Genomic DNA, 72,089 nt, shown 5'->3' on the forward strand with positions numbered 1-72,089 from the left:
GTCGTGCTCTGGCAGATTGCAACGGTTTAACGTTTTTAGCAGTCGGTATGATTTCTGTAACGCAGAGGCCCCTCCGAGTCGTTGCGACATCACTCCGCACCAGTATCGCTGCAGCGTCATCGCTATGAAAACCGTGTCCGAGTTAGACGAAGCTAATGAGGGACAGAAATCCGCATCGACTTACTTTCGTGTTCCCGTAGGCGAACGTCAGTTTCGATCGTTAGCGCAATGGCGATATTCACATTATCGTAGACACCACGTAATTCTGTACCAATAAATGCTAAACAGTCATCCATTTAACATGCTGAATTTTTAAGTAATCGGCGCGATAATTGGCAGTCTATTAATAACTCGCTCTGTTAGTTCATAGACATCGAGACCCAGGTTGATGCCGTGTTCCTTGTCTTCAGGAACGCATTTGGTACAGTCCCGCCACTGCCGTTTAGTGGAAAAATAATAGCTTACCAAGTATCTAACCAGGTTTGTGACTGGATTTATGCCGTCCAGATGGAACTCAACACGTCGTTCTTAAACGAACAAAGTCGACTGATGTAGAGGTAACTTCAGGAGTACCCAAAGAAAGTGTGGTAGGACCGTCACTCTCTGCGATGTATAGACGATGTAATGGAAAGCGTCAGAAGCTCCTTGAGGGTGTCTGCAGTTAACGAGGTTGCCTATAAGAACATAGAAACTACAGATACCGTAGCGAACTGCAGGAAGACCAGCAGAGAGTTAATGATTGGTGCACGCACTGGCAATTGACTCTGGACGAGAATAAATGTAAGACTGAGATATTTAAATAAAAATTTATCTCAGTAAGTCACGGTACAAAGATGCTATGAACACCAAGAAATTTTGCATAACTCGAATACAGCGAAGAGAGAGAGGAAGCTCCGAAGACGATGAACAAAAGTTACTTTCCTTTTAGTGAAATAGCTGTAAAATACAGAACGTTTATGAGTCAACACGCAGTTACGAAATAATTCATTGTCAAAGATACAAATGAATTGTTGGGCTGTGAACATTAAATCACTGAGGCGACTGACGACGTCATTGTTCGTGATGGATGACCGATCAGTATGACAAATTTCTTACGTGATAATGTACGCGAGAATAAGGAAACGATCGTCAAATAAATCTCAAGATGGTTCTGCTTTGTAATAAGGAATAAATAACGAAAGAACACTGCCCCCTCGTTATAACCCGAACAATCCGCCCTCAGTCTTTTCGATGTGACCACTGTACAAGTAGAAAAATACAAATAAAATTGTATTCATTACAGAGCAAACTAGGAGGGTTGAAGAGTTTTGTAATAAAATAAACCTACATTAAGATTACAATACAATCCATTACATCCTAATAACAGGAGATTGCCACTTACATGCTCACAGCTCACAATTTGTCAAGAAGAAGGCGCAAATATACTCAAGGAAAAACTAAAGACAGATAGTTTCATTTGTCAAAACAAAAGAAAACAAAAAGATAGTATAACTTCTGGTCACGAATACCTCACATACACAAACATGCAATGTTTTAAGGAAGACACGCAGAGGACTGATGATTGGTGCTTGCACTGGCACTGAATCTGAATTTGAATAAATGTAACGGATTGCGCATAAACAGGTGAAAAAAATCAACTTCTGTGCTATTATGTACATTATCGGTGACAAATCACTGAAAACAGAAACTACCATAAAATACCCAGGAGTAACCATTCGGAGCAGCCTGAAGTGGAATGACCACATAAAACAAAAGGTAAGAAAAGCAGACGTCATGCTGAGATTCATTTTGAGAATTTTAAGGCAATGTAATTCATACACGACGGAAGTTCCTTACAGAACACTTGTTCTACCGCTTCTGGAGAATCTCTCATCAGCCTGGGTCTCTTACCAGGTTGTGTTAATAGGAGAGATAGAGAAGATCCAACGAAGAGCGGTGCATTTCGTCAAGGGATCATTTAGGAGGCGCGAGAACGTTGCGGAGACGCCCAACGAACTCCAGTGGCAGACGTTACAATAGAAGCGTTGTACGTCACGGAGATGTTTACGACTGTAATTAAGAGACAGTACTTTCCGAGAAGTACTTCCGCCCACATATGTCTCGTGAATGATGTAAATGAACAATTATCAACACAGCTTCCTCAATCCATCAAAGCAAAGTGTTTGCTGTCTTCGCGCTCATCGGTCTCAACGGGACTGCAGAATTAAAGGGCTGTCAAAAAGTTGACGTTTGAGGACGTTGCAGCAGCGTGTAAGTAACGTAGGGCTACTCCGACGCGGGTATACACGCACAGACATGTAGGGAAGGAATTATTCCCAAATGTATTCTAACTGGGCCAAAGCGCTGTTATTCATGTAAGCCTGCCAAAGGACAAACACCGGCAGACATCCATCGGGAAATAAGGAATGTATCTGGAGCAACAAGTCCCTCGAAAACTGCTGTTGTAGAATGGTGCGCCAAGTTACGTGCTGTGGCCGTTCGACATAAGACACTGATCGATCTGAGAGGGCAGCCTTATCCGTTGCGGGCAATTTGGAGACCCTGGAGCACCCGCCCCAGTCCTGATCTTTCCGGATTCGATTACCACCTCTTCGGTACCTTAGGAAAGGTCTTGAAGGTTGACGATTCCTGTTGGAAGAGGATGTGCAGCAGACAGTTACGGACTTCTTCATGCAGCAGGACACAGTGTTTTACCAAACTGGCATCTTCGACCCGGTGCTTCGATGAGATAATTGCCCCAATGCTCACGGCGCTTTTGACTGACAGATGTACCGATCTTCGAAATGAAATTTTGTGATCGCCTCTTACATTGAAGTCATAATTGTCATGGATACCTCCTAGTATCATGTCGTATCTCATTTTCTCCGCCATAGTGCAGCATCTCGATGTGGCATGAAGTCAACAAGTAGCTGGAAGTCCCCCTCCCCCCCCCCCTGCCCCCTCCCCAGAAATATTGAAACACGCTGCCTCTATAGTCGCCCATAATTGCTAAAGTGTTGCCGGTGAAGGATTTTGTCCACGAAATGACCTTCCGATTACGTCCCACACATATTTGATGGGACTTATGTCGGGCGATGTAGGCGGTCAAATCATTCGTTCGAACTGTTCAGAATGTGGTTCAAACTAATCGCAAAAAGTTGTGGCCTAGTAACAAGGCGAATTGCCATCCAAAAAAAGTCCATATTTATTTGGGCACTTGAAGTCCATGAATATCTGCAAATGGTCTCCAACTAACCCCTTTCAGTCAATTATTGGTTCAGTTAGACCACAGGACCCAGTCCATTCCACGTAAACACAGTCCACATCATAATGGGGCCACCGCCAGCTTGCACAGTGCCTTGTAGGTAAGGTGGTTGTGTAGGGTCTGCGCCACACTTGAACCCTGTCATCACTTCTTACCAACTGAATTTGGGACTCATCTGACTATGCCACGCTTTCGAGTCGTCTTGAGTCCAACAGATGCGGTCACGAGCCCGGAAGGGCGCTGCAGGTGATGTGCTGTTAGCAAAGGCTTGCGCGTTGGTCGAATGTTGCCATAGCCCAGTAACGGCAAATTTCGCCGCACTGTCTTTACAGATACGTTCGTCGTGCGTCCCACATTGATTTCTGCGGTTATTTCACGCAGCGTTGCTTGTCTCTTAGCACTGACATGTTTAAGCAAAACCGATTATCTCATTTGTTAAGTGAAGACTGTCGGCCGCTGCATCATCCGTGTTGATAGGTAATGCCTGCAATTTCGTATTCTCGGCACACTCTTGACACAGTGGATCTCGGAATATTGAATTCCCTAACGATTTCCAAAATGGAACGTCCGGTGCGTCTAGCTCCAACTACTATTCCGCCTACAAAGTCTGTTAATTCCCGTCGTGCAGCCACAATCACGTCGGAAACCTTTTCACGTGAATAACCTGAGTACAAAAGACAGCTCCGCCAATGCATTGTCCTTTTATATCTTGTACGCGTTATACTACCGCCGTCTGTATATATGTATATCGTTATCCCACGACTTTTGTCGCCTCAGTGTATAATTTGCATGTTCCTTGTAGTTTCTTTACATCAGATATATACATTAAACGCTGTGCACATATAACGATAGCTGATTATTGTGTGGCACGATGACTTCTCTGGAGACCATCTTTGCCTGGTTATAGGGCAGTAAGTTGACAGATAATATAAATATCTCCATGTTATAGCTGAGATAAACATTTAAGTCAGGCTGTGCAATTTTTTTCTTTGTACGTATTTTTAATATTTTTACTGGTAAACTACATTCTTATGGAGAAGGCGTAAGAACGTGACGTAGTGAAACACTATAGAACAAACAGTTTTACATTTGAATGGAATCTTGATCCAAAAATCATAAGTTCTGACGTTTCGAGGCGAAATAATAGCAAATATGCGTTGTTTCGGTAGCATGCACTTCCATGTCCTTCTAGCGACTCCTGATGAATCTCATACAGACATCACACGTTATTAAATAATTCTCTTGGCGGAGAACCGTGAATTGGTGTATTAGTTTCGTTCTCCAGTGAAGTCAGAGACATCGTACAAATCAGAATTCTAGTGTATTTATGCAGACAAACTACAGTTCTTTGCAGATTGCGAAATTTCTTGCTTCTTCCATAATCTGCTATGCTTGGCCTTTTCTTAGGAAGTAAAACGCACAACCGTGTGTGAGAAGAGGAGAAGAGGGAGTCTTTGTAGAGCGTCTAAGTATCATTCCATTAAGTCGCTTTCCTGCATTAAATTTATTACTATTCTTTCTTATTTTGGCTCAGGACTGACTTTAGAACTTTTGTTGTAACTTCGAAGCCTCATTTGTCTAAAACTACAGATTTTGGTTCGAAAACAGTAATGTCTCAAAGAAATATGAGAACATTGTAGTCTTCTAATGTAATCGGACCGTCCCTGCTTTGCCGTCAGCACCTTTTTCTTGATCCGTTGTGAGACCATTAATAAATCATCTTATCAGTAGTAGAAATACCCTCATCTTCTCTGAAAATTTTATTTTATATTACACTGTTTACGTACTGCTTTACGTCGGAGTACTGGTCTCCAAATACAGGCATTCACTTTCGTGCCCAAACATGATATGTCTCTGTTGGAGTCTCAACATAATCTCGAAACAGTCTGCACTTTTATTCTTTTTTTTAAACTTGAAAATATTTTCTCAGACGTCATAGGGCTGACTAATGCACACTCCTTGTCATTTCCCTTTCTTGATCTGTCTCGAGAATAATTCGTAGATAATTGTGCACTGACAGTCCATTTCTGGTTCCCAGATGATATTTAAGGCTCCAGTGTTGCAATGACAAATAGTTGGTGACTTCCTGTATGTCACTGCCCTTGAGTATGTAGAGAAAAAAATGTCAACTCTCCAAGAAGCCATGCAGACGTATTGTGTTTAGCGTCAGCGAAAAATTTCCGATCTGATCGCAAAAATTGGTCAACTTTTACCTTACCACCTAATAATAGACAGATTTTTTTATACCCATTTCCAAATATTAATCGTTTTCTTGCTTAGGTGAATGTGATGCAGATTCGCTTCAGCACTAGACGCTACGCATAAGGCTAAGTGCGCCAGTTTGATTTTTTATTTCTCACCAAGAGTTGGTTAGGTTTCGGTGACGACATATAGCCATATAGCTCTTACATGTATAGGTGCAATCTTTGTCTGCACAAATCTCCAAACTTGTGGCCACTTTGTGTAAGGATATTTGATTGCCACAGGATGCTCAGAAGCGCTTTTGAATAACGATTGGCTGACTTTTGTTGAGGATTTCTTTCAGTGTGTTCTACCTAAGCAGCCTATTTCTGTGTAATAGATGTACACATACTTGCAAATTTTGAATTTTGGGTTGATATAAATAGGCGGCCTTAAATCTGACGGTCTAAATATTTGGAAAATCTTTTCTATGATGCTCCCTACCCCTAGCCTGGATATCTTGCTTGTATGTTTCATGCAGTGCTGGTCCGGATTTCTCAGCCCCACTGCACCATTCATTTATGGGGTTACTACGGTCAAATAAGGCAGAAGGGATAGATAACATTCCATCAGAATTTCTAAAATGATTGGGGGAAGTGGCCACAAAACGACTATTCACGTTGGTGTGTAGAATATACGACTTTCGGAAAAGCATCATCCACACAATTCCGAAGACGGCAAGAGCTGACAAGTGCGAGAATTATCGCACAATCAGCTTAACAGCTCATGCATCGAAGCTGCTTACAAGAATAATATACAGAAGAATGGAAAAGAAAATTGAGAATGCGCTAGGTGACGATCAGCTTGGCTTTAGGAAAAGTAAAGGGACGAGAGAGGCAATTCTGACGTTACGGCTAATAATGGAAGCAAGGCTAAAGAAAAATCAAGACACTTTCATAGGATTTGTCGACCTGGAAAAAGCGTTCGACAATATAAAATGGTGCAAGCTGTTCGAGATTCTGAAAAAAGTAGGGGTATGCTATAGGGAGAGACGGGTCATATACAATATGTACAACAACCAAGAGGGAGTAATAAGAGTGGACGATCAGGAACGAAGTGCTCGTATTAAGAAGGGTGTAAGACAAGGCTGTAGCCTTTCGCCCCTATTCTTCAATCTGTACATCGAGGAAGCAATGATGGAAATAAAAGAAAGGTTCAGGAGTGGAATTAAAATACAAGGTGAAAGGATATCAATGATACGATTCGCTGATGACATTGCTATCCTGAGTGAAAGTGAAGAAGAATTAAATGATCTGCTGAACGGAATGAACAGTCTAATGAGTACACAGTATGGTTTGACAGAAAATCGGAGAAAGACGAAGGTAATGTGAGAAGTAGTAGAAATGAGAACAGCGAGAAACTTAACATCAGGATTGATGGTCACGAAATCAATGTAGTTAAGGAATTCTGCTACCTGGGCAGTAAAATAACCAATGACGGACGGAGCAAGGAGGACATCAAAAGCAGACTCGCTATGGCAATGGTTCAAATGGCTCTGAGCACTATGGGACACAACTGCTGTGGGCATCAGTCCCCTAGAACTTAGAACTACTTAAACCTAACTAACCTAAGGACATCACACACATCCATGCCCGAGGCAGGATTCGAACCTGCGACCGTAGCAGTCGCACGGTTCCGGACTGCGCGCCTAGAACCGCGAGACCACCGCGGCCGGCCGCTATGGCAAAAAAGGCATTTCTGGCCAAGAGAAGTCTACTAATATCAAAGACCGGCCTTAATTTGAGGAAGAAATTTCTGAGGATGTACGTCTGGAGTACAGCATTGTATGGTAGTGAAGCATGGACTGTAGGAAAACCGGAAAAAAACTGTAGAGGAAGACAGAGATTGGAATACGTCAAGCAAATAATTGAGGACGTAGGTTGCAAGTGCTACTCTGAGATGAAGAGGTTAGCACAGGAAAGGAATTCGTGGCGGGCCGCATAAAACCAGTCAGTAGACTGATGACCAAAAAAAAAAAAAACGTTGAAAAAAGGCAATTTGTGCAAGCTGAACCTCCAGACATGCCACGCCGTCACAGAAAGCATCGTTTTGCAAATTTTTATGGCATGGGTAGGAATAAAGCTACACAACTGAGCTTGGATAATTCTTTAGCATTGATGAAATAAGCCCTTGAATTCTGTCTAGCTTTCAAATATTTCGGCTCCTTAACTGCACCTTCTACCAGTTGAGTTGTAACATGCGCATGGAATTCACTGTGAAGATCATGATGCAATGGTGTATTTCGGCAACTGTATGCAACCATGGGTGCCACCGGTATTGAGAATTAGATCTCAGTTCAAGACAAGCTGATTTATCTATGTTGATTCTGGTTCTGCTGTATCTTCGATATTCATCTTGCTCATGAATTTAAGCTGAGACTGAGTCATCTGCGTATGTTTTTTCTGCACTCTTCATCCCATATACACACCATCGGGCCAATGTGGTCAGTAATCTTCGAAGAAGAGGTTCCGTTGCTATTGTATAGAGAAAAGCAGATAAAAGACAACCCTGACGAGGCCTTCTGCAACATTTGGTTGCGAGACTTCCTCAGGAGTAAAATTCAGTGATTTTTCCGGAGACTACTGTGACGACTACGATTTTCTTTGTCGGAGTTTCTTCTTACTCATGTTCGATAGGAATAGACAGTATGTGTATTTTCAGTATAGCAGACATACAACGATTTTTGAGATTTCAGCGTCTCATCGATAGCTAGCTCATTTGGCTTGGAGCGTTAACTTTTCTTAGGAAAAGAGTTCAAATGGCTCTAAGCACTTTGGGGCTTAACATCTGAGGTCATCAGTACCCTAGACGTAGAACTACTTAAAACTAACTAACCTAAGGACATCACACACAGCCTTGCTCGAGGCAGGATTCGAACTTGCGATCGTAGCAGCAGCGTGGTTCCGGACTAAAGCGCTTAGAACCGCTCGGCCACAGCGGCCGGCTTCTCAGGAAAGATGAGAAAGAAAATCTTTAGTTATACTTGACTAACACTTTATGGATGAAGTTCCGTACTTCTCCGCCGTCTCTGTGTTAACTGTCGTTGTTCCCACACTAAATTCTGCATTGAGGTTTGACCCTGCTTCCAAATGTTGAAAGTTTAGCTGATCTAAGAACGACTAATCTCTTGCGGAATGCCATAAGGCTTCTGCAGTTATCATAATGGTAGCTTCGAGCCTAAGAAGCCAGAGAAAATTCCTAGTGCAGGACACAGTGTTAGTCTGACAAAATGATTCACGGCAGTTTTCAACATTATTTGACTTGATTCATAGAATTTGATTTCCGAGGCCTGCTTTGTCAAGATAAATATTATTAAATAAATATTATTATTAAAACGGGTCATGTAGCTGCAATCAAAGTAACATGAAGAAGATGACATTGAGATAAACAGTTAAATCAGTTGAGGGTAATTCACTTCTGGAAATTACAGCGTCTGTTTTTCCTTACTCTAAGCGAAAGACGTAATCATCCCTTTGGCTTGGAAAGGGTCCATTATCTCTCTGTCTTCGTAACAATAGATCTAGTGATTCTTTACTAATTCCCCTATTATTCAAACAGGAAAAGACTTGAAAACGCCTCGCGGAATGGCCGCGCGGTTTGAGACGTCATGTCACGGATTGCGCGGCTTCTCCCGCCGGAGGTTCGTATCCTCCCTCGGACATGGGTATGAGTGTTGTTCTTAGCATAAGCTAGTGTAAGTTAGTTTAAGTAGTGTGTAAGTCAAGGGGCAGTTTGGTCCCTTTAAAAATTAAAAATAAAGTGACTTGATAAGTTTGAAAATAATCAATAATTATTTTATGTACTATTAAATTAAATCTAATGATTAATGTCCGTATATTTCACCCTCTTTAATAAACGTCTTTTGATAGTCGATAACTTATACACATTCCTACCGTTCTTAGAATTTGGTGTAGGGCTATAGATTCCACTATAGCTGGCTGGTTGCGCCGGTTATCATGTTGGAAGAAGTTGAGAGCTTACCGCCTACAATACATCTACGCCGTTTGCAGCTCTGTGTCGCCTAGGCTAACTTTGTGTTTATTGCTTCACCTTTAATTTTGGTGTAAAGGGAAGGGCGCGAGATTAGCATGTCTTGTCCTATCAACTCCGAGATCGTTAGGGAATGGAACAAAAGCTTAAGGAGTGTTTTGTTTAATGAACCATTCCAGTATATAATTCAAGTGAACGAGGTAAACTAGACAAAAGCGAAATTAAGATGGCCTGTCAACGATCTGAACGCTACTTCTTCCGATAGTAAAGTTCGTCTTACATCGGTGCTGTTGCTAAGCACATACAGTGCAGTTGGATTTTTCTTGTCAATTTGTCGTTGAGGAAAAGGCGATAGTCAGTACTGATGTGTGCTTGTCTTGTGTATCACTGATCTTACGATTATAGTAGCCTGAGACTGCTTTACAGTGAAAGAGTTACGTTGTTACCGACTACCCGCGGTCTCAACATTCTGAAGAAATACAAATCTTTTCGCAGTGATAAAGCAGTAGGCCTTCCTTGTAAGTGACTCCTTAAAAGACACTGGAGGTGTTCCTAACGGATGCCCAGCGCTTGAATGAATATCAAGTTACATACCCATAGCGTAGATCATGCACGTCTCCTCAAGAGACAGTATACGTGGCAGATGCAGCTAGGCCAACGTAGATTGCACACATGGACAGCATTTGGTTCCAGGATGTGGAGGTCTTCCGGCAAAATGAGGGATACGGAGATTGAAGATGCTGTATAGTCTTCACAAAATCGTCCGTCAGAGTGAAGCAACTTTGAAGAAACGGTAATCTTAAGCAGAAAGTTGAGGAAACCTCCTGCGGAAAGATCTTTATGTTCTATCCAGTGCATGGTCAGGAATCTACTACCGGCGAATCAGAAAGCCTACCAGTTCTACATTTCACATAAGAACAAGTTGATCTGTATATACAGAACGAATAAATAGATCGAGATGTCGTTTTCAGCAATAGAGGATATAGATTCGAATTTTATGATGTGCGCAGACAATGTTTACAGTTTACAGCTGCCGAATTTGACACCGTCTTTCTATTAATGACCCTATATACTCATTATTGGCATAGGAAAGAGTCCTCGAAGACGACATGCGGTTTTCATTTATGGCAGTTACGTGGCAGTATGCTGAAAAGTATCTAATCATGCCAAGCACTCTCGTTCCGCCTTTTCAAATATTACAAGGAGTTTCAAGAACCTGGACGTGCGAAGATTAAAATACGCCAATGCAAATTAACAATAACTGATGAAAGAAGTGCAAGGAACATTGTAACTGGGGTAACACAGTACATATGTCACGTAGACGTGCGACTGGGATCAGGCAACGGAATTTTCTGTGAATACTACATCTGAAACCAATGGCAATGACTTTCATAATCGCAAACCTCTAAATAATGTCTATGAAAGATACAAAGTAATGCGACGTTCCTATGTAAGGTGTTTTTGGGGATGAAGTATTGATTGAGTGGCCAAGTAAGTGGTCCCGACAGTCGGGATACCAGTTACTCTGGAATAAGGCTGGGCATCTCGGACATATTCCGAGTCGTGGCCACCTTTGTGCTCAGACGGCAAAGACTACCAAATCCACCGGTTAGTCCCTCAACCGTTAGGGGTAAAACTCAATGGGACCCGGGCAAGTAAGGCTAGCAACCTGCTTCCCTGGTACAATAAATATGATGCTGGCATCAATCAGAGCAAAATGCCTCGGACCTTTGGAGGTGACTGAGTCCCACCTCTAATTGACAAACCGGGGTCTCCTAAGATACGACTCGACAAAGAATGGTAACGAGATGGGGAGCTATTAATATCAATGGGGGCTACTCTTGGAAGAAGGTAGAGCTAGCAGAGGCTGCAAGTAAGATGGGGTTGGACGTTTTAGCTGTTAGTGACATTCGGGTGAGGGCTGAGAAAGAAGAGGAAGTGGGAGAATATAAGGTCTACCTGTCAGGAGTCAAAGCAGGAATAGCACAATGGGGTGTAGGGCTTTTCATCAGGAAAGAAATGGAACCCAGCGTAGTTGCAGTAAGGTATGTAAACGAACGACTGATGTGGGTAAATTTGACAGTGTCTAGCAAGAAAATTAGGATTGTGTCAGTATATTCGCATTGTGAAGGGACAGATCAAGATAAGATGGATAGTTTTTATGACGCACTCAGTGATGTAGTTGTTAGAGTAAAGGACAAGGACAGTGTTCTGCTCATGGGTGGTTTTAATTCCAGGATTGGAAATCGAACAGAAGGGTATGAAAAGGTTATGGGTAAATTTGGAGAGGATGTGGAGGCCAACAGGAACGGGAAACAACTCTTGGATTTCTGTGCCAGTATGGGCTTAGTAATCACAAACTCCTTTTTTAAACATAAGAACATTCACCGGTATACTTGGGAAGGCAGGGGAACCAGATCTGTCATTGACTACATAATAACAGATCAGGAATTCAGGAAGGCTGTGAGGGACACACGTGTATTCAGGGGATTCTTTGATGACACTGATCACTATTTAATCTGCAGTGAAATTGGTATTGTGAGGCCGAAAGTGCAGGAGGTCAGGTCCATGTGTAGAAGGATAAGAGTGGAGAAACTTCAGGATAAGGAAATCAGACACAAGTACATAACAGTGATCTCAGAAAGGTACCAGTTGGTTGAATGTAGTCAATTGCAGTCACTGGAAAAGGAATGGACAAGGTACAGGGACACAATACTACAAGTGGCCAAAGAATGTCTTGGAACAGTAGTGTGTAAAGGTAGGATGAAGCAAACAGCTTGGTGGAATGACACAGTCAAGGCAGCCTGTAAAAGGTAAAAGAAGGCATATCAGAAATCGCTACATACTAGAACTCAGATAGACAGAGAAAGTTATGTTGAAGAAAGAAACAAAGCCAAACAGATAATTACAGCATCCAAGAAGAAATCTGGGGAAGACTTTGGAAACAGTTTGGAGACCTTGGGTCAAGCTGCTGGAAAACCATTCTGGAGTGTAATTAGCAGTCTTCCAAAGGGAGGTAAGAAGGAAATGACAAGTATTTTGGACAGGTCAGGAAAACTGCTGGTGAATCCTGTTGATGCCTTGGGCAGATGGAGGGAATATTTTGAAGAGTTGCTCAATGTAGGTGAAAATACGATCAGTAATGTTTCAGATTTCGATGTACAATGGGACAGGAATGACGATGGAAACAGGATCACATTTGAGGAAGTGGAGAAAATGGTCAATAGATTGCAGTGCAATAAAGCAGCTGGGGTGGATGAAATTAAGTCGGAACTCATCAAATACAGTGGAATGTTAGGTCTTAAATGGCTACACAGGATAATTGAAATGGCGTGGGAGTCGGGACAGGTTCCATCATACTGGACGAAGGCAGTAACCACACCATTCTTTAAACATGGAAACAGAAAAGATTGTAACAACTACAGAGGTATCTCTTTGATCAGCGTTGCGGGTAAAATCTTTTCAGGTATTGTTGAAAGGAAAGTGCGAGTATTAGTTGAGGACAAACTGGATGAAAATCAGTGTGGGTTTAGGCCTCTTAGAGGTTGTCAGGACCAGATCTTTAGCTTACGGCAAATAATGGAGAAGTGTTACGAGTGGAATAGGGAATTGTATCTATGTTTTATAGATCTTGAAAAGGCATATGACCGGGTTCCTAGGAGGACGTTATTGTCTGTTCTACGTGATTATGGAATAGGAGGCAAACTTTTGCAAGCAATTAAAGGTCTTTACATAGATAGTCAGGCTGCAGTTAGAGTTGACAGTAAATTGAGTCCATGGTTCAGAGTAGTTTCAGGGGTAAGACAAGGCTGCAACCTGTCTCCACTGTTGTTCATATTATTTATGGATCATATGTTGAAAACAATACACTAGCTGGGTGAGATTAAGATAGGTGAACACAAAATAAGCAGTCTCGCATATGCGGATGACTTAGTTGTGATGGCAGATTCTATTGAAAGTTTGCAAAGTAATATTTCAGAGGTAGATCAGAAATGTAAGGACTATGGTATGAGGATTAGCATCTCCAAAACAAAAGTAATGTCAGTGGGAAAGAGGTATAAACGGATTGAGCGCCAAATAGGAGGAACAAAGTTAGAACAGGTGGACGGTTTCAAGTACTTAGGATGCATATTCTCACAGGATGGCAACATAGTGAAAGAACTGGAAGCGAGGTGTAGCAAAGCTAATGCAGTGAGCGCTCAGCTACGATCTACTCTCTTCTGCAAGAAGGAAGTCAGTACCAAGACTAAGTTATCTGTGCACCGTTCAATCTTTCGACCAACTTTGTTGTATGGGAGCGAAAGGTTGAGGTTACGGATATGAAAGTAACTAGGATGTTTGCAGGTACTAGTAGATGGGAACAATGGCAGGAGGGTGTGCACAACGAGGAAATCAAAGAAAAACTGGGAATGAACTCTATAGATGTAACAGTCAGGACGAACAGGCTTAGATGGTGGGGTCATGTTACACGCATGGGAGAAGCAAGGTTACCCAAGAGACTCATGGGTTCAGCAGTAGAGGGTAGGAGGAGTCGGGGTAGACCAAGGAGTAGGTACCTGGATACGGTTAAGAATGATTTTGAAGTAATAGGTTTAACATCAGAAGAGGCACCAATGTTAGCACTGAATAGGGGATCATGGAGGAATTTTATAAGGGGGACTATGCTCCAGACTGAACGCTGAAAGGCATAATCAGTCTTAAATGATGATGATGGTGATGATGATGATGATGATGATGATTATTGATTAAAACCACGGGGAAACGAATATTCGTGATATGCACTACTGGGCACTTGAATATCCACGCTGATTAACGATAGTGGATGAATTACGAACTGTCAACGTGTGTTGTGGGCTTTCCAGTACCGCGTCATTGGCCCCTGTTTTGTAGATAGGACTCTAAATAGCTACAAATTTGTTCCTGCAATTCTAAACAGATATGCTGTCGTCATCATGGGAAGACATTCTGCAGGACACAACGAATTTTTATGCAACAATAATGGATGTCCCGACCATTCCGCACAGATAATAGTTAGAGACCTTCTTTACAGAAGATTTTGGTAATCGTTGTATCGATCGTTAGGAAAATTCAACATGGCCATACATGTTCACCATAATTATCCTCTATGGACTGTCACCGATGGCGGTAATTAAAATCAAGAGACGTACAAGGAATCACTGATGGCTCCCGAAGATATGAAATGCCACATAATATAGGCCTATGCCGCGACAGTCCAGATGAAATTCAACGTACTGCATTGCCTTCCCGATATCGCGGTGTGGTATGGTTCATATGGCTCTGAGCACTATGGGACTCAACATCTTAGGTCATAAGTCCCCTAGAACTTAGAACTACTTAAACCTAACTAACCTAAGGACATCACACACACCCATGGCCGAGGCAGGATTCGAACCTGCGACCGTAGCAGTCCCGCGGTTCCGGACTGCAGCGCCAGAACCGCTAGACCACCGCGACCGGCGCGGTGTGGTATGTATAAATGCACGAGATCAACATTCTCAGCACTTGATATGACTGAATATCTGAATATGTCTGAATATCTGAATATTGTAAATGGAGATCCAGAATGGGACCCCTTCCAAACTCTGACATGTGCTGACAATGCTGCCTCACACGTGTACAGCCAATCGCGGTAAATTTGTACCACTTTAATAAATTAAAAGTCGAAATTGACATTGTAACATTTTACATCTATAGTTAAAAAAGATTTTTCCTGCATGTAATTCTCAATTCTCTCGGTAAATTTAGTACATGCCAGAAAGAAATCATGTGTTAATAGGAAGTAAAAACGAATAGTGGTGGTGCAGTACTGCAGGTTTACTTTGAAATATCAAGATATTTGTATCGACCTGGCATCGTTCAACTTGAAGCACTGCCACCAGAAGCTTTCTTCACAGACAATGCGACTAAAGGGTAATTACAAGGCTAAGAGCTTGTGGGAAGATGGGAAGATAACTGAAATAATAGCTAAAAATCACAGAGGTAATAAAACTTTTACTTTGAGTACAAAACAGTGCAGGAATGTAGAGCAGCAGCCATTTGAAACATAAGTGGTAAGTGGTGCAAACATTTCATGACTGGTAAAAAGTTACCCTGATGTGTGACTGTACGTGGCGACTCCGTGTCTTTGACAGTGACGCTATTCACTATTCACACACTTTATGTACGTTAGCAGGCCTGGTAACAGCACTAAATACGAACAACACTAACGCATTCTGGTAACCGTTCTGTCACAATGAATTGAAGCTCTAATTATTGACCTACCCGTCGATGCTGTTTATGTGTACGAAGGTGCACTGACATCCGACAGTGTATTCTGCTTTACTTTTCTGGCAGGTAGTGCATTTTTCGTGAACTGTCTTACTCGTATTGTTACCCGCCCACCGCCACCGTGTATAGTTACTGACAATCCGTGTTCTATTCTTTCAGTTCGGTAATTCATTTACAGAGTGCAGCAGATCTCGTGTTTCATCATCTACATCAGGCCAGTCCACTTACAACTGGAACATTTCATGCACTGGGCGTATAATACTGGCGCTAATGTCAAAATGTCTAGCTCAACCAAAGATCATCATCGACAAAAAATCATTGCAGCGTATATGACACACCGTCTTCTTCCCAGTACCGCAACTATGTTTATGTCGAAGATATAATCAGTAAAATAATACTTACCAGGTGATACGGAACGTGATCGCAAGAGGAAATGAGGAAAGCGAGACACATGTAAGTCTAAAAGAGGACAACAATACCTCTGTTATTGAGTCGATCTGAATGCTAAATCGCAGGACTGGTAGAACTTAAGAAAATTAAGTTCTTCGGATTGCTAACAACTTTCATCAGAGCATCAGCAATACTTGGGATAACTAGGTACGCTGTCAGTAACAAAAAACCTACAAACTTAAACAAAAATGTTCTGAAAATTACAAAACCTGCTTTACAACGTTTCAGGAAAATCCGAGGCAAGTTCGAGGCCAAGACGCCGGTATACGTCAGTGTGTTCGGTGAAAGTCGTAATATTAAAGAGAAGAAGAACATCGGTTTTTTTATAAACGTAATAATGCTATTTGCCAGTAGCATCTGTAATAGCTGTGACGGGAACGATTTAAACTTTCACTAAAGTCGCAAGATGAGAGGAGAACTTTATCTTACAACCCGGTAAATCACAGACACGGCGCTTATAGTTTTCTTATTGTTTCCTTTTGGTCAGTTCGCGTGAACTCTTATTTGCTTAGTTATTCATTGAGGATAGATTACACTGGTTTTTTTTTCATGAAAAACGTCACTAATTCGTTGCGATACATTCTAGTTTAATTGTAATAGCCGTGACGGAAATGAATTAAACATGCTCTAGAAGTCGCAAAATGAGATAACTTTGTGCTGGACCTCGGCGAATGCCAAAAACTGTGCTAATAGTCTTTTATTGTTTCCTTGTGTTCATTAATTAACGTGAACTGTTGCCTACTTTGTTATTTAGTGACGATCTGTGTTATGTGAAAAAGTACGACCTCTGTTCGCTGCGACAGATTCTAGTTCATTATAAGACAATTACAAATGGCTAACCTGCTAACTCATGTTGCAGCTCAGCATTGATAAAGTGGGCAGACACGAACTCTGTAACGTGTTAATTTCCCTTCAGGTAATGTACGCTGGATTCAACCCTGCAACAGTTGGTGCATCTTGCTAATTGCAGCTCATCAAGCATACTACGTTGCATCACCGCCTTTGAGCTTTTGAACCTTATCTACAAACTTCCTCCTGTCCCATGTCCCGGAATGAAGCAGCGAAACCAACACTTTTCGTTAAAAATCCGCGCCCGATAGTAGAGCGATTTTCATTGTTCACATCGGCACAATTACATGGAACGGGAAAAACGTGGAGCCAATTATCCATCGGTTCGTCGAGATTTAGAGGTGTGGCAGATGCCACGACCTAGATATTAGCCTCCGTGGTTGCGTCACAGCACTTGCTTTACAAGGCAAGGATGTATTTTAAAGATCGCTCCGTGAAGAACAGACGGCGAGGCGTCGGGTGGGGGCCGGCGCATCTGGAGTATATAAGCGGGCGCCGACGGGCAGTCGGCATCAGTCGCACCGCTCCACCCATCACAGCAGATACACGCCATGGCATTCCAGGTGAGTGCCTGCCACTGCTGGCTGGCTGGCTGGCCTCATCGGCTGCCCACGTGGTTATCACTGGGGTCTGGGCCTCCTTATTTGGGCTTTGACTGGCTTAGATTGCCTATACTAGAGAACTTCTACTTCGTAGCTTTTCCTATGGGCAAAATAACGTTTCGTGAACCTTTACTGAAATTTGGCACATTGCTTCTAGGATAGAGTTCCTTTATTTATGTATAAAATTGGGAATAAGCCAAACAACTCTTGTCATTGGAAATTTAAAATACAGTATGCCTAAGGGAGCTCGATTTACGCATTTTAGACCATATTATGGGATATTTCATACAGCCATTCCAAGAAACGTACAAACAGAGCTCTTGTTTTCAGAAATACAGTGCTCCATATGCGTCCAGCAGTTAACGTAACTTTGAATTCTTAATACTGTACTTTTATCATATTATGGCACACGTTATGTAGCTGTAGCAAAAATAAATGTATGTCTATTTTTCTAGGTACAGGGTCGGAGTTGATTTGCAAATAAGCACAAATTTAAATTTTGAATAATATTACATCACTAACCTTGTTCTTATCATCACCCAGAGATGGCAAAATAATTGTGTCCATGGAAACTTCTCGAAAACGTCCGCGCATTACTACTATCGTGCGCTCCACAGAGCTCTCGCAAAATTATATGCTTTTGTGAATAAAGGGCTGAATGTTTCAATGGGCATGGATTTTCACTTCCAGAAACTCTACGTACTTCTGGGTCTAGCTGCTGTTAACATACTCCAGAGAGATGGAATCCTAAAATGCCTCACGGAAATCTACTCATTCACTATTTATCTAATTGTCGGATGTAATCCTCATTATATTTATGTATTCGAATTTGTTTGAGTGGTGTGTGTTCTCTCGGGCATGTCTGACAGAACAGACACCACTACTGATGACGCGGCTGGTGCATACATTAGTATGAAACAGGGAATGGAGAAAGAAAGGGAAAGGATGTGTGGGAATTCGTGATTTCCAGCCGCACAGAGCATTGTGGTATTGTAGTGGCGAAAGTTCAAAGGCAAAGCGGTTGAGGCAACCGCTCATAAGAAGCGGTAAATCCACGTTTGAGTCCCGGTCCGGCACAAATTTTCGGTTTTCACCATTGAATTACCACAACGCCCTGTGCGGCTGGGAGTTTCGAATTCCCACCTAACCCTTCCCTTTCTTTCCCCATTCTCTATTATATATAACTGATAATATTTGTTGAACGCTGATTGTAATTTCGCTACAAATGGATGAAAGACTACTGTCTCAAGGTTTCTTTCATCTTTTTGTTCAAATAAGTATTTTCTAAATAATATCTTTTACATTCGCACAGGGATCAGTCGGAGTATCCTAATTGCCTGGTGTAAATACGTACTTAAGGAAATTAATTAATCCTCGAGAGTCTACCTAACGAGGAACTGCAACAAAAAGAAACATGTATCGGGACTCTAACACAGTTTAATCAGTTCTTAGAGGCACACTGCTGGTCCGTCGATATCACATTTGAATCATTCTTAAGTCATCATTGAGAAAATAGGACGGACCAATATGCCTAGTAGAACATAGCGGTATGGACTTTGTAACGAAAGTCTGTTTTACAAGGACTATCGAGTAAAGAGTCCATCCGTATTTCTGTTTATTTTTTAATTTTTATTTTTTTAAATTTAACGTATGAATCCTTTCAGTAGTACCTCCTTATATCTCGCTTTTTGAGCCGGTTCTGCCGGCCTGAGTGGCCGAGCGGTTCTAGGCGCTTCAGTCTGAAACTGCACGACCGCTACGGACGCAGGTTCGAATCCTGCCTCGGCATTAATGTGTGTGATGTCCTCAGGTTAGTTAGGTTTAAGTAGTTCTAAGTTCTAGGAGACTGATGACCTCAGATATTAAGTCCCATAGTGCTCAGAGCCATTTGAGCCATTTTTTTAGCCGTTTCGCGGATGATATGAAGGCAATAGTAACACTAGACAAATTCAAACTGCGGTCTGTTGATATCCTTACTTATTATGAAATCATACTAAGAGGATATTCGCTAAGTGAACTTTGGCTTGCCTTTGCAATCTGGCAAGAATGAGACGTAATAAGTGTCTTTAGGAGACCTAAATTACGTACTGACTGCTGCAGTGAGATTGATGGATTTCGGCAATATTTTTCATATAAACAGACCACTGTAATTTAATTTTGGTGCTAGAGCTCAAATATCAGAATTTTTGCAGCTATTTACGTAGCATACAGAAACTTGAGAACGTCAAGTAACCCTTTCCTTTTCTCCTATTTTCATTTTTACATGCAACTTATTATCATTGCAGCTTTCCCTGTTCTTTCACAACGCACATGCTGGCTGTTCCGCAAAATTTGTTACACGTACTAGACGAAGGAAAAATGTCATAGTTTTTCCTTTGGATGTCTTAGGCAAGTCGAAGAAAAATCAGCTCACGCCTTCTTAATACGAAATCATCTTACTTTGATTGGTAAACAACTTTCATTGTGTTTGACGTAAAGCAATGTTAATGAGCAAACATTTTAAGCAATTGTCCTCTTTAAAACTCATGAGTATCGTTAGGAAAAGCAATAATGTTGACATACCACTCTGACTGAGAGGTAAATGACAAAGATACGCAGTCTCTTAAGTGAATTTCCACTCTGTCCTTTCTCTCAAGTTGCCTTTTCATTTGCTGTTTTTGAAGACGTACCGCAAAAAATAATAAAATTTGTTTGTTCAGAACACTCTCATTTTTTCTATTGACCTAGCATTTATCAGAAAAGGATTTTCACTGGTACCTAAACCGTATTTCTCGGCTTCTTTTTTTTCTTTTTGTCTTTGTTGAAGAAAGAAGAAAGGTCAGTAATTATTATCCCATCGACATCAGGGAATGACATGAAGCGCACGCTTAGTTGAAGAAGGGAGGGTTGTAGTAAACTTCCTGGCATTCACCTCGAAGGAAACCTCTGCAAACAGACGTCCGTTTGGTGACGAGCACATTTGAATTCCCTTGCCTCCTAGCACTAGTCTCGTACTTCTAGCACTTTCTCAACACGGTCAGTTGCTTGATGTGCTATGAAATGCCCTCTGCATTTTGCAAGGCTACCACAAAGAGAACCTCGTCGTGTTTGTACCGAGCTACAGCACAGGCTAGTTACGGTAGAGAACTCGCATTTGGGAGAGTCTTGGTTCATCTCATTACACTGGTCTACGTTTCCGGCCAATTCTTCCCAGCCTACTAAAGTAAAAACTAAACTCCGCCCGAACAGGCCTTGGAAGGCCCAACGGTACCGACTGGCCGCCGAGTCATCGTCAGCGCACAAGCGTCACTGGATAGGGATATGGAGAGGCAAGTGGTCAGCACACCCGGCCGTAAGTCAGTTTCCGAGACCGGAGCCGCTACTTCTCAATCAAGTAGCTCCTCAGTTTGCCTTCCAAGGGTTGAACGCACTCCGCTAGCCAACAGCGCTTGGCAGACCTGACGGTCACCCATCCAACTGCTAGCCCAACCCGACAGCGCTGAACTTAGGTGATCTGACGGGAACCGGTGTTACCCCTGCGACATGGCCGTTGTCTTCTTCCTAACCTATCTCGTTTTATTATGACCCAACGATTTGAGGATAATTTTTTCCTTTCCTTTTTTAAAGTGACTATGTCTGTCACTCTCCATTTGATTTTCCATGTAAGAACGTCAAGTAGGACTCAAAATATTTTCAATAAGTTCCTGGAGATTAAAATTTTGTGCCGATTCACTACGCGCTCTCCTAAGGCTCCAGGAGCGCTTTTCGGTCTTAGACAGAGTTTTAATCTACCAGGGAGTTTGGAAATAGGGCACATTCCGCTGCAGAGGTGGATATTCATTGCGCTACTTCTCTTCTTTGCTAATTCCTATTTTGAATCCTCAGACTATTTGTTCAATTGGCGACCTAGAGCACGAAGTCATTTCAGTGACTGCCAACTATTTTGTATTGCAACGGATAGCGAAAGGGGATGCGAACAATTGTCGTCCTGAACACTTGTCCTTCGTGTCAAGTACTGTGCCACCTCCCCGGTCTGGTGGTAGAATGCGATCTTGTATTCGATGGGCAATGAAATCGATCGTGGACTTGTTTAACACGTTCACGCCGGCACTGACGATTATATTTCTCGCTGCGGGGAGGTGCGCTATTCATGCTTTCCTTCATCTGGCGGTGCCGCTTTTCGTTTCTCGCCACGGGGTGTCAGTTCTATTCAAACGTCCTACGCTACTGTTATAATATACTGGCCTTTTGTTTCGAAAGCGGCACGAGTCTATTCCTTTAAAACAACTACAGATCATATAAAATAATTTTATGCTAAATTAGTCACAAATTGTGTGGTACCTCATTTGTTCAGCTGTTCGTTGCGCCTTGCTGATAGGCAATACATTATACGTTAGAGTACTGCTGGTAGCGTAAGTGGTAGAGTGGAGCGTGAGCCACTGGTGGTAAACCCTGTACGATGGAAGGTTAGGTAGACTGGGCCGCTAGTGGTACACGCCGGCGTGAACGTGTCGAGGAATCACCCGCCTGGTGACTGTGGACAGTGAACTGTGACGCTTGTGTGTGCCTGCAGGTTGTGCTCTTGTGCGCGTTGCTGGGCGCAGCCAGCGCCGGCTACCTGGGCGCGCCCGCCGTCTCCTACTCGGCGGCGCCAGCGCTGCGGGGCTACGGGGCAGCAGGTCTAGCAGGTGAGTCGTCGTACCCTGAAACGTCAGCATCTCTCTGCTCACACAGTGGCAGTGCTTAATACTGCATTGCTGGCAGAAGACGCCCGTTTTTATATTGCAAATAGATATGTGTGCTCTCATGGCTTAAGTCATTAATGTACAGGGGTTGGACAAAAACATGGAAACACAGCAAGAAATTCATGCTTGAACATAAATGCAAACGCTAGCTAAGTCTGCAGGTTGAGCTCTTGTGTTTGCCACGAACGGCACCTGTGCAATGTCCGCAATACGGCCCAAGTGTGAGTCGTGGTTGGGACCCCGTCTTGTGTAGTTACGATCGCATTATGTCGGAGCTACTTGATTTGGAACATGGGCTAATTGTTGATGCTCGCATGGTGGGTTCTTCCGTAATCAGGGTAGCCAAACCGTGATTATAGAAACTCTGTACCGAAGAACTACACCGCATACAGCCGGCCGCTGTGGCCGAGCGGTTCTAGGCACTTCAGTCCGGAACCTCGCTGCTGCTAAGATCGCAGGTTCGAATCCTGCCTCGGGCATGGATGTGTGTGATGTCCTTAGGTTAGATAGGTTTAAGTAGTTCTAAGCCTAGGGGACTGATGGCCTCAAAAGTTAAGTCCCATAGTGTTTAGAGCCATTTGAACCATTTTACACTGCACACAGGAAAAGTGTACTACGAGTCGCAAAGCGTCAAAATTGTAAGTTAGAGCTATGTAATTTCATTTGCTTTCTCTCTCTGTGTGTCTCTCTCTCTCTCTTATCTTTCTCTCTCTCTTTCTCTTTCGAACTTTGTTGATTTCTCAGTCTCTCTTTATTACTATCATTTTAGAAGTACGTCCCAAAGTTATTTATAACTTCGGTGTCATATAACTCGCCTTTTAATTCACTTATAGAGGTGTAAAGTGTCCCCACACTGAACGATCTGAGGACTGCGAGACGCCTTCTGTATTCAAAATGAGGAAACATCCCCCAGGCTGTGGCTAAGCCATGTCTCCGCAGTATCCTTTCTTTCAGGACTGCTGGTTCTGCAAGGTTCGCAGGAGATTTTCTGTAAAGTTTGGAAGGTAGGACACGAGGTACTGGCAGAAGTAAAGCTGTGAGGACGGAGCGTCAATCGTGCTTGGGTAGCTTAGATGGTAGAGCACTTGCCCGCGAAAGGCAAAGGTCCCGAGTTCGAGTCTCGGTCCGGCACACAGTTTTAATCTGCCAGGAAGTTTCATGCCTTCTGTATTACTTTATTTGCTGGGTACAAGTGTGAAAGGCACTTCGGAATGCAGGTCCACATATTGACCCCCGAGGACAGCTTTTGGTTATTTTCTATATCGCCCTACGCCGTACAGCACGCTATTTGACCGATCAAGGAAGAGTGATTTAGGGACCCAGAGATGTTTGAGATGCGCGAACGTCGCAGGCCAGTACAGATTACCGGAGACGCGAGCAGTACCTTTGTTAACTGACCTCGGCTGCACGCAGGCCTGCCGGGGTACGCGGGCGCCCTGACGCCGGCCGCTGCCGCAGCGCTGTCGCCCGCCGCCAGAGCCGCCGCCGCCGCCGCCGCCGCCGCAGCCAGGCTGGCCGCCGCCGGTCTCCCCGCCGCAGCCGCCGCCGGTCTGCCCGCCGCCGCCTACGCCCCCGGCTACGCGGGAGCCCTGGCGCCCGCCGCGGCCGCTGCGCTGTCTCCCGCCGCCAGAGCTGCCGCCGCTGCCGCCGCCGCCAGACTGGCCGCCGCCGGTCTCCCGGCTGCTGCCGCCGGCTTGCCCGCCGCCGCCGCCTACGCCCCCGGTTACGCCGGCCTGGCCGCCGCCCGCTACGCCGGCCTGGGCCGCCTGGGCCTGCCCGCTGCCGAAGCCGTCGACGCCTACTACGACCCCAACCCGCAGTACAGCTTCAGCTACAGCGTCAGCGACGCCCTGACCGGCGACGCCAAGCAGCAGCAGGAGAGCCGCAGCGGCGACGTGGTGGAGGGCAGCTACAGCCTGGTCGAGCCCGACGGCAGCGTCCGCACCGTGCAGTACACTGCCGCCCCCGGCGCCGGATTCAACGCCGTCGTCACTAAGGACGGAGTCCCCACAGGCCCTGCACCTCTCGGAGCTGCCGTCGCTCCCAATGCCGTAGCCGCCCTCGCAGGCAAGTGTTACGTTAAAACGCTCGAACTTTCCCCGGCGTAATGAGTATTCCACGAAGTTTCGGGATTTCAGCCGGATAGCGTTGCCACGATGTTTCGACTGACAACCATTCAACCATCTTCAGGGGAATGTTCTGCGCTGGAGACTGCTACTGCACGTCTCTACACCGAAAATTGGCGCGGAGACACATGCACATAAGTTTCGATATGCAACAGAGGACGCTCATGTAGTGGATGCGTAAGCGTCTCTGGGCAAATTTTTGGTATGAAGTTAGAGACATGCAGCAGCAATCTCCATTGTAAAAAACAATTCACCTGAAGATACCTGAATGGCTGCCAGCCAAAATAACGTGGCAAGGTGTCGACATCATCCGGCTGAAATCCGGAAACTTCATTACGTTTTCTCGTCATTTCAATAATGTGCCCCCTTGTTTACATAATGCCAGTTTGCTTGGCAATCCTTAGAGTTTTAGAAAAATGGAGTACACCATTGGAAAAATTTTTAAACAAGTGTCTGATCCAATTTTTACCTGTTAGCTACTGACTGCTTTCGAAAGTAACTGGTAATCCTCATATTCAATAAGTTGAATGCACCGATACTTGTATTCATGTCCTGTTATAGTTGTGTGTGCACAGTATGATATGTCATGCTACTTATTGATTCTGAAAATTACCGGTGATGGAGAAAACCTTTCAGCGGAGAACAAACACAAGTGAGTTCGTCCGGCAAGGCAATAAAAAGGCTTCTCACTGTTTTTGCTATTGGCACTAAGGCATAAGCTCTCCAAATAATAAAATAAATTATATTTACATGGTGAAACTTTTGTAAATTAATATGGCAGTTTCATATTTTTAGACAAGCACATTGTCCACACAAATTGCCGAACTGGACGTACTTCAAATGAATTGTATTAGACCACTGGCGACGTAATCCATGTTTTCAATTGTTTGAAATACTTGTTCGACTTTGCAAAATGGAGATTTAAGAAAATAGTCGACAGAGCAGTGCTTCAAAATTTTAATCTTAAGCAATGTAATTTCTATTAACATCTCTCTCTCTCTCTCTGTTTCTCTGTATCTTTTACTCTCTATCACGTAATACATTTCCCAAGCTTTTCTCTATAAAATTCTGTCAATACCGTTGATACGGGTCAGAAATTAACCATTCTCATATTCTTCTCCATGTTCCTCACTACGTCCTCCTACGATCATAAATTCCACCATTTTCATGTTATGCCAAATCCTTCCACATAATTTTCAGGAACATAACACAGCATTGTGCCTATGGTGATCTAGCTGGTATGCACTAGACTCCACATCTGGAGGCCCAAGGTTCAATACCAGATACGGGTGGAGAGGTTTCTTCCTTTCATTGCTTCCGCGGCGCTCTCCGGTCCACTCTGCTTGCTGTCAATTGAGTAATGGGGGTCTTTCCTAGGGGTAAAAGGCGACTTGGGCAAAGGGCCCGCCCACTATCCTCTCCCTCCTAACGCTCCTGCGAGAAAGGCTGTACCCTACCTGCAGCGGGGCAATAGGCCTGTCAAGGGTTTGCTCCACAGATTTTCTACTTTTGATATAGCGTCACATTGAAATGTTGTAACTTACTTCTTACCGGTTTTCCAATTATTCCGTTTCACTTGCATACAATACTGTGTTCCTGAGGTACTCTTTTACAAACGCCTTCCTCTGTTCAATGTACTGTACGCCAATACAGTTGCTTCTGCATGATTTTTCCCTAGTACATTAATATATTTCTGATGTTTCTTTTCTCTTGAGCATCTTGTGTAATAATAATTACACTTTTTCTTTTACTATACCTTCTTTAACTGTAATAATGTGCTATTTTCCTTGCAACTAATCTCCCTCAGTTTCACAACTGCTTTGTTTATCTTTAAACCTTATTATCTGCTGAAAAAGCAGCTCTTTCAGTTTATGATTGTTTTCGGATGTATGAGAACATTGTCGTCCCTGTTCGTTACACACATACCTTTATCCTGTCTGAGAGCAATAGCAATGGTATGCAACGTCCTTTCATTACCTTATCAACGAGAACTTTAATTTCTTCACTTCACAATTTTTTTATTCCAACCTGGACATCGTATTAATCATTCAGTACTGTATTACTTTCCCCAATTTCTCAGTATTTCTAGCATATTGTATGTCATCATACTTTACGTTGCCAAGGCTACCTCTGGGTCCACAAGTTCTGTTTGTGCATCTTGATTTGCCTTCACTCTTCCTTCTGTTAGTAAATATGCACTCAGAATGGCTGATCTGCACTTCTTCTGAATCCAGTCGTCCTCACGCAGTACGTCTTCAAATTTTATATCCATTTATCTGTGTATTATTTCAGGCAGGAATTTGACAATGTGAGATATAGGACTGATTTTGCAACAGTTTACGTGTTTATTCGCTAATAAACTGGTGTCAGGGACATGGATTCTCATGGGATGCTTCTGCATCTCTCATTTGAACAACTACCTTAAATAGAGAGCGGACCTAATTCTGAGGGCAATACCTTAGACCTCCTAGTAAACGATGGACCGAAATTTTCGGGAATAAATCAAGGGAGTTTTGCAATTCATACAAGTGATCTAGCGAATAGCTTCGGAAGCTCTAAGAGGCCGTTCACAGACAACAGTGTTGTCTATAGGAAGGTTGCAACGCCAGAAGTGTGTATGGAAAAGCAGCAAGACCTGCGAAAATTCGGTTGTTGGTACAGGTGCTGCCTGTTGACCCAAACGTAATTTAATGTAAGATATCGCGCTTAAATAGGAATAGAGATCCACTGCTGTTCGATTAAGCTATGCTGTAAGTCACTGGAAACAGTAGCTGCCGTAAGAATCCTCTGGTGTAAACATCCAGGGCGACCTGAAGTGCAATGGCTACGTAAAACTAATTATAGCAAAAGCAGAGGCCGAACTAAAGTAATTGGAAAAAAATCAGAGAAATGTAATTCATCCATGTGAGAAGTGGCTTACGAAACACCTTTAAGACCGAGTGTTGAATACTGCTCACCAGCCTGCGAACCTTAACAGATTTGATTAATAGAAGAGACAGGGAAGATCCGACGAGGAGCGGCACGTTTCGTTACGGGATCTTTCAGTAAGTGGAAGAATATTACGGAGATGCTCAGCAACTTCCAGCGGCAATCGGTACAAGGGAGATGATGTATAACACCGAGAGGGAGACTGTACATTGGAAGGAGATTTTTACAGCATATTGCTTCTTCCCACGCAAGTCTCGCGAAATGACCTCGACGAGAAAATCCGAAAAAATTAGAGGTCGTACACAGGCTTATCGACCGTCCCTACGCACCATTCGCGAATGGAACACGGAAGGGTGAAATGATAATGATACCATAGGTATCCTCCACCACACACCGTAAGGTGTAGATATAGCTGCACCTTGTCGCTGTTTTAGAAGTTATAAACGAGATAGTAGGCAAACGGGTGTGCGGTGTGCACTTCTGTTCGCCCCTGGCGAAAGCACAAGCGGAAAGGTGTGGCGCTGCAACCCGCCCTCCGAAGTCAGCATGTGGTCTTCCTCGTCAGCCCTACAAATGCCAAGGCCGCCTGCTGTATAGCGTGCAGCATGCTCCGAACTCTTTGGCGCTCTCGGTGGGCGCTTTAAGGCGGGAGCAAGCAGGCATCTGGCGAAACGTACCGCCCTGCCCCTGTTACTCATAACGCCACATCGCCCAGTGGCAATTATAAATCCAGATGCGTGCTTTCCGAGCGCCGCTACAATTACCACTGGCAACGAGAACCAGTCATTTGGGGTCAGCTGCTACAGAAAGGTTACTCAAACTGTTTATCTTCGTTGCGGAAATCAGTTGCGGTGAGCAGTTTATGGTTGCTGGGATAATACGTACATAGGAAAGCTCAACATTCATCATCTTAATTTAAGCATTTTTTCCTGTGGAAAATTACTGTCAGCAATTTGCGATTAAAGTGTTGGTGTGTACGAGGTACGCTCATCTTACGAATTGTAGTGTGAAACTGCATTAACTGATCGAGTAGGAAGACATTTAATCGTCAATATTTAAACGTTATTTACGTCTTAGCGTTAAATTAAAAATGATACAGTCATGCTTCCATATGAGCGTAAAATTGTATCGCTGGCATTGCCATCGAAATTAATATTACATTAGTGATGGTTCATATGATATTCTTTGAACGCTTTAACAGTTGAACTCATTAGTTACATGGATCCTGCAACCAAATAATCAGCTTTACGAAGAAGGCTTACGATAAATAAATATTATTGGATAATCTGTGTGGATGACGACTTGTGGTAGTTTTATGCGTGGTCGAAGCCATCCACTCACGGCTCCGTATCTCTACATAAAAGAGATTTCTATACATGGTTGATATAACATTTCAGAACTTTGGAGCAAAGGCAGATACAACTAATTCGAACGAACCTGGACCTCATCAAGGGACTTCCGTTTCCGCAATCTGATGCACCAACACGAAAAAACTTACTGAATTCGCAGAATAGTGAGAGTCCTGATATAAAGACAATGGTAGCTTTTTACGTGTGGTTTAAGACTTAACTTCATACCTAGACAAAGCATAAGCATACTAATCTGACGGACTACTACACATACGAACCTTTCCAGGAAGATAATTTGAAGCAGGTGCAGGCTTGACAAGGAACACAATATCATCTGGCATACACGAGAAATCGTTTTGGATACAGGGTTTCAGGATTATTTACCTGAATAAATTACTGTGCTACGTGTGCAGTGCTTTTCTGTAGCACTCTTCAGACAGATCACACGGACTTTCCATCGTCTAACTTCATCAGGAGATCATAAGCGTGTAACAAAACACATGGGACAACACGGTTCGGAATGTTATATAAAAATACCACGTCTTCCTACAACCATAGGATAAACTCACCTTATCTGCTTCTGTGTCACCGAACGAGATGACACAGTGGTGAGACATTGCACATACGAGGTGTGTGCAAAAGAAACCGAACTTTTGAAATAGCGCGACAACCAACAGAGTTAGAGCGCTACGGCTACTGAGCGCACCTAGCTCTAGGTTTAGAAAACAAACTGCCATTTCTATCTTTGGTTGGGGTTGGGTTGTTTGGGGGAAGAGACAAAACTGCAAAGTCATCGGTCTCATCGGATTAGGGAAGGACGGGGAAGGAAGTCGACCGTGCCCTTTCAAAGGAACCATCCCAGCATTTGCCTGGAGCGATTTAGGGAAATCATGGAAAACCTAAATCAGGATGGCCGGACGTGGGATTGAACCGTCGTCCTCCGAATGCGAGTCCAGTGTGCTAACCACTGCGGCACCTCGCTCGGTATTTGTCTCGTGTCGCTCGGACAATTAGCAAGAGGACCACAGCCTCGAAAGTAAGAACGTGTGTAACCTGTTCGTCGGATTAGTGCAATGAAGAACAACGTGTGTGCATTAAATTGGTATAGCTTTCACAGAGACATTTCAAATGCTTAGCCATGCATAGGGTGAGGACTGTATGAATCGCACGCAGTGTTACGAATAGTTTAAACGTTTTCAGCAAGGCAGAATGTCGGTCTGTGACGATTCCAAGTGTGGACGTCCTTCCACTTCAACAGATAATGGCCATGTGGATAGCGTTCGTTCTGTGATCTTCGGAAATAGTCGTTTAACTGTTCGGGAATTGGCTGAGGAGGTGGGCATCGGCATAGCACCATATCATCAAATTTTGAGTGAAAAACTTGAGGTGCGTCGTGCCAGTGCCAAATTCGTACCGCGTTTGTTGGCTGAAGATCAGAAACAGACCCGTGTTGAAATGTGTGAGGAACTGCTTGCAGCTGTTAATGACGATGAAAACCTTTGATACCAGGCTATGAGACGTGGGGTACGGATAACGAAGATGCAGTCGTCGCAGCGGGTGGGCAGAGGGTCGCCTCGTCCAAAAAAACCACGCATGTGTCGGTCAAAGATGAAGGTGATGTTGGTTGTATTTTTTCTGTACAAAGGAGTTATCTATCACGAATTTGTGCCACGTGGTCAGATGATAAACAAGGAAGTCTACCAGCGAATCCTATTGCAAGGGATGCTGTGCGCGGAAGAGGCCTGCATTTTGGGAAACCGGAGTTGGATGTAGCATCATGACAATGCGCCAGTTCACGCGTCACTCCTTGTCTGCAGCTATCTAGCGAAACACGACATTCCCGTTGTGCCCCATTCACCGTATCCTCCGGACCAGCCCCAGCAGACTTTTTCCTGTTTCCGAGACTGAAAAACGCTTTGAAAGGACGTCGTTTCCCAACCGTAGAGGCGATACAGCACAATGCGTATTGAGGAAGAAGGCTTTTCAAAATCCAGTTCAGCCATTAACATTTAGATTTCCCGTCATTTTCCTGAACCAGTTAACGCAAATGCTACGACTGTTCCTTTAAGAAAGATACAACAAATTTCTTTCCCAATATTTTCCAAATCGCCTCTAATGAGCTTTTTCTTAAGGGAATGTTGAACTGTCCTTACCATTTTTACCACTGTGCCACCACCTGTCATCGCTCTGATCGGACCAAGCTTGTGGATGCAGCTGCTTCCAGCACAAACTCGGCGTCCCCTCAGCACACACACAAAACACACACACACACACACACACACACACACACACACACATACACACACACACTACGGTTGTCGCTACAGCCGGCGTCTGTTCCGCTTTGCAGGACGCGTGGTGCCGGGCGCTCTGTCGCGCTACGCCCCCGGCGTCGTGGCGCCAGGAGCGCTGGCCCCCGCCGTCGCCGCAGGCCTCGCCGCCCCCGGATACGTCGCCCCCGGCTACGTCGCCCCCGGCTACGTTGCCCCCGGCGTCGCCGCCCCCGCGCCAGTGTACGGCGCGCCTCTCAAGACGGCGCACTCCTCGCTGCTGACGCCGCACTCCAAGGTCCACTACTGAACACTTTGCCGACACCATCTCGCCTCTGGACTGCACCGCACACCTTGTAAATAACTTATATTAACTGCTATGTACAAGCGTTATCTGCTAGACAAGGGCACATCGAAATAAAGACGTCTTATTTCGGTTATCCGAGATGCTTTTATTCTCGTTATGAGATTGTCTGAAACCACCTTCCTACATTTTCATTCACGTCCCATGCTTGTCAAAATGCAGTTTCTCCATTAATTAAAGGTTACTTTATAATGTACACACCGACAAGTTTCGAGAGTGACCTTATACCTGGCGTATAAGCGACGTCAGCGCAATAACAGCGGTGGAATATTGAACAATCATAAGCCGGCCGGAGTGGCCGTGCGGTTCTAGGCGCTACAGTCTGGAGCCGAGCGACCGCTACGGTCGCAGGTTCGAATTCTTCCTCGGGCATGGATGTGTGTGATGTCCTTAGGTTAGTTAGGTTTAATTAGTTCTAAGTTCTAGGCGACTGATGACCTCAGAAGTTAAGTCGCATAGTGCTCAGAGCCATTTGAACCATTTCTTTCAACAACCGTAAACAATCTACGCGCGTTCAACTAGTCAGTTGTGAACAGGCAGTGGGAGGTAGTGTATGTGCGACCGTAGTGTGTCGACGTTCTTGTGGCGCAGATTGCAATGGGACAACGAATTGAACGTCACTAAATAAAGTCCAGAATGTTTTGACGGAGAGAAAAGTATGTACAAAGAAAAATATCGACGAGTGGATGTTTGCCGTAACTTGATTAAAATGTAAAAGGCGGACAGTTCTTCTCTGGAATAAACCGTAGTACATGATGAGAATTAGTGTTACCAATATGAACGTACCTCAAAACAACAAAATATAGAAATTCACATGAAGGGTCAAAGCTTTGACGAAATAAGTCATTCCACCCACTTTGACGTACGAGTCGAACAACATCCCTCAGGAGGACTTTTCTGACATTTTCACATGGTCGTGTGAACGCCCTGTGCATCGTGGAGGAGACTATGTAAAACACATGAAACAGTGAAACCATTTCAACTTTACGTAAAGGTTTTTAACTACCGCTACCAGTCACAAAATTTGTTAACTAAGGTATTATTTATTTATTGTGCGACCTGTTTCGAGGGAATACCTCATCATCAGGCTATGGCACTACAAAACAATTTCACAGTAAGATCATACAGATGTCAAACAGTGTTTTCATAAATGCTGTGGTCACCCTGTGGAAGAAGAGAAAATCTAGTAAGAGGCCATGTCACTTTGTAAGTTTGATGTTTGCACGAAAATGTTTTGTAACAATCACTCACTTTGTTCTAAAGGAGTGGCAGTCTCGTTGTGATGAGCTGAGGTGTTATCATTTCTGAGGCACTCTTGGCTATCTTCATCACTGTTCCCAAATTTTCACAAACGCACCAGTAACTTGGAAACACGATCACAAAAACAAATCTGTAGTGCAGTGAACAAGATGGCGGCCAAGATACATCTGGTTCGATTTGACTATCGATTTGTCGATCTACTTGGTGTCAGATGTTTGCATGTCTTCTGCACGTCTTGTTATCGTATTACAGAAGTAGGTTGACGAAATAGATTACAAATTGACCACCTGTTGGAATATTACTGTACAAATGATGATGTAAGAATTATTTATTTTACATATTTCTAAGCTATTGCTGGGGCTAGAGTCAAACGACGGTGATGTTATGTATCTTTTACTCTAATAGTACTGTTGTGAAATTGGAAAAGTGTGAATTTTTGAAATCTGTCATTTCATTCAGGATCTCGTTATTCCCCATGTGGCCATGGATGAATATTTCCATTTCTTCCAAGATGTCCATTTCCCAGCTCTTTTCTAAATTATGTAGTACTTTGAGATAGTTGTCTATTGTAACACTGTGTCCTGTTTCATTTATATATTTCAATATATTTATATATTTCAATATATCATCATTTGTACAATAATAATGTACAGGTGCTAAATTTGTAATTTATTTAGTCAACCTACATATGTAAGATAACAAGACGTGCAGAAGACATGCAAACATCTGATACAACATAGATCGACAGATCGATAGTCAAATCGAAACCATTATGTATCTTGACCGCCATCTTGTCCACTGCACTACAGATTTGTTGTTTTGATCGTGATTCCAAGTTAATGATACGTTCGTGAAAATTTGTGAACAGTGATCAAGAACGCCAAGAGAGCCACATAAACGGAAACACCTCAGCTCATCACAACGAGACTACCACGCCTTAAGAACAAAGTGAGTGACTGTTACAAAACATTTTCATGCAAACATTAGTCCAGCATACAAACTGACATCTTCTCTTACTAGGTTTTCTCTTCTTCCACAGGATAACCAAAGCATTTATGAAAAGATTGTTTAACATCTGTGTGATCATATTGTGAAAATGTTTTTGTAATTCCATAGCCTGAGATGAGGTATTCCCTCGAAACATGTCGCACAATAAATAAATAATACATTAGTTCACAAATTTTGTGACTGGTTGCGGTAGTTAAAAACCTTTACATATATCTTGAGACAGTCATGTTCGAAAAATAGTCAAAATGGCTTCAAATTTATTTTAACTTTTCTCTATTTTTTATTAATCGAATCTCTAAACATTTTGAACTTGCGGAGTACATCGCAATGGAGTACTATACTCTAGTGGACAATGGAAACGGAACTCTTGGCTATGGTCCAATAAGAATGAACTTTACTTACGTCGTACATAGACTATACACTGGTGGTTGTTATACCGCCGTATACACATAAACATATTGTCATGGACAACATCTTCACTACCTTTTCCTTTAAATACAATGGAGTGTTACAACGGTTTACATAGATGGATGTCATGTTTAGAGACAGTTTCCACATTGCTTCTGCGTAGTGTCACAGTTAATCAAGGACTATTACATTTAATATACACACATCAAAAATAGTTTTGCATCACCCTGGTTCCCAAAATTACTGAAGATAGACGTTGAATGTGGATATTGTATCATAGACACAGTCCCTTTGACTGTTCAGAGAGGTCCCCAAGATGTAAACAACGACGCACGAGCAACGCCTATAAGACGGAGGGTGTTGTCTGTAGTTCATCCATGCCTAGACAGTCAATACCGCGGTTCGATCGCGTCCTTATTGTTATTTTGCGCCAGGAAGGGCTCTCAACCAGGGAAGTGTCCAGGCGTCTCGAAGTGAACCAAAGCGATGTTGTTCGGACATGGAGGAGATACAGAGAGACAGGAACTGTCGATGACATGCCACGCTCAGGCAGCCCGAGGGCTACTACTGCAGTGGATGACCACTACCTACGGATTATGGCTCGGAGGAACCCTTACAGCAACGCCATCATGCTGAATAATGCTTTTCGTGCAGCAAAAGTATGTCGTGTTACGACTCAAACTGTGCGCAATAGGCTGCATGATGAGCAACTTCATTCCCGACATCCATGGCGAGGTCATTCTTTGCAACCACTACACCATACAGTGCGGTACAGATAGGCCCAACAACATGCCGAATGGACCGCTCACGATTGGCATCACGTTCTCTTCACCGATGAGTGTCGCAACTGCCTGCAACCAAACAATCTTCGGAGACGTGTTTGGAGGAAACCCGGTCAGGCGGAACGCCTTAGTCATACTGTCCAGCGAGTGCAGGAAGGTGGAGGTTTCCTGCTGTTTTGGGGTGGAATTATGTGGGGCCGACATACGCCACTGGTGGTCATGGAAGGCGCCGTAACGACTGTACGATACGTGAATGCCATCCTCCGACAGAGAGTGCAACCACATTGGCAGCATATTGTCGAGGCATTCGTCTTCATGGACGACAATTCGCACCCCCATCGTGCACATCTTGTGAATGACTTCCTTCAGGACAACGAAATCGCTCGACAAAAGTGGCGAACATGTTCGCCAGACATGAACCCTATCGAACATGCGTGGGATAGATTGAAAAGGGCTGTTTATGCACTACATGACCCACCAACCACTCTGAGGGATCGCCGCCGTTGTGCAGTGGAACTATCTGGGCCAACAGTGCCTTAATGAACTTGTGGATAGTACGTCACGACGAATACGGGCAGGCATCAATACAAGAGGACGTGCTACCGGGTATTAGAGGACCGGTGTGTACAGCAATCTAGACCACCAGCTCTGAAGGTCTCGCTGTATGGTGGCACAACATGCAATGTGTGGGTTTCATGAGCAATAAAAAGGACAAAATGATGTTTATGTCGATCTCTATTCCAATTTCCTGCACAGGTTCCGGAACTCTCGGAACCGAGGTGATTCAAAACTTTTTTCTAATATGTGTGGATACGACCAGAAGCTCGATAGCTGAGTGATCAGCGTGTGTCGTACCTACAGGTATTTTTCGTTGGTGGGAGGACTGTAACATGGCGCATTCAGCCTCTGGAGCCCAATTGAGGAACTGCTTGAAACAGACGTAGCGGTTCCGATGTCAAGGAAACTGACGGCACCCAGGAGTGCGTTGTGCTGACCCGACAGCCACTACTCTGCATCCGAATTATGCCACGGATAGAGGATGACGGTTGCCAGTGGACAGTGAATCGTCTGTCAGGGCCGGATCCAGGAGCTGGAAAGAAAATCTCCATCATTCAAATACATTTACAATGGAAGACGGGACTTGTGACCGTCTTGGATACAACTTCGGGTACCACCATATGTATTGCCCTGTAGGTGGGTTGGTTGATTTGGGGGAAGGGACCAAACAGCTAGGTCATTGGTCCCATCTAAATACGGAAGGGTGCAGAAGGAAGTCGGGGTGCCCTTTCAAAGGAACCATCCGAGCATTTGCACGAAGTGATTCAGGGCAAATCACGGAAAACCTAAATCAGGATGGTCGGACGCGGGTTTGAACCGTCGTCCTCCCGAATGCGAGTTCCGTGAGTTAACCATTGAGCGACCTCGCTCGGTTTGCCCTGTTGGAGATACACATGTACCTTATGGCATAGAAACAAAACTAAATATGGAGTGGCTTATGATTCAAACGAATACCACATTGTTCAATACTCCTTCTACAAAGACGATTATTCTACATTGCAGCGCCAAACAAACTGGTCTAGGCAGACATATTCAAATACAGAGATATGCAAACAGGCAGAATACTGCGCTGCCTTCGTCAACGCGGATATAAGACAACATGCGCCTGGTACAGTTCCTGGATCGGTTACAGGTTGTCAATATTTTAGTGGGGATAAACATGGTGTTATAGTCTGCGCACGACCGATGGGACTCAGCATATCCGAGGTAGCGATGAAGTGGGGATTTTCCGGTATGACCATTTCACGACTGTACCGTGAATATCAGGAATCCGGTAATGCGTCAAATCTCCGACATCGCTGCGAGTAGAAAAATATCCTGCAAGAATGTGACCGACGACGACTAAAGAGAATTGTTCAACGTGACATAGTGCAATCCTTCCGTAAATTTCTGCAGATTTAAATACTGGGTCACAACAAGAGTCAGCTTGCAAACCATTCAACGAAACATCATCGATATGGGCTTCCGAAGCCTAAGGCTGACTCGTGTATCCTTGATGACTGCACGACACTAAGCTTTAATCCTCGGCTGTGCCCGTCAACATCGACACTGGACTATTGACTACTTGAAACATATTACCTGGTCGGACGAGTTTCGCTTAAAATTGGATCGAGCGGATAGATGTTTACGGGTATGGAGACAATCTCATGACTCCATGCACCCTGCATATCAGCAGGGGACTATTCAAGCTGATGGAGGCTGTGTAATAGTGTGGGGCGTGTGCAGGTTTAGTGATCTGGGACCCTGATACATCTAGATACGACTCTGACAGGTGACACGTACGTAAGCATCCTGTCTGATCATCTGCATCCATTCGTGTCCATTGTGCAATCAGACGGACTTGGGCAATTCCAGCAGGACAATGTGACACCCCACACGTCCAGAATTGATACAGAGTAGCTCCAGAAACACTCGTCTGAGTTTAAACACTTCCGCTGGCCACCAAACTCCCCAGACATGAATGTTACTGAGCATATCGTGGATGCCTTTCAACGTCCTGTTCAGAAGAGATCTCCACCCACTCGTACTGTTACGGATTTATGGACAGCCCTGCAGGATTCATGGTGTCGGTTCCCTCCAGCACTACTTCAGACATTAGCCGAGTCCATGCCACGTCGTGTTGCGCACGATATTAGGCAAGGGTACCAGTTTCTCTGGCTCTTCAGTGTATATGGTCGGTGGCTTCCTCGACCATGAATTCCAGAGATATGCTTGTATGTTGGTGCTTCAACAACCACTGTGAATTCCATAGCTGTGCTTGTATGTTGCTACTTCAACGATCACTTTGATTCTAAATGGACGTTGCATTCATAAACGATAAATTCAAAATTTGGCCTTGGTATTTCTCTAATTCAGACTTCTCGTCTCCATTATCGTCTATCGCATATTTGTGAATGAGCATCAGTGAGGCCAATACAGCTTTTCTGATATCACTAAATCCAGTTTTACGCCAACTATCCTTCCATTTGTGTGTTCCACTGTCTCAACGATAATCGCCAAACGGTAGTGAGGTATGGGAGGAAACCTAGTAACTAATACCGTTTCCGCTTCCAGCAACCGTTTCTTGAAGTACCTGGCTGCTACTGGGTGTAGACTTGGACTGGTTTGTGCGGCGGCTGCTTGCGAACAGCTTGTCTAATAGGTCAATTCTGAGGTGCTGCGCGCATACATGCCAGCAATGCGTCTGCTTGCCCAGATAAAAAATTGTTCAAATGGCTCTGAGCACTATGCGACTTAACTTCTGAGGTTATCAGTCGCCTAGAACTTAGAACTAATTAAACCTAACGAACCTAAGGACATCACACACATCCATGTCCGAGGCAGGATTCGAACCTGTTACTGTAGCGGTCGCTCGGTTCCAGACTGTAGCGCCTAGAACCGCACGGCCACTCCAGCCAGGCTGCCCAGATAAGATTACTGTAGCTGCAGCAGCTCTCTTGGTGGCTACATCAGTGTAAGAACTTCACAACCTGCTTCCATTTCTTTGGATATATGCAAACCACATCAAATATATATGTTCAAAACAATCCAGATATTAATGTGAAATCTGTGAACAGAAACAGAGCAAAAGTCTTTAGCTTGGCAAGTGTCATAGGTTTGTGATTGAAGATAGATGGTAGCAATACACCTCTCTTGTACTTTACGAAGTCAAAGCACGCTTCAAGTCAGCCATCATATATAGCAAACGATTTGTCGTTAAGTATAGCTCTTCCAGCAGTCCAGCAGCTACAACATTAGAGCAACAAAAAAGAATTTCTTGACAGAAGTAGTGCCTCAATGAATGTGAAAGATTTAAATGTCCGTTTTTCGCTATAGCCGTTCGGGAATAAGAAGGTGGAGAAACAGTCTGAAGGTGGTTGGATATACCATCTGCCATGCACTTAAGCGTTGGTGATATGTTAGCATTTTTAGATAGGGTAGCACCCTGTCTCTCTCTCCCTCTCTCTCTCTCTCTCTCTCTCTCTCTCTCTCTCTCTCTCTCCCTCTCTCTCTCTCTGTCTCTCTCTCTCTCACACACACACACACACACACACACACACACACACACACACACATATATATATATATATATATATATATATATATATATATATATATATATATATATATATATATATACTGTAATGATTGAGTGGGGTAACGCAGTGGTTAACACAGTGGACTCTCGTTATGGAGTATGACAGTTTAAACCCACATACAAACATTCTGCTTTAGGTTTTACGTGATTTTCCTGAATCGCTTAAGGCAAATGCCGAGATGGTTCCTTCGAAAGGGCGCAGCCGCTTCTCCATCCTCCCCTAATCCGAGCTTGTGCTCCACTTCTAATGATCTTATTGTCGACGGGACGTCAACACTAATCTCCTCCTCCACACTATAACGTCAAAGAACCTTACTTTAATATTTACCTCCATTTTACAGAGCATGCCATGACCTCATTAATTTATATTCTCGAAGTATCTTACCTCACAAACTATGATAATATTTGTGGGGGAAATGACTGTTCTCAATACAGTGAATGGTGAAATGCAGGTAACTTGAATAATGATAGAATTAAGTTGTTATTACTAGTTATAAGAAAATTATCCTTTCACTACAGAGCACAGAAAAATTATACGTATTGGGTGTCTTGGTGGTCTCACTGCGGTGATTAGACGCATCGGAATTGCTCTAGAGAGAGAAGGAATAGCCTTCCACTACACACATGCTGGTCCTTTCACTACAGACCATAAACCTCAAATGGTTCCTATTGGCTGAGAGCACGTTGATGTGATTGGCCGACGAACCCTCGTCTCCCCACTCGTACCTTCCCGTTCCCGTTCCCACCTCTTACATCCCTTCCCAAGGTTGACTTTGAATGTAATAAACACAGTTCCATCAACTGTAATCTAACACTGCTGAATAGGCGATTTTCTAACGGGAAACCGACCAGCTATCCTGTCTCCGATTACCCGTGATGCAGTCCCGATGTATACCATGTGCTTCTATCTTTTCCCTAAACTGAAGTGCCAAGGAGAACAACACTTCCAAACTAACGAGGAGCTCTAAGACAATATCACGACTCATTTCAATCCATTGGCGTCAACATTTTATGGAGAGGGTATTGGAAAGCTTACACGTACAACAAATGTCTCAGTTGATAAGGTGAGTATGTCGAAAAGTAAATGTAAAATGTACCTAACTTTTAGTAATAAAATATTTTTTTATTAATGCTTGTCTTTTACTTATGTACTGTTGGAGCGGAGAAAAAGGCCCACATAAATGCCAGATGGCTCCATCAGCTTGACCACTGACAATCCGGTCCATTGATAGTGACCGGGCCAAATATCTCACGAAATAAGCATCAAAAGAAAAAACTACAAAGAACGAAACTCGTCTAGCTTGAAGGGGGAAACCAGATGGCGCTATGGTTGGCCCGCTAGTTGGCGCTGCCATAGGTCAAACGGATATCAACTGCGTCTTTTTTAAATAGGAAGCCCCATTTTTTATTACATATTCGTGTAGTGCGTAAAGAAATATGAATGTTTTAGTTGGACCACTTTTTTCCCTTTGTGACAGAGGGCGCTGTAGTAGTCACAAACTTATAAGTACGTGGTATCACGTAACATTCCGCCAGTGCCGACGGTATTTTCTTTGTGATACATTACCCGTGTTAAAATGGATCGTTTGCCAATTGCGGGAAAGGTCGATATCGTGTTGATGTATGGCTATTGTGATCAAAATTCCCAACGGGAGTGTGCTATGTATGCTGCTCGGTATCCTGGACGACATCATCCAAGTGTCCGGACCGTTCGCCGGATAGTTACGTTAATTAAGGAAACAGGAAGTGTTCAGCCACATGTGAAACGTCAACCATGACCTGCAACAAATGATGATGCCCAAATAGGTGTTTTACTTGCTGTCGCGGCTAATCCGCACATCAGTAGCAGAAAAATTGCGCGAGAATCGGGAATCTCAAAAACGTCGGTGTTGAGAATGCTACATCAACATCGATTGCACCCGTACCATATTTCTATGCACCAGGAATTGCATGGCGACGACTTTGAACGTCGTGTACAGTTCTGCCACTGGGCACAAGAGAAATTACGGGGCGATAACAGATTTTTTGCACGCGACGAAGCGTCATTCACCAACAGTGGTAACGTAAACCGGCGTAATATGCACTATTGGGTAACGGAAAATCCACGATGGCTGCGACAAGTGGGACATCAGCGACCTTGACGGGTTAATGTATGTTGTGACATTATGGGAGGAAGGATAATCGGCCACCATTTTATCGATGGCAATTTAAATGGTGCAATGTATACTGATTTCCTACGTAATTTTGTACCGATGTTACTACAAGATGTTTCACTGCATGACAGAATAGCGATGTACGTCCAACACGATGGATGTCCGGCACATAGCTCACGTGCGGTTGAAGCGGTATTGAATAGCATATTTCATGACAGGTGGATTAGTCGTCGAAGCACCATACCATGACCCGCACGTTCACCGGATCTGACGTCCCCGGATTTCTTTCTGTGGGGAAAGTTGAAGGATATTTGCTATCGTGATCCACCGACAAAGCCTGGAAACATGCGTCAGCGCATTGTCAATGCATGTGCGAACATTACGGAAGGCGAACTACTAGCTGCTGAGAGGAATGTCGTTACACGTATTGCCAAATGCATTGAGGTTGACGGAAATCATTTTGAGCATATATTGCATTAATGTGGTATTTACAGGTAATTACGTTGTAACAGCATGCGTTCTCAGAAATGATAAGTTCACAAAGGTACATGTATCACATTGGAACAAACGAAATAAAATGTTCAACCTTACCTACGTTCTGTATTTTAATTTAAAAAATCTACCTGTTACCAACTGTTCGTCTAAAATTGTGAGCCACATGTTTTTGATTATTACAGCGCCATCTATCACAAAGCGAAAAAAGTGGTCCAACTAAAACATTCATATTTCTTTACGCACTACACGAATATGTAATAAAAAATGGGGCTTCCTATTTAAAAAAAAACGCAGTTGATATCTGTTTGACTTATGGCAGCGCCATCTAGCGGGTCAACCATAGCGCCATCTCGTTTCCCCCTTCAAGCTATACGAGTTTCGTTCTTTGTAGTTTTTTTGTTTGACGCTTATTTCGGGAGATATTTGGCCCGGTCGCGATCAATGGACCACCCTGTATATACGCTCCGCAAGAGACATTATGGTGCGGGTCGCCTCTGGTACCGCTATCTGTTCCTCCTGCCCTGTACCATTTACGAATGGCTCTTGTGAAGAACGATTCTCGGTAGAGCTCCGAACAGCAAATAATTTTTCTAATTTTCTCGTGATCATTTCACGGAAGTACGTGGGAGGAAGTTATATCTTGCCCGACTCTTTTTGGAACCTAAGTTCCCGAAATTTCAGTGTTAAGTCTCTCCGTGATGCACAGTTACCTCGATTTCAATAGAGAGTGAAATTATAATTTTCATGCTTTTTCGCTACGAAGGCGTTGCATGTGCTTATTGGAATTATCAGTACTACCCAACCATTTCATGATGTACGACAGCTTGATATGTGTTTAGCTTCCTTACATTTCCTACCTAGTAGTAATGCGTGTCATTCGCAGGACTGTTCGTCAGTATAGGACCTGCTTCACTAAATTACAGAAATCAAAATGAAGAAGTTCTGGGAACGTGGGAATGCCTGTTAGTGTGGTGGTACACAAGAAGTGTATTTTAAGAGCGGAGGAAGACTCTTATTTGACATACGATAGAAGGACGTTGCTTGCAGGTGTTCGATCGACAGCTGTTGCTGGCGTAAAAACACCGAGCGTAGTCGAATCGCGCAGGTTGCAGCAGCATCAGCTGTAAACAGCAACAGCGAATGACGTGGTGCCTTCCATAAAACGCTTGCCCAACACAAGAAATGTCTCGCCGCTATCGTTAGTTATACAGTACAAGCGTAAGAGCTGATGGCCTGTACAGCTACAAGCAACAACGACCCTCAGCAATCTACTGAACTATAGCTGCTCCGCAGAAGTTTCGTACAACTACGAGAGCGTATCTGCCAGACTCATTAACGTAATACAACTCTTCTCCACTTTCTCCTATTAGACTCGAATATTGCCTCGGTCTTTCAAGTACACATCTGTAAACAGGGGATAAAGTTAAACGATATCCGCGACATACATTTCTGAGCTGAACAAGATCAAAGATAATCATTTTTTACAATTCGTTACTTAGTTTTACTCGCTTACTAACCGCATTAAAATCACAAGTAGTGTGGATGGAGGGTGTTCTCGACACGTGGGTTGCGTAATCACCCACATATTTCGTTGATCATCACAGAAGTCTCTGAAGGGAAGCTTTCGGCCGAAATTTGCCTTTCCCGCAGTCCCTGTTATAGACGATACATCGGCAAACTGGATCTTGGAATGGAATGTAGACAATTGCTGGTATTTTATATGAAAGCTCTGTGCGTCGTATGGAATGAATTCTTTAATACTCTGCTTCATATTGCACAAGCTTGAGAGCATCAGTACGTTACAAATTCACTGAATCAGTTAGTCGAAGTTGACCCACTAGCTCGCTGAACGGTGCGTCCAGAATAATGCCTTAGCGCCATTTTACCTCAACTTCTAAAATGGAATAGTCTTTTACAGAGGGAAGCATATATAATTCATAATTTTACCCTACCGATGGAGGCAACTCGACAGTTTTCTAAACCACGAGAATTGCTTTAAGGAAGTAAGACGTACCAGAATATCGACTCAACAGAGAAGTGAAACGGAAGACCATGGACTTTCTAAAGACTCAGGCTAAACAGAACATCGATTTCACCATTATTTTATTGCCCTTCCAAGTTGCATAAACATGAGTTGTCATTAACAGAAGATAGAGGTTTCAACGCCCCTATTCGCTGAATACCTTAAGGATTAGCGCCCACTACGTCATATGACAGTCGCATTTTCAGCTCCGTGGACCACGGGCGTCCATCCAGCGGTTGAAAGCAAGAATCAGTGCGGCCCAAGAAGTGAACATCTGTCACATGATAGACAGAAAAGAAAAGTTTCAATTATCTAAAGTTACGATAAACTGACTATTTTCAATTTGAGTTTTTCGCCACACGATGCTGTTCTCTCATTGGTCCATCCCGTTCTTAAGATTGCCACCCATGCTATAACTGAACCCCCAGAGTCTCTGTCTTATAACCGGCGAATCCGTCAGAGCACGCTGATCTGTTATCTTACCGTTATTTCAGCTGCAACTGCGAAACTATATATTTAGAGACATTTAGTCAAATCATTTTATGGAAATACAAGGAATGCCTATTGGCTTCTGTCTCGGGTTCTTCGGCCGACGTTCATCTAATGATATTTCTGACGTTTCGCCAGCACGAGTGGCTGGCATTGTCAAAGCTTCACCCTCCATTGCCGGTGGTGAACTGGAGCCGAGCTCGCGGCCGCAGACTATATGTACCTGCCGCGCCAACGTCCGAGGGCTTCTCCGCGGTCATTTCCGGTGCGGTTCTCCTCTTGCTACCTGCGACGGTCGTTCGCTGCAGTACGGGAAGCCAGGATCCGTTTACCTTAAGGCTTTCCTCTTTCTTGTTCAAACTGTTCGCGTGTTTTTGTATTTCTACAGCTTCTCTGAACAAGCGCGTGTGATAGTGGTTCTCTACAGCCAGAACTTCCGTGTCGGCGAATTTTATTACGTGGTCGGTCTCATTCAGTGCGTGTTCTGCCACGGCCGATTTCTCCACCTGCCCCAACCTGCAATGTCGCTTATGCTCCTTGATCCTGGTGTTAATGGATCGTCCAGTCATTCCGACATAAACTTTTCCGCATGTGCATGGTATGCGGTATATTCCCGACATTGCAAGTGGGTCTCTTTTCTCCTTCGCCGATCTAAGACACTCTTTGATCTTCCTCGTCGGTTTGAAAACCGTCTTTACGCCATGTTTGCGCAATATACGGCCGATTCTGTCCGTCACTCTGGGAATGTATGGCAGAAAGGCCGTACCCGACATTTCTTTTTCTGGTTCCTTACTTCGCCGAGTGTTTGGCTCAGTTACACTTCTAATATAATTTGTGGAGTACCCATTGCTCCTCAGGACAGTTTCCAGGTGTTGCATTTCTCGTTTGAGGTGTTGCGGCTCACATATTCGTCCTGCTCTCGTTACGAGCGTACTAATCATGCCCCTTTTCTGGCTCGGGTGGTGGTTTGACAGTTTGTGCAGGTATCGGTCCGTGTGAGTCGGTTTTCGATACACGCTGTGTCCCAGGTTTTCGCCGTCCCTTGTGACCAGCACATCTAGAAATGGCAGTTTCTTGTCCTTTTCTACTTCCATGGTAAATGTTATGTTGGCATGGAGGCGTCAGAAATATCATTAGATGAACGTCGGCCGAAGAACCCGAGACAGAAGCCAATAGGCAGTTTGTCAACAAGTGGCCACGAAAGCCTCAACAATTTTGTAATACAAGGAATTATGTGTTATTTGTGCACAATAGCGATACAGAACCTTTCACTGTAGTTCTGATCGCTAGAAGTCGGAATAAGTTAGAGATACAAATAAATTAAAAGACTTTTTGGTTTTTTATTGTTAGTGTTAAGTAAAACGTATTATGTACCGCCCAAAAATACTCGTCTTCTTCCAATGTTACGCACGTAAGCTAAAAACATCGTACACCCCTGCCGTAGACTTTGCGCAGCGCCACAGAAATTTCAGCCTGAAATATTCTGAAATCCTTGTCGGTACTGATGTCGTCTCTCTCTTTACCAGAATTCCTCTACAGGAATCCTTGTTGCTCATCAGCCAAAAAATGTAGAAACTGCAAACTTATTTAAGCCTGCTCGTGGACGCTTTCTGACGTCATATTTTCTCTTTGCGAGTGTATACTAATAACAGACACAATTTCACCGGCCGTAACAATACGTAAATTGGAGAGGGAACTCACACATTGCATCTTGCTGGAAGAAATTGGGGACGTCCATTGATACACTTTTCCTGCGGAGAACACTGAACCATCTATTTTTCTTATTCTGATAGCCAATTCAAACAGCTGCGTTTAATGTTGTTTATTAGCTGCTGCAGATTTCGAAGCGCTAAAGGTTTCATCATCAGGAAACATGCTGATCATCAACACATTGTGCTACAACAATATATATTATTTCATAATCATCGATTGTTGTAAGTGCTTCGAAATCGGTAGTGGTTAATAAAGAGTATTCAGTGGATCTTTCTGAAGTGAATGTTGTCAGACAGAAAAAAAAAAAGAATCATTGTCATCCGCAACAAGTCTTGCAAACAATACGCTTGAAACCGATGTGTTCCTTTAGTTACGTTGATGTGATATGACCACATGGAAGAGTAATTTTGGAGGAATATCTTAGTTCTAAACATCTTGAGTTCAGCATGGAATTCGAAATGGATGGAGACATCTGTACGTCCTAGAAGAATAGAAAACAAATGGCAAGGTGAGTCAAGATCTACACGATAAGAAAGATGCATTCTGACTTGTATTTGCATGATGTCAAATGCGACCAGTCCCTACAGAAGAAAAGAGTGCGCTGAATGCTCGTTCTACATCTACATCTACATCTATACTCTGCAAACCACCGTGAAGTGTATGGCAGACGGTAAATCCCACTGTACCAGTTATTAGATTTTCTTCCCGTTCCATTCATGTATGGAGCGAGGGAAGAATAGTCGTTTGAAAGCCTCTGTACGTACTGTAATTATTCTAATCTCATTCTCACGATAGCTATGTCAACTATACGTGGGAGGTTGAAGTATATTTCTTGAGTCATCATTTAAAGCCGTTTCTTGAAACTTTGTTACTAGACGTTCTCAGAAATAGTTTACGTCTATCTTGAAGAGTCTGGCAGTTTAGTTTCTTCAATATCTCGGTGACACATTCTCACTTATCAAGCAAAACTGTGACCATTCGTGCTGCCCTTCTCTGTTTACATTTAATATCGCCTGTTAGTCCTATTTGGTACGGGTCCCACACACTTGAGCAATATACTAGAAACGGTCGCACGAGTGATTCGTAAGCAGTTTCCTTTGTAGACTGATTGCACTTCCCCAGTATTCTACCAATAAACCCAAGTCTACCACATGCTTGACCCGTGACTGAGGCTACGTGCTCACTCCATTCGCTACAAAGTGCTTCACTCCGATATTCGTATGAGTGGACCGATTGGAACAGTGACTCATTGATATTATAATCACAGAACACTATGTTTTTCCGTTTTTTTAAGTGCACACTTTTACAATTTTGAACATTTAAAGCAAGTTGCCAGTCTTTGCACCACTTTGCAGTGTTATCAATATTTGACTGATTATTTATGCAGGTGATTTCAGACAGTACTTCTTTATAGATAAATGGATAATTAGCAAAAATCCTGAGGTTAGTATTGATATTGTCTGCAAGGTCATTAACATACAACATGAACAGCAAGGTTCTCAATACACTTCCCTGGAGCACACCCAAAGTTACTTCTACATCTGACGATGACTCTCCATCCGAGATAACATGCTGAGTGCTCCCTACTAAAGAGTCCTCAGTCCAGTCACATATTTCACTTGATAGCTCATACGATCGTACTTTTGACAATAAGTGAAATTGTGGTACTGAACCAAATGCTTTTCGGAAATCAAGAAGTACTGCATCTCTCTGTCTGACTTGGTGCAGAACTTTCATCATGTCATGTGAGAAAACTGTGAGTTAGGTTTCACATGATGGGTGTTTACGAAATCCAAGCTGGCTGGCAAGGATGAGGCCATTCTGTTCGAGATACATCATTACGTTTGAGCTGAGAATATGTTCTTTTATTCTGTAACAAATTGATGTCAAGTATATTGGACGGTAGGTTTTTGGATCATTTCTATTACCCTTCTTGTAGACAGTATTTGGTTCGAGAGATCTATAATATATTATAGTTAGAAGAGGGGCTAGCTCAGCCGTAAATTCAATAAGGAATCCGATAGGTATTCCATAGGACACTGGAGTTTTCTTTTCAGCTGTTTATCAACACCACTGACACTAATACTTACTTCGTTCATCTTTTGAGTGGTATGAGGATTCAATTGGGGCAATTTTCCTAGGTTTTCTTTTGTAAAGGATCATTTGAAAACGAAGTGAAGTATGTCAGCAATTACTGTTCCTGTCTCATTATGAGGACCTGGACACTAACTTTGGTGCCACTAACAGCCTTCACATACAATCAGAATTTCTTTGGGTTGTCTTAAAGATAATTTCACAATATTCTGCCACGGTAGTCAGTGGAGGCTTCACGCACTACTCTCTTGACAGCCAAACGGGTTTCATTGAGCATCTCTGTATCTATAGCTCTATACTTTTACACCTATTATGCAACAATCTCCGTTTCTTTAGAAGTTTGTTTACAGTGATTGTACACCATGGAGGGTCCCTCCCATTATGTATTGTTTTACTAGGTACAGATCTATCCAGTGCATTGTCAATTATTTTTTTAGAATTGAGCTGTAGCTCCTCTACATGCTCCTGTCCTGTGCTGAGAATTTCACGTTCCTCATTGAGATATGACACTACTGATTCTTTTATCTAGTTTACTGAACATATATATCTTTCAGCTTGTTTTAGTTGTAAGTTGTACATTGGTAATCACTGTCACCACAGCCGCTACATGGTCACTAATACCACTTTCGATGTGGACATCCTAAAAGAGGTCAGGTCGCTTTTTGCCATTAGATCCAATGTATTTCTACCATGAGTGGAGTTCCGGACTATCTGTTCTAGGTAGTTTTCAGCTAAGGCATTTAATAATGTTTCACTGTATGATTTATCCTGTCCACCACTAACAAAACAGTAATTTTACCAATTGATTGTTGGATGTTTAATTATATACTCCTCTTTAAGAGTAAGATAGATGCAACACAATATGTTAGCTGTAATATCTGCTACAGTAACTAAATCACAAACGCTGATTTACTAAAAATTAGATTACGCCCAGGACAATGATAACTTCCGAAAATTCTCAGAACTACACTTGTATTTGCGTTGATGTACGATGAAATTCAGGGGTGATCTATTCGTTGGCAGTAACTGTGAACCAAAAACGCTGATTTGCTACGAAATAAGTTACATATCCAATACAGTCCTAACGGTAACTTACGAAAATATAGCTTTGTAAGTGTCTGAAAATTCTCAAAAATAGCTTATTTCTTGGGGCTCGCAACATCTCAGACAAGGAAAGTCTTAATAAACAACTGGAACACGTGAATACGTTTTTCTGTAAGAACAGATGCTTAAAACAACAGATTAGGCAAGCACTATACCAAAGCATTGACTATACAGACTTTAGATACAGAAGACAGCTGGAAAAGATCTTAGACATTAAGTTTCCTCCGCACAGCGGCACACTGTCTGGAAAATCAGACGAATCCTGAAGACACGAGTAATTAAGACAGTCCTCTACTCATATACCAAAACTCGGACGCTGCTTGTAGTGTCAAAGACAACCTCTGACTGTACAAGTCTGATCTACAGGGTGAGTCACTAACTATTGCCACCAAGAATAATTCCGAAAGAATGATAGGAGCTGAAAAGTTTGTGAGACAAAAGTTGCATGGGACAACGGGGGCCATAATACGACGTTGGTTTTATGTTGCTAGATGGGGCCGCTTCAGAGATATGAAGATCAACTTTGTTTTTTAAATGGGATGCTGTAGTTTGGTACTCATTTTCTGATAGCGGCTATCGACACGAATACAATGATGTGTAACAGTAAGGTCTATGAAGGTCAACGAAAATCCAAAAAGTGGCTTGAACGTCCATTTACAGAAGGTGTTCGAAGTGATGACCATTGGTATCAATGCAGTGCTGCGATCTTCTCATCATGGATTGAGTGGTATTCCTTATCGCATCAGCACTTAATGGAAGCACATGCTCTGACAATTCTCTCTCGCATATCTTTAGGTGTAGTTCGAACGTCTTTATAAACAATGCCTTTTACGGATCCCCACAAGCAAAAATCCAGAGGCGTCTAGTCTGGCGAACGAGCCGGCCACGACACATCTCCGAGTCAAATCCAATGATTTGGGAATTGTCTCTGCAACTCATTTCTAGCCACCAGCTAAAAATGTGCCGGACACCCATCGTGTTGATACATTCCGTTCCTTGTTCCTAAAGGTATTTCTTCCAGTAGCAGACCTAATGTTTCTTGCAGGAATGTGCTGTACTTTCTGCCATTGAGATTTCCTACGATGAAATAGGGGCCTATAATTTTATCCTCCAGAATCCCACACCATACATTCACCGACCACGGTTTTTGGTGTGTAACTTGTCGCAGCCAATATAGATTTTCAGTTGCCCAATTATTCATGGTTCGTGAATGTAGCCTCGTCAGTAAATAAAATCAAATTAATAAATGTGTCATCCCTCTGCATCTGAAGTTGAGCCCATCGGCAGAATTCAATGCGACGCATACAATCGGTACCAGTTAATTCTTGGTGGAGACTGATATGGCAAGGATGATATCTATTGAGGTGCAGAACACGAACAACACTACTCTGGCTCATGCCAGATTCCCTTGCGATTTGACGTGAACTAACACAATGATTTCGAACCACAGTGGCAAGAATACCAATTTCCGTTTCCTCGTTAGCAACTTTCCTTTGCCGGATATGTTTCCGATGCGTTAAAGATCGAGTTGTTCTCAGTTTATCATACAAATATTTCAATGTACGACTTGTAGGATGAGTACGTCCTCCAGCGTATAAGTCTCTAGCTCTCACTGAATTTCTTTGGCATTCTCCGTATTCGAGAAGCATATCGACTTGTTCTTCGAAGGGATACATCATTCACATTCGCTTGATTCGACGATATTAGTTTTTCTGTTGTAGTTTTAGTGTTGTATTGCGAAACCGTCGAATAGTGTTTACATTCTAATGGAACGTTAGATGGATACGCCGTATTCGGCGAATATTTACTATTTGCACGATGTACGAGGAAGAATTGTCAGAGCATGTGCTTCGGTAAGTGTCGAAGTGATAAGGAATACCACTCAATCCACGATAAGAAGATTGTAGCCCTGCATTGATACCAATGGTCATCACTTCGAACACCTTATGTAAATGGACGTTCATGCCACTTTTTGGATTTTCGTTGACCTTCATAGACCTTACTTTTACCCATCATTGGATTCGTCTCGATAGCCGCTATCAGAAAATAAGTACCAAACTATAGCATTCCATTTATAAAAACATAATTGACATTCATATCTCTGACGCGACCCCACCTAGCAACAAGAAACCCGTGTCATATTATGGCCTCCGTTGTCCCATGCAACATTTGTTCCACAAACTATTCAGCTACTGTCATACTTTTGGAGTTATTCTAGGTGGCAATAGTTAGTTCAAATGTGTGTGAAATCTTATGGGACTTAACTGCTAAAGTCATCAGTCCCTAAGATTACACACTGTTCAACCTAAATTATCCTAAGGACAAACACACACACCCATGCCCGAGGGAGGACTCGAACCACCGCCGGAACCAGCCACACAGTCCATGACTGCAGCGCCTTAGAATAGTTAGTGACTCACCCTGTATATCGAAGTGCGAACCAGTATGGTATGCCATATTGAGTACAGGCAGAACCAGCTACTGAACATCATTGTCTGAAAAACCATAAATATATCGTGCTGTTACAAGCAAACAATTCTGCTGTGAAAGATCTTTGTTTGTCGCAGCTCTGTTACACTCGTCGCGCTGTTGGCACTGTGTTACAAAGAAACGTTGAGGTTAGAATTAATAGCAAGTTGATCACCGCGACTAGAGCTGCAACCTCGATGGAGTCAAGCAACCAGCATATCTGTGCTACAGATTACCAACGGTCACATGTTCATAGCACACGGCCCTGGGCGCAAACCTCGGGCGGAGCACTGGAACAATCCATGACATGAACAGCTACAAGCTCTGAAAACCTGATATTAATCTTGAGATTAAATTTTATTAATTTTATACTGCCTTACGCGTTTCGGCCTTACACCATTCTCAAAGGCTCAGAATATCTATAACACATTCTTAAGCACAACGATATTGAATCTGTCAAATAGGCCGGCCGGTGTGGCCGTGCGGTTCTAAGCGCTTCAGTTTGGAACCGCGTGACCGCTACGGTCGCAGGTTCGAATCCTGCCTCGGGCATGGATGTGTGTGATGTCCTTAGGTTAGTTAGGTTTAAGTAGTTCTAAGTTCTAGGGGACTGATGACCTCAGTAGTTGAGTCCCATAGTGCTCAGAGCCATTTTCTGTCAAATAGATGTGAAATATCTGGCGTGTATTACTTGATGATATTCGAGTGAAAACTCTAGTCTCAACAGTGTCATCAAGTAATGTAGACCTGATACTTTGTATCCACGTTTGAAAAATTCAGTATCGTTGTATTGTACTTAAGAATGTGATAAAGAGCCTTTTAGAATGGCGTGTGTCCAAAACGCATAAGGCAATGTAATATTAGTAAATATAGTGGCCAAGGCTAATATCAGTTTCTGAGTGCGTCAAAAATGGCCGCAGCATCTCACAAAGCTCGTGAAACTCCAGACTCGCCAAATTAGGCAAGTGGGACGGTATGGGTAGATACTAGCCCTGTGTCCGCCCACCGGCAGTCATTCGGCAGCGTATCTGATGATGAAAACACGGTCAATTGCCGAAATATTGTGCTCGGTAGACATTGGCATATCACCGTACACCCTTGAACTAATTTCTGAACACTAACCAGCGATATAGCACGTCCAATTTTTGGGATAAACAAAATATGCCTTGGACAAGTCTAATGACCTGTGCAGTACAGACAACACCGAGTGGAAATCCTTGGAACACAGAAGAGGGCAAACGCTGGAAATATTACTTTAAGATTTTGTACTTTGAATTTAGCGAGGCCTATATTGTATTTTGGATAAAAACTAGCCGTTCCTAGTGTGACAGGTTTCGTCACGTGGTTGTTTAGAAATTTCAGAGGAACAATTCGTTTCAATCTGAGGCTGCTCTGTTGTTCTAGAAGTGGACTGGTTGTTCCACCGTCAGGTAAATTCTACCACTTTCATCGGAAGTATCAATTTTGGTCATAAGATCACTGAGCCACTACACCTTGCTCATCGGAGGATTTGAAGTTCAGTAGAACCACAGTAAATACATGTGAAGTTGGTTATGAATTACGCCGATGATCGTGTGCAGTACGTTCTTCGAAAAACATTTGAGCTGTTGAACGGTTAGTAAACTTTTTTTTTTTACATAGGTAGTGATTTTCAATACTTAAAACATGATTAAATATCATTATCAGTGCTGGTTTCTGTCTGCAGAAAAAAGAGTAACTACGCTGGTGCACATGGAAATCGTTGTATGTGGAGATGTGAAACACCCGCAAGCCGTTAACCACAGTGTCTTCCACCAGAGTTTCAGGATACACGCCGGTGCTCATATGATGTAACGTCTAGTCCCGTAGCAGAACACATCACAGCGTGGCTTACTCACTGCTACACTGGTACTTTGCGCCCTGCTGATATCTCTGTAAGTCACTTACAGCAATTTACGTTAACCTCAGTTTGAAGAGAGGCTACTTCTCACCCATTATCGTATTTGTAAAACCTTTATTTACGATGCCCAACTTCGATAAATCGTCATATGATGTGAGAACAGCTACGCGCAAAACATATTAAATTATGAAAACTATCGTACCTCTCATTAATATAATACACAGATTGAATTATTAGTACACATACTTCAGTACAGGATAACACATATGGCCAATTTAAGCTATAAATGGACTCCATATTTTAATTAGCTGGACAGTTGACGTAAGAGGCATTGACATGTCAGAGCTAAAACCAGTATGTACAATATGTTCAAGTTTAAAACCAGTAGTTACAAAATGTTTCGCCAAGTGCATTCGTCCGATATTACAGATCACATAGTACATCACTGATGCAAGAGCGTCGCTGAAGTGACACGCAACGAAAGTTACTTGAGAACATGTTATCATTTAGTGCCGTCAAGGGTCGCTTGTGTATTCTTGCCATCAACTGCAAATACACTCCTGGAAATTGAAATAAGAACACCGTGAATTCATTGTCCCAGGAAGGGGAAACTTTATTGACACATTCCTGGGGTCAGATACATCACATGATCACACTGACAGAACCACAGGCACATAGACACAGGCAACAGAGCATGCACAATGTCGGCACTAGTACAGTGTATATCCACCTTTCGCAGCAATGCAGGCTGCTATTCTCCCATGGAGACGATCGTAGAGATGCTGGATGTAGTCCTGTGGAACGGCTTGCCATGCCATTTCCACCTGGCGCCTCAGTTGGAAGAGCGTTCGTGCTGGACGTGCAGACCGCGTGAGACGACGCTTCATCCAGTCCCAAACATGCTCAATGGGGGACAGATCCGGAGATCTTGCTGGCCAGGGTAGTTGACGTACACCTTCTAGAGCACGTTGGGTGGCACGGGATACATGCGGACGTGCATTGTCCTGTTGGAACAGCAAGTTCCCTTGCCGGTCTAGGAATGGTAGAACGATGGGTTCGATGACGGTTTGGATGTACCGTGCACTATTCAGTGTCCCCTCGACGATCACCAGTGGTGTACGGCCAGTGTAGGAGATCGCTCCCCACACCATGATGCTGGGTGTTGGCCCTGTGTGCCTCGGTCGTATGCAGTCCTGATTGTGGCGCTCACCTGCACGGCGCCAAACACGCATACGACCATCATTGGCACCAAGGCAGAAGCGACTCTCATCGCTGAAGACGACACGTCTCCATTCGTCCCTCCATTCACGCCTGTCGCGACACCACTGGAGGCGGGCTGCACGATGTTGGGGCGTGAGCGGAAGACGGCCTAACGGTGTGCGGGACCGTAGCCCAGCTTCATGGAGACGGTTGCGAATGGTCCTCGCCGATACCCCAGGAGCAACAGTGTTCCTAATTTGCTGGGAAGTGGCGGTGCGGTCCCCTACGGCACTGCGTAGGATCCTACGGTCTTGGCGTGCATCCGTGCGTCGCTGCGGTCCGGTCCCAGGTCGACGGGCACGTGCACCTTCCGCCGACCACTGGCGACAACATCGATGTACTGTGGAGACCTCACGCCCCACGTGTTGAGCTATTCGGCGGTACGTCCACCCGGCCTCCCGCATGCCCACTATACGCCCTCGCTCAAAGTCTGTCAACTGCACATACGGTTCACGTCCACGCTGTCGCGGCATGCTACCAGTGTTAAAGACTGTGATGGAGCTCCGTATGCCACGGCAAACTGGCTGACACTGACGGCGGCGGTGCACAAATGCTGCGAAGCTAGCGCCATTCGACGGCCAACACCGCGGTTCCTGGTGTGTCCGCTGTGCCGTGCGTGTGATCATTGCTTGTACAGCCCTCTCGCAGTGTCCGGAGCAAGTATGGTGGGTCTGACACACCGGTGTCAATGTGTTCTTTTTTCCATTTCCAGGAGTGTATAAATAAGTTATTTCAAATAAACATGTAATAAATAGTACGTAATTATAAAATTATTTTGATGGCAGTTAGAAGCTAAAATATTTTCCAAAAACAGAAGGAAAAACATAACCATATCGGAGGAAAACACTAATTCGAAAAAAATAACATGTCACTAAGACTACAACCTAGGTCATATTTCAAAATAATATCTTTATGCAACATCAGAAATAAGACAAAATAACCACACATTAACATCTGTTGAAAATATGCTAACACAGCGAGGAACGAGTCGAGGACGAAATTGAGAGAGAGCTTGTGTGTTCATGTCATAGTCAACTGTAAATCGACATATTAATTTTAATAAAAATGTGATAACTGGTATACAATTGTAAAATTACTTTGCCAGCAGGTGGAAACTGAAATATTTTCTTAGATCAGAAGGAAATGCAAACCATATGGAGATAAAACAGCTGAAATCTAATTGATGACAAGAATGCGCAGTACAGAGCCCCATATGTAGCGTATCATGTAAGTGACGAAGAGGCAGTCATGCATTAAGCAATTTTAATATCGCTGTCCTCGGCACACACCTGCAGCGGCATATTGTCAATAAATACTGTGCGATTATTTTTCTTGTATTTGATGTAGTACGAAACAGAATTTTGGAATAATACTTAGGTTGTAGTTTTAGCAGCATATTGTATTTTCTGCTTACTATTTTACCTTCATATGTTTTCGTATGTTCTTTATTGTTTTACGAAATATTTTACTTTCTACCGGCTACCAAAATAATTTTATTATTCATACTTGCAATACACAAGCGACCTCTATCGGCACTAAATGTGAAAATGTTCTGCAGCAACTTCCGCTACTTGTCATTTCAGCGGTGCTCTTGCATCAGTGATGTACTATGTGATCTGTAATATGGGGCGGATGCACTTCGCGAAACATTTTTTAAATACTGGTTTCAACCTTGGACATATTGTATAGCCTATTCTCGTTTTAACTTCGATGTGTCAATGCACCTTACGTAAACTGTTCTCCTACGAGTAATTAAGACATGGAGTACACTTATATCTCAAATTGGCGGCATGTATTAACCTGTACTGAGGTATATGTAGTAACAACTCAATCTTCGTATTGTTGTTGTTGTTGTGGTCTTCAGTCCTGAGACTGGTTTGATGCAGCTCTCCATGCTACTCTATCCTGTGCAAGCTTCGTCATCTCCCAGTACCTACTGCAACCTACATCCTTCTGAATCTGCTTAGTGTATTCATCTCTTGGTCTCCCTCTACGATTTTTACCCTCCACGCTGCCCTCCAATACTAAATTGGTGATCCCTTGATGCCTCAGAACATGTCCTACCAACCGATCCCTTCTTCTGGTCAAGTTGTGCCACAAACTCCTCTTCTCCCCAATCCTATTCAGTACCTCCTCATTAGTTATGTGATCTACCCATCTAATCTTCAGCATTCTTCTGTAGCACCACATTTCGAAAGCTTCTATTCTCTTCTTGTCCAAACTATTTACCGTCCATGTTTCACTTCCATACATGGCTACACTCCATACAAATACTTTCAGAAATGACTTCCTGACACTTAAATCTATATTCGATGTTAACAAATTTCTCTTCTTCAGAAACGCTTTCCTTGCCATTGCCAGTCTACATTTTATATCCTCTCTACTTCTACCATCATCAGTTATTTTGCTCCCCAAATAGCAAAACTCCTTTACTACTTTAAGTGTCTCATTTCCTAATCTAATTTCCTCAGCATCACCCGACTTAATTCGACTACATTCCATTATCCTCGTTTTGCTTTTGTTGATGTTCATCTTATACCCTCCTTTCAAGACACTATCCATTCCGTTCAACTGCTCTTCCAAGTCCTTTGCTGTCTCTGACAGAATTACAATGTCATCGGCAAACCTCAAAGTTTTTATTTCTTCTCCATGGATTTTAATACCTATTCCGAATTTTTCTTTTGTTTCCTTTACTGCTTGCTCAATATACAGATTGAATAACATCGAGGAGAGGCTACAACCCTGTCTTACTCCCTTCCCAACCACTGCTTCCCTTTCATGTCCCTCGACTCTTATAACTGCCATCTGGTTTCTGTACAAATTGTAAATAGCCTTTCGCTCCCTGTATTTTACCCCTGCCACCTTTAGAATTTGAAAGAGAGTATTCCAGTCAACATTGTCAAAAGCTTTCTCTAAATCTACAAATGCTAGAAACGTAGGTTTGCCTTTCCTTAATCTTTCTTCTAAGATAAGTCGTAAGGTCAGTTTTGCCTCACGTGTTCCAGTATTTCTACGGAATCCAAACTGATCTTCCCCGAGGTCGGCTTCTACTAGTTTTTCCATTCGTCTGTAAAGAATTCGTGTTAGTATTTTGCAGCTGTGGCTTATTAAACTGATTGTTCGGTAATTCTCACATCTGTCAACAGCTGCTTTCTTTGGGATTGCAATTATTATATTCTTCTTGAAGTCTGAGGGTATTTCGCCTGTTTCATACATCTTGCTCACCATATGGTAGAGTTTTGTCAGGACTGGCTCTCCCAACGCCGTCAGTAGTTCCAATGGAATGTTGTCTACTCCGGGGGCCTTGTTTCGACTCAGGTCTTTCAGTGTTCTGTCAAACTCTTCACGCAGTATCGTATCTCCCATTTCATCTTCATCTACATCCTCTTCCATTTCCATAATATTGTCCTCAAGTACATCGCCCTTGTATAGACCCTCTGTATACTCCTTCCACCTTTCTGCTTTCCCTTCTTTGCTTAGAACTGGGTTTCCATCTGAGCTCTTGATGTTCATACAAGTGGTTCTCTTCTCTCCAAAGGTCTCTTTAATTTTCCTGTAGGCAGTATCTATCTTACTCCTAGTGAGATAAGCCTCTACATCCTTACATTTGTCCTCTAGCCATCCCTGCTTAGCCATTTTGCACTTCCTGTCGATCTCATTTTTGAGACGTTTGTATTCCTTTTTGCCTGCTACATTTACTGCATTTTTATATTTTCTCCTTTCATCAATTAAATTCAATATTTCTTCTGTTACCCAAGTATTTCTACTAGACCTCGTCTTTTTACCTACTTGATCCTCTGCTGCCTTCACTACTTCATCCCTCAAAGCTACCCATTCTTCTTCTACTGTATTTCTTTCCCCCATTCCTGTCAATTCTTCCCTTATGCTCTCCCTGAAACTCTCTACAACCTCTCGTTCTTTCAGTTTATCCAGGTCCCATCTCATTAAATTCCCACCTTTTTGCAGTTTCTTCAGTTTTAATCTACAGGTCATAACCAATAGATTGTGGTCAGAGTTCACATCTGCCCCTGGAAATGTCTTACAATTTAAAACCTGGTTCCTAAATCTCTGTCTTACCATTATATAATCTATCTGATACCTTTTAGTATCTCCAGGGTTCTTCCATGTATACAACCTTCTATCATGATTTGATCTTCGTATTACATTAATGAAAAAACGCTTGTTATGATAATGTAACATATTTTACACAGATGATGGTAACCCTGTTTACCGAAGACGTTATCGTAAATAAAAAATTTTTACAAATGCGATCTTCGCTGAGAAGTTGGCTCTCTACAATCTGAGGTAATTTACAGTGACATTAACATGGCGCGTAGTAGTGAGCAACCCACGCTGTGATGTAGTCTGCTATGGGACTAGACGTTCTATAATATGACCTCTGGTGAATGTCCTGAAACTCTGGTGGAAGGCACTGTGGTTGAAGTTGCCTTTCTTCAAGTTGAATAATTACAGATCGTCTCTTATCACTCAGCACGAGCAAGTAACACCATTGGAGCCATTTCTAGCTCTGGTGTGTGTAACGACAGACAACAATAGATAGGCATCGTTCTTTCCACAGTCCACTACGCATTAGGTAGCTAACCTCAGGCAGAATACGAGTCGTACATCACCTTCACATTATCATTCATTGTAATTCGATAATTTTCGAATACATTTTACGTTCAACTACTCTTTTCGATAATTTTCCATTCTGAAATTTAACAAGCTACAGGATGATGCGAAATTCATGTTATAAACTTCACCATTAATAGTCGATCCAGAATAGACGACTTATTGTCCTAACACTCAGGTGCAGAGGGTGGCTGTAGTGATATCTGGGAGTCGTAAGTTCGGCCCTGGCATCTATGATCAGCTCTAGGACAAAGTCCTCCCTCTCTGGAGCTCTGATGTGAACGCATGTCTCCCTCTGCAATTCCAAGAAGTAGCCCGTCTGCAGATAGGAGAAGTGTGTGTTTGTTCTCCTTCTTAAAATTTTTCTGATTCTGATAGCACCGGATTTTCATTATTCAATCGCAGTAGAATTTCAGAGCTCTTATGAATGAAATTAAAACTTATGACAGCAGCAACAATCTCCCTACTCCTAACGAATCTCTTGCGATTAACCAGTAACACAAATTTCTCTCTTAGAGTGGGACAAAAAGTAGACATTCCCTCCTACTATGAGAATGGTTTCAAGTTTCAGCCAATGACAGCAGCTGCACGTACGCACTCACTCGTCTCCGCTATGAAAATAATGTTGGTGAACCAATGTGGGACATCCTTAGACAACTTAATCATCAACTACTGCTGATTTTCTTTGTGTCCAACTGATTCTTCTCGCTCTGAGTGCGTAATGTTTCCCATCCCCTTGCAGATCTTTATCTTTTTGGAAAGCATTCTTATGTCGCTTCACACAATGGAAGTTTACAGCATACCCAATGCCACCTCCAGCCCTCTGCGAAGATCTTATCGGAATGTGGGGGACAGCCTCTGACAGCGCACATCCATCCAATGTGCCCCTGGCTCGCGAATGAAGCCTTTCAGTGAGGAACAGTTATACTCCTCGTTTACTGTTGTGCCCCTGTGGTCTTCACTGTCTCACAGTTACACAGCAGACCCAGCTTACAAAACAACATTACACATATATTTCACTCCGTGGAAATGAAACTGAAAAGTCCTATTTAGATTCGCAATCATTGGTGTTTGTTTCCCTTACATCCGAACTTTCACTGATCGCTAGTAATTTTGATTCAATTGGTAGTCTAATTTGAATAGTGGGTAATTAATTAGCTCACGGAGCAGTTTTGGGAAGAAATGTCCGATAACAAGTGGGCAAACCAAGAAACGTCTGATGGAATCGAAAACAACATTCTATCCATCTAACTGACGAAAGATCCTAAACATTTTCTGTCTGATGCAAAGTGAAGGTTCAAAGTCAGCCTTCAGTGCTCAATAACAATACTGGAACCGAAATAATGACACGAAGAATGAAGAAATGTTGAGTTTGAACTTACTAAATCGTTGGAAAACAATAAAATAGCGGATGTAGAGTTAACTGATCACGAATTGGAGACCGTTGCTGTGTTTTATTTTCCAAGATTATTACTGCTGATTTTGGTGTAAACTTAAAATGGCCTCTAAGCACGAAATTGGCCATAGTTTCGTTTAAAGTGAGGTTTTAGTTTTTAACCTTTAAACTGGCTCTGTACATTAACGTGTTGAAGTGTCACCCATGATGCAGGTAGTTTATGAAACTCTCTTTCGGTTAAACCTTGAGATGGCTTATCTCTCTAAGACGCTTAGTAAGTGCGATTAATATATGTTATGGAAGAGATCCAAAAGAGAGCACGGATACGTTTCGTAAGCAAAAATGCGCCACGGAGAGACTCAACAAACTTCAGAGGCATTATGCATCATAGCGAAGTTTACTGTTAAAATGTCAAGAATACCTCTTCAAGAAGTGTCAAGCAACATATTACCTCCTCCGACATAAATAACGTAGAATGATACTAAAATCAGAGACGTTAGAGTCCGTGTGGAGGATTTTTCAACAATAGTTCTTTGCAGAAACCGTTCATACACTGAACAACAGTAAAGACCATGATTAGTGGTACAAGAAATACCGTACCATTTACCAGACATCGTAGTGTGGCTTGCGTGGTATTAATGCAGGTGTGGATATTAGGAAATCGTAAATTGGATAAGTGGACCCAGTCCATCCGCCCTCTTCCGTACTTTCTGTAAGCTCAGTTTCAAACATCTCATGAGATATACGGTAGCGTGACGTCCTACTGTATCATTAGCAGGTACACAGCGTGCGATGCTTGTATTACTTCATCAGGGTTGACACATTTTTACGTTTTGATTTAATTTTATACTAATCATAACAAGAAAACGAAGTCTATGGACAAGAGTCCATAATCAATACGTTCCCTAAGCAATGATCAGTTGAAGCTCCATAAATCTGTAACAGGAATTACGAATCAGATAATTGCAAGTAGGTTTTTGCTGCCAGTGACAAATTCACTAAACTTCTAGTCCTTAATGGACCACGCCAAAATTTTTCATCCTATATCATGACTTGGTTACAACAACACAAGAATTTTAGTGAATGCGTCACACAATTGCCCAGAATTACTGCATGTGACCACCATCCTTGTGATATAAAAGCAGTCTTCAGAGCATACACGACTTACCTGAATGAGACCATTTAGTTGCCCAGTGACTAACATAGCTCGCATCCTGTATCTTTTGGGGCACTCACTTAATTACTGCTTCAATATTTCTATTGAATCCATTTTGAACAGTTAATATAGTCTTCAACCAAGAAACAATTCTCTTCGCGCTTCGATATACGAGGGCTTGCTAAAAAGTAATACCGCTGAACTTTTTATGTGTAAAATTGTACAACTTTTTAAATAAAACAAATGTTATTAACATCCTCGACCTTTACTTTTCATGTCTACATATTTATTTCTCAACGTAGTCACCTTAGGGAGAAATCCCAACGAGAGATCGGTCTGTTGATACCGTCGCTGTAGAATGTCTGACTTCGTCGACGGAGCCACAACCGCACCTCTGCTTGCAGCGCTTCAGCACCGTCAAAGTGAAGTCCTCGAAGGTGTTGTTTAAGATCTGGAAACGGATGGAAATCGGATGGGACCAACTCGGGACTGTATGGAAGACGATCGATGACAATGAACCCAAGGTGCCAAACTGTTACAGCCGGCCGGGGTGGCCGAGCGGCTCTAGGCGCTACAGTCTGGAACCGCCCGGCCGCTACGGTGTCAGGTTCGAATCCTGCCTCGGGCATGGATGTGTGTGATGTCCTTAGGTTAGTTAGGTTTAAGTAGTTCTAAGTTGTAGGGTACTGATGACCTCAGATGTTAAGTCCCATAGTGCTCAGAGCCATTTGAAACATTTGAACCAAACTGTTGCACTGTTGCAGCGCTTGTGTGCCATCTGGCATTGTCTTGATGAAGGAGCAAGTACCCCAAATGTGGATAACTCTTAGAATTCAAAACTCGATTACAGCAGTCTGTTTCTCACGGTGCGACACCGCCATGTTAATCAGTATAATTCAGAGGCCTCTAGCGAGAGGGGGCTGCAAGTAGCTTATGTATACATGAAGAATTAAGATGTAGGATGTTAATAACGTTTGTTTTGTTTCAAAAAGCTTCAAGATTTTCCACATTAAAAATTCGGAGGTATTACTTTTCGGCAAGCCTTCGTACTTTCACTGTAATTATTAAAACAACGATCGATAGCTGTTTTTTGGTAGTATTTCGTTCTGGCACCTGACTGAAATGAAACACAGATTAGCGTTTGTTTACCTGAGGTTTCTTCTGAGAGATCTGGGAGAGGTCTGAGCCGAAACTACAAATTACTCGAGATAGACCAATAAAAAGTAGATGCAGCGCGCAGATGCCGTTTACTTGTCAGCTGCCAATTACAGAGCCATTCAGCTCAACACACGTAATGAGTTTTCCTTTTCAAACATCAAAAGGAACGAGCAGAGGCAAGGCTTTTTACTTTCTGTATTTTTATACAGTGCCGTAAAATCATCTATACTTTTACTGCAGCAATACTCAATTTCCAAGAACACCTAGTGAAGGGTACTCGTGACGTCTGAGATCCTCCAGGCTAATACTCATTAACAGCTTATAATCTTGGGACGTTCAAGGATATTTCGAATATCACTCCCGGTAATATCAGTTAGGACGGCTGTATTAAGTTCAAATAGAGCGGACGACGTTTCACCGTTCTTTCTGTAATCAGCCTGTAAGAAGCTGATGTTTAACCACAAAACGACAAATCTTTGAAAGCAATTACATGGCACCGGTGTATAGATCGTTTTGGGAGGAAACGGGACTATCTAAAAAGAGGAATAATGTAAACAAATGGTGTACTCTTGACAGCTTCGGACAAAAATCTATCTATAGCTTAAACTTTTCGTTAATGTCGAAAACGGTAAGCGTACATCACTTACAGCTTTTCACAGCTACACCATTGTTTGTGAATTTGTTTCAGGCTACAGATAAAAAGCGTAAAAAAAACAAGATATTGGTTTCTCACGACTAATATGTTTGTGACACTTAAGCAGGGGGTAGACGTCAACTCCGATTAGGAGAATCATGTGTCTACATGAAATGCGTAATATATTTAAGTTGGCAGTGTCATTTTGGACATGAATTTTCAAAAGTCCTATCAAGGATTCATAATCTCATTAATGAAGCGTCCACAGTCATCACAGTTGACGCATCATACGAGAATCCAAGCCCAAGAGTGATTTTGCCAAAAAAAATGCCTTACTTACAACGAACATCTAAGTCGAGAATTTCTGGACTCGCGCAATTGTCCCCACTGGAAACGCAGCAGTCCTCTTCTAAAACAATGTGTCATCTTACAGTCTATCTCTGTGTTATACCAGTAACGTGTTCCACAGGAATAATTGCTTGAAATGAAAGGCAAATCACCTTGCCTCGAAACAAATTACCACATTCAACTGCCGCGTCGACTCACCATTGCACCCATGAAGTTGCCTGCATCTCGCCCGCAGCTCTGAAGACATGACCCGTTTCATCAGCACTGCCCTGCAGAGTATTCTCCCCTTTGAGCGACCCCTTATCCGTAGGAACAGATGACAATGGCTGCTCGTTCGATAACTCATCTCTTCACCTATCCAACAGGCTTATAGAACCACTCACATATTACTTGGTTCTGCCTATATACTCATGTCTGATTCTAGTCCCACTTTACCATGTGCATCATTTCCAGAACTTCTTCATTCAAACCCATTGCATGTTCAACGAGATCCTGTTTCTTTACCCTAACTCACACAGTAAAACTTGACAAACTCCATTTTCCAACCTTTCACCATTAGCTCCCCGCCAAAATTTCGCTTCACCTTGTCTCCTTGTTATTCTGTTTCGCCTCCTTGTACACCCAGTGCTGGTCATGAAGCGAACATTATTCTTCAACTAACCTGCAAAAGCACCAAGATTTTCATTCAGCATACCACCAACGCCACAATGTTCACCGTACGAACCACCATCGTTGATTGTTAGAAACGCCCTCCCCCTACTGTGGAAATGAAATGACAATAAATAAAGGATTTTCTACGTAAAGATGGCTGAGCTAAATTTTTTAGATCCATAATAATCGAATATTTGTTTCAGCACATAGGGATTAGTTACAAGTGTGTTGCTAGAGATACGAACGTTACATGAGAAGCTCTCATAAAGTCTGTTTTCACGTAGGATGCTCATCGTACACTCGTAAATGGCACATACCGTATTAAGCGCAAGAGAGCGGCTACTTGCGAAAGGTGAAAGGCAACATCTAATAACCATCATCGAAGGCGCAGGTCTTAATATGCCGGGCAGTGAGTGAGGTGAGAAAAGGCTTATCGAATGAGAATCGTCTAGATGGTTAAGATAGCGGCAAGATTTATTAAAAGCGGTGCTAGAAAGTTATTTTGGGAACATTAATACTGATAGCACTGAAACATTTTAGAAAAAAAGTGTTGTTTCCTGTTTTACAACGGATAAATACTATAATCAGTAATGCTTCTCAGTTGACTGTAATCAAAAGCTCAGAAAAACCACTGCCGTACACCACTAAATACATAAGTAATAAACGTGAAAGACAACATTTTAAAATGGTAACTGTGAAGTAATGACTGTTTTAGGAAGTAAAATATTCAAAAGGAAGAAATTTAGGAATGAAAGATCTCTTTTTATCTACAGACTGCAAAAAACGGAAGGCTAGAATGGAGTGCTTCAAGAATTGTGTTGCACAACGTCACCCTACTATGTACCATGCCTTTCAATAGCAGCATCTCATTAAGAATTTTTTTTAAAAATCGGTATTTAGTTTCCCATGGAACCCTCGATCGATGACACGTCCTGTATTTCTAGAGGTTCACTTCCTCCCAATCGCAGTCGTACTCATTATCTAACAACCATAATTATTTGTTCAGTTTGTATTCTCACGCGTCCATAGATGATCTGTGTAGCCACAGACGATAGAATTCATATTGATCAATGCTCGTACAGCATTTAGTCATTGTTACGCTGAAATTACCCACTTTCGGTAAATTTATGTTGTTAAAATATTGGAACGGAATTGCTCTACGATTTGTGAGCAGGTGAAATTGTTTTGACAATTCACTGAAAATACGCATCTGTAGGCCTGGATAGAAACTGCAGTTTTAAATTCGTTCTCTCTTGCCTCTGGAATTTACCTTTCCTTGTAGTAAAAAGTTAGTCACGTGCAAAAAAAGACAAACTTTTCCCTTTTGAAATCAAGCAACAGTGCTTCTACAGAATATAAGAATTTATTTTCCTTGTTATTTTAGTTGCATGAAATCAGGCGGAATCTCACGGAAGGCAATTATACTTGGCGGTAGGCACAATTTTCTAGACATCTTTACGCGCTCACAGTGCGCTCAGAACACAGACGACCGACGTTACGATTATCTACAGGGAAACCAGAGACATTGCCCAACACATTTATGCAAAGCTTCATCGGATTTTCACTGTGGTTTCTATTTCGCAAGCGATCGTTCCTTACTTTCCGAATAGCCCTCGTATGTCGAGCAATTTTTAACCACATTTGTGTTTCATGTATTAAAGAAATGAGCGATTTTGTCTTCGTCTTTTTTTTTCAGTGATACAAATATTTCACTATATTGTACTGTATTGATGTGTGCGTTATGTATCTCTGTCTTTTTGTAATGATTTACTGGTTCATGTTCTAAAAAGACATTTCTGTGCTTAAGAATAAATTTCAATTCTCTCTGTGGCTCCTCGAAAATGTTTAGTATTCCTTATCTTTCTGTCAGCTTTTTGAGTTTCCAGGATTTTTATTTCAAAGAGCTAAAGGATAATTTTGGACAACTGTACAAATGTATACAGAATCATTTTGGTCATTTATACAAATACAACTGCTTCCGAAATAATTCTGAAATTAAATTACCTTTGGAACTTGTTTCAATGAATTCATTGTTTCATAGGTTAAGCAATGTAGCAAGAGGAATTACGGGGTATGTACCTTTTCATGAAATTAATAGCACTCTTTGACAGAATTCTGAATTAAGAATATACAAGACACATAAATTTTTCGCATTTATGCTTCCTACAGGCCTGGAAAATAAGGGAAATTGAAGATCTTTGTTGTTTTTCCTGATTTAATGAACATTGTCTCAGAAGATGGTCCATTTCACCAAATGAAGGGGATTTCGTGTGCATTCAGTACATATTAAGGGATGAGTGGACACAGAACTTTACTAAAATAATTGTCATGCTAACCTGCATGACACTTACTAAAATAAGACAGTTGTCGGCCGCACACTGCTGAGGCAATGAAGACGTTCCTGCAGTGTTTTCGATGGGAAGTGTTTGATCACTCACCATACAGTCCGGACGTGGCTCCTCTGATTCTCCTCTCCGCTCAAATGAACAGCTGTCTATGCAGACAACATTTCGGCACTGACAACGAGCTGCAGTCCAGCGCAGAAAATTGTAGGAAATCACAGGGGGCTGTCTGCCGTGACGAGGGTATTGGAAGGTTGGTACAATGCTACGACAGATATCTAAGTCGGAGCAGCGACTATGTAGAGAAGTGGCTGGAAGGTGTTAACTGTTGCAAATAAAACAGTTGTGAACTTCGCTGTGGTTTCCATTTCACTACCTATCGTTCCTTACTTTCCAAAGAGCTTTCGTATATCCAACAACTGGGAAAAAAATTATTTTGTCACCAGTATCCAGTGAATCAGGATCAAGAAATAACTACTTAATGTCTTGTAACTCTCTCAGAACACAAATTGATACTAGGACAGGATTGCTTAACGTGGGTACACCACTTACAAATCAACTATGCAACACTCAGCTATGAGGACACATTGCAGTTGACAAAAATATTGTCTTTATTGGGGTCGAAGTTGGCTGTGACAGTGAAGTTATCTTGTAACGCATAACAGGTGTAGGCGAAACCAAGTTAATCGCTGGATGTTTTTACCGGCTACCCGCTGTGGCAGTTCTAGAGTCATTCAAAGAAAGTCTATGCTCAATAGCGCGTAAGTACCCAGATCATGCAATACTAGTTGGAAGCGACTTTAACCTAACGATTATAGACTCATGTGTATATGGAGACATTGCCGGGAGGTGGGGGTACAGACAAACAGTTACGCGAAATACTATTGAACACGTTTTTTGAAAACAGTCTTGAGCAGCTTGCTCGGCAGCCCACCCGAAGTGGAAATATCTTAGACCTTGTACCTACAAAAAGGCCTGACCTTATTGACAATGTCAGCACAGAAAACGGGATTAGCGATCATAATGTCATTATAGCAACTGTGATTATGAAAGTTAATAAATCGGTCAATAGGGATGGGAGAGTGTTTCTGCTAGATAGAACAGATAAGAAGTTATTAGCACCTCACTTAGACCGTGAACTGACATCACTTAGTTCCAGTAAGATGGATGTAAAGGACTTATGGGCAAAGTTTAAGCAGGTTGTAAATCGTGGTCTGGAGAGGTGGCTAGTAAGTGAATAAAGGATGGAAAAGATCCACCATGGTTTCATAACCAAATCTGGAGGTTGCTGAGGAAGCAAAGGCTGCTGTATCTTAGTTAAAAAGGAACACACAAATGACGACAAACGGAGGTTAGAAGAGAATCGTTCGTCTGTGAAAAGATCCATGCGCGAAGCATACAAGAACTACCACTGTCCCACCTCAGCAAAAGAGCTGGCAGAGAACCCGAGAAAATTCTGGTATTACGTAAAACTGCTAATCGAGTCTAACGCTTCCATTCAGTCTCTTGTTCACCGGTCTACTGTGGCAGTTGAAGAGAGCAAAACGAAAGCAGAAGTTTTGAACTTCACGTTTAATAAATCGTTCACACAGGAGAATCGTACAGAAGTACCGTCATTTGACCATCTGACAGACTCCAATATGGACGACATAGTAATAAGCATCCCTGGAGTAAAGAAGCAACTAGAGATTTGGAAGTAAATAAATCAGGTCTGGATAGAATCAAAGTTCGGTTTTACGAAGAGTACGGCGCTGGCCCCTTACCTAGCTTGTATTTATCGTGAATCTCTCGCCCAGCACTAAGTTCCAAGAGACTGGGGAAAAGCACAAATGACTCCAGTATATAGAAAGGGTAAAAGAACGGACACGCAAAACTACAGACCAATATCCCTAACTTAGATTTGCTGCAGAATCCTTGAACATATTCTCAGTTCGAATATAATAAACGTTTCTGAGACTGAGCAGTTTTACGAATCAGTATGGTTTTAGAAAGCACCGCTCGTGCGAAACTCAGCTTGCCGTTTTCTCACATGTTATATACTGCGAACAGTGGATGAAGGGCAACAGGTAGATTCCATACTTCTAGATTTCCGGAAGGCATTTGACACAGAGCCCCACTGCAGGCTGTTAATGAAAGTACGAGCATATGGAAAAAGTTCGCAGGTATGTGAGTGGCTCGAAGACTTCTTAAATAACAGAAGCCAGCACGTTGTCCTCGACAACGAGTGTTCATCAGAGACAATGGTATCGTCAGGAGTGCCACAGGAGAGTGTGATAGGACGCTGCTGTTCTCTATGTACATAAATGGTTTGGCGGACACGTTGGGCAGCAATCTGCGGTTGTTTGCTGATTTGTCAGTCAGGCAGCAGCAGCTGGCAGAGACATATGCAGCAACAGGGAAGTAACCGATTTTGTGACTTTTACGAGTTCCTAACCAGGAGCGAATTTCATATCATTTGTGTGCCTTAATAGCTTAGTTTCTTGAGTTTCGGCGTGTTAATTTAATATCTAATATCCACAGTTCTCGCGTTTTCGTTTGTGTCGGGAACTAAACCCATTTTGTGACATATAAAGAGTTCCTAATTATATACGAATTGGAATCTCTGCGTATTAATCTAATTTATTAGAACAGTTCCTGCGTTTTCGTCTGTCTACAATAGAGTTCCGCAGCACGTGCTGATACTCCGTTTATCTAGGTAGTTTAGTTTTCCACAGTCTTTAGTACGGATAGGGACTGTGATTGTTGTGTGCAGATGCGAGCCGAGTCAGTGACACTTCGCTCTCAGCTCCAGGCTGTGACGGCTTCTGTTACACATCTTGAGGCTGCAGTGGATGAGCACTGTTGTGTGCCGGCTGTGGGGTTGAAACGGATGTCAAACACATCCGAGTCCTCCGATCTGTCCTCACCGGCGCCCAGCCCAGTTACTGCTCGCACTGAGGTTGACCCCTCACCTGTGGTCGACTGGGTGGTCGCCCTGGGACCTAGCAGGCGGCGAAAGACTTCCCAGAGGGCCACACATAAGGCCTCCCCGGTTTGTCTGACAAACAGGTTCCTGTTGCTGTCTATGGCTGCCATCGTCGCTGAGCCAGAGGCTGTCGCCTATCCTGTTTCAGAGGAAACCTCTCAGCCTACAAGATCCGGACAATCACGCAGCGTGGGATTATTGATAGTTAGGAGCTCCAGCGTTATGGGGCCCTTTAGGGACATGGCTGCCAAGAAGGTGAAGAAAGCCAACGTGCACTCCGTGTGTGTACCGGGTGGAGTCATTCAAGACGTGGAAGGGGTCCTCCCGGATGCCATGAAGGGCACAGGGTGCAGCCAATTACAGATGGTATCTCACGCCGGTACCAATGACATGTGTCACTTTGGATCAGAAGAGATTCTCTCTTGTTTCGAGCAGCTAACAGAAGTGATAAAGGTTTCCAGTCTTCTTTGCGAGATGAAAGCAGGGCTGACCATTTGCAGCATAGTCGAGAGAATCGATTGCGGATCTCTGGTACTGAGCCGAATGGAGGGTTTGAATCAGAGGCTCAGGCGGTTCTGCGACCGTGTAGGTTGCAGATTCCTCGACTTGCGCAAAAGGGTGTTTGGGTTTCGGGTTCCGCAAAGTAGGTCGGGAGTCCACTATATGCAGGATGCGGCTACAGGGCTAGCAGGGGCTGTGTGGCGAGGACTGGGCGGTTTTTTAAGTTAGAGGATCTCAGGAAAACACAAAAAGTGCTTCAGTCATAAAGAATGCAGGCCTAACATAGGAAGAACGTAGATACAGGAACCATCGGTATAACAGTTGTAAATTGTGGTAGCTGTGTTGGAAAAGTACCAGAGCTCCAATCGCTAATAGAAAGCACTGATTCTCAAATCGTTATAGATACTGAAAGCTGGCTAAAGTCGGAGATAAGCTCAATCGAAATTTTTGCGAAGAACCTAACGATGTTCCGAAAGGATAGGCTAAACATGGTTGGCGGTGGGGAGTTTACCTTGTCACAAAATTGAAGTAGATAGTTCTTGTGCGTTAGTATGTGCAGAGGTCATTGTTGGCAACGGAAATAAAATAATAATTGGATCCTTTTACGACCTCCTAATTCAAATGGTACAGTTGCTGAAAGGTTCAAAGAAAATTTGAGTTTGATTTCAAACACGTAGCCGACTCATACAATAATAGCTGGTGGTGACTTTAATTTAACCTCCATTTGTAGGCGAAAATTCATGTTTAATCCCGGAGGTATGCATAAAACATAATCCGAAATTGTGCTAAACGCATTCTCTGAAAATTATTTCGAGCAGTTAGTTCATGAGCTCACGCGAATCTTAAACGGTTGTGAGAACACACTTGACCTCTTAGCAACAAATAGTCCTGAGTTAATAACGAGCATCAGAAGGGATACAGGGATTAGTGAACACAGCGTTGTCGTATCGCGATTGAATATTGTAACCCCCAAATCCTTCAAAAATAAACGAAAAGTATACCTATTCAAAAAAGCAGATATAAATTCACTTGACGCCTTCCTGAGAGACGATCTCCACTCCTTCCAAATTAACAACATTTGTGTAGACAAGATGTGGCTTGAATTCAAAGAAATAGTATCGGCAGCAGTTGAGAGCTTTATACCAAATACATTAACAAGCGATGGAGCTGATCCTCCTTGGTACAAAAATCGGTTGAAAACACTTTTGCAGAAACAGCGAAACAAACATGCCAAATTTAAACAGACAGAATCCGAATCAAGAACACTTGCCAATATGAATAACGTAGAAGTAAATATCCTCGAAGTAGTGTCTTCTGGTCCAGACTGTTCGGTGGCTTTCAGAGTACGCTGATGCAATAGCTCCATACTTAACAATCATATACAACCGTTCGCTCGATGAAAGATCCATACCCAAAGACTTGAGAGTTGCACAGGTAACACCAATATTCAAGAAAGATAGTAGGAGTATCCACTAAATTACAGGCCCATACCATTAACATCGATATGCAGCAGGAGTATGGAACACATAATGTGGTTGAAAATTATGAATTACCTCGAAGAAAACGGTCTATTGACACAGAGTCAACATGGATTGAGAAAACATTGTTC

General features: G+C 42.9%; 1 protein-coding gene and 1 long non-coding RNA gene across 2 annotated transcripts; one reads left to right on the forward strand and one right to left on the reverse strand.

The window, feature by feature from the left end:
• The first annotated feature begins 17,559 nt into the window (after positions 1 to 17,559).
• Positions 17,560 to 23,876, forward strand: LOC126236543 (uncharacterized). The gene is made up of 3 exons (XR_007544936.1): positions 17,560 to 17,625; positions 22,217 to 22,331; positions 23,802 to 23,876. It is a non-coding gene; the product is annotated as an uncharacterized LOC126236543 (long non-coding RNA).
• Positions 23,877 to 23,964: 88 nt separating this feature from the next.
• LOC126262393 (homeobox protein Hox-A13-like) lies at positions 23,965 to 29,408 on the reverse strand. Its single transcript, XM_049959046.1, has 3 exons — positions 29,361 to 29,408; positions 24,146 to 24,448; positions 23,965 to 24,099 (listed from the first exon to the last, which is right to left on the reverse strand). Exons 1-3 carry the CDS (start codon positions 29,406 to 29,408, stop codon positions 23,965 to 23,967), a joined length of 486 nt encoding a protein of 161 aa, XP_049815003.1.
• Positions 29,409 to 72,089: the final 42,681 nt, after the last annotated feature.

The sequence above is a fragment of the Schistocerca nitens genome, chromosome 1, assembly GCF_023898315.1.
Source record: "Schistocerca nitens isolate TAMUIC-IGC-003100 chromosome 1, iqSchNite1.1, whole genome shotgun sequence".
In the NCBI taxonomy this organism is placed as follows: domain Eukaryota; kingdom Metazoa; phylum Arthropoda; class Insecta; order Orthoptera; family Acrididae; genus Schistocerca; species Schistocerca nitens.

Bases quoted from the DNA above. Each gene is read 5' to 3' on its own strand.
- LOC126262393 (XM_049959046.1), bottom strand. From the start codon at position 29,408: ATGTCTCACCACTGTGTCATCTCGTTCGGTGACACAGAAGCAGATAAG. The intron at 24,449-29,360 runs GTGAGTTTATCC...CTTGCCTGCGAG, and splicing joins GTGACACAGAAGCAGATAAG to GGCGGCTACGGCATTGGGAG. The intron at 24,100-24,145 runs GCCGGCGTAGCG...CCGGGGGCGTAG, and splicing joins GGCAGGCCCAGGCGGCCCAG to GCGGCGGCGGCGGGCAAGCC.